The sequence below is a fragment of the Lepidochelys olivacea genome, assembly GCF_965140295.1.
Source record: "Lepidochelys olivacea isolate rLepOli2 genome assembly, chromosome: 3".
NCBI classification, from domain to species: Eukaryota; Metazoa; Chordata; order Testudines; family Cheloniidae; genus Lepidochelys; species Lepidochelys olivacea.
Window position 1 is genome coordinate 13,853,112 of NC_140413.1, and position 72,089 is coordinate 13,925,200.

Genomic DNA, 72,089 nt, shown 5'->3' on the forward strand with positions numbered 1-72,089 from the left:
TTATCACAGAATGTTCAAGTGTTAGGTTTTTTCATATTGTGTTGGTAAATCATCCATAAACATTCCACAGATTTTTTTTTCAGAATCCAGATACCTTTTTGCAGCACTCCTTCATAGGCAGTCATTTCCCATTTTCTATTTGTGCAATTGATTATTCCTTCCTAAGTCCAGCACTTTGCATTCATCCTCATTGAATTTTATCCTTTATATTTCAGACCATTTCTCCAGTTTATGCAGATCATTTTGTATTCTAATCCTGTCCTCCAAAGCACTTGGAACCCCTCCCAGCTTGGTATCGTCCACAAACTTTGTAAGTTTGTGCCATTATCCAAATCATTTATGAAGATATTGAATAGAACCAAACCCAGGACAGATCCCTGTGGGACCCCAGGTGATATGCACTTCCCGCTTGATTGTGAACCACTGATAACTACTTTGAGTACGTTTTTCCAACCAATTGTGCACCCTCCTTATAATAGGTTTGTCTAGGCTGAGTTTCTCAATTTTATTTATGAGTAGGCCATGTGAGACAGTATCAAAAGCCTTACTAAAGTCGAGATAGATCAAATCTACAGCTACTCCCTTATGCAGAAGGCTTGTTACCCTGTCAAAGAAGGATATTAAGTTGGTTTGACATGATTTGTTCTTGACAAATCCATGTTGACTGTTACTTATTTTCTTCTAGGTGCTTAAAAATTGATTGATTATTTGCTCCATTATTTTTTGGGGGTATTGAAGTTAAACTGAGTGGTCTAAAATTTCCTGGGTTGTCATTGTTCCCCTTTTTATAGATAGGTACTATATTTGCCCTTTTACAGGCCTCGGGGATCTCTCCTATCCTCTACAGTTTCTCAAAGATAATTGTTAATGGCTCAGAGATCTCTTCAGCTACTTCCTTAAGTATACTAGGACATATTTCATGAGGCTGTCCCAACTTGAAGATATCTAAGTTATCCAAGTAATTCTTAACTTATTCTTTTCCTATTTTAGCAACAGATCCTCCCCATTTGCACTAATGTTCACAATGTTAATGGTCCAATACATTCTCCCTGTCCTAATACCTAGGCACCTCAAACATCCTTAATGACCCTTCGAAGTTCATCTGTTTGCCACCCAATAATTGATTATGAACAGCCAAGACAATTCCTCAAATGATATTACACACTCCCTGCATAGACAATATGTTATTCTCTCTATATACATATTTCATACCCCTATACATATGCACATGGGCATGTATATAGCTGAGGTTTATGATTTCTGTAAGACTTGCCTTAGAACTAGACAATCTTCTTACAGGCTGTATAAATGCTCCTACGTAATCCATAGCTGCAATGTTTTTATTAAAGAGGCTGGGGGGAGAACCACGGGGAATCTCTCCTCTCTAACTTTGTTGACTTAAATGCAACAAAAGCAGTGTGAGAGGAGAATTGGACCCAGAGTTGGTCGTGTTTATCTTTTTGATCTCTGCATCCAAACCAGGCAGGAGGGTTTAATTTCATGCTTGCTAAAAATCTGCTTGGATTTGATGAAATTGAAAATCTGCCAGAATTTGGCTTTTAGTCAATCATAATAAAACTCTATGAAATGGGAGATTGTAGCTTCACCACCCTTTGGAGATCAGCCTGAGACTGATGGCAAACATAATCATGGTGGGCTCATTTGTGACACTGCCATACCTGGCCATACAGGGGCAGACCACTGCTGCACTATCCTATACAGCAATATAGATCTTGCCTGCATTGGGAGCCTGGGAACAGGGGGAACAATAGGCCCCGTGTTGCTGTTCCTCCCCCTGCCCTCATAAACCAGTGAGGGAGGAGAGGCTGGGATGAATGACAGGAAGTAGGTGGAGCCATGTTTCCATCTCCCATGCCTCAGCCAGCACAGAGGTGTGAGTATAGAGATGGAGTACACTGACTGCATCTGACGATGGGCCAACAAAGCATACTCCCCATTTTGTGCCACGCTGGTGTTCAGGAGGAATTGGGACTGTGAGGAATGCAAAGTTGTATACAGGCAATATGCTGCGCCTGAAGTATTCCCAGCAGAATGCATGCCTTGTCCACCCTTCCTACAGAACTGTGCTCCACATTTGAAGCTAAGTGATACCAGTGCTCATGTTTGTGAAGATAACCTTGGAAATGGCAACTGAAATGATGCAGTGACATCTTCCAAAGTCTTCAGATACCCCAAAACAATTGCTCTGAGGTGGGTGAACTGCCCCATTTGCCCCAGTAGTGTGTACATTCTGAAACCGAAAGCTGACAATGTAAGTGTTAACTATTTCACTGCTGAGCATGAGTGGGATAGGGCAGCATTCTTATCAAATAGCACACTAGAGATGACAGAATAGGCAATGGAACATTTGTGCATTTCCCGGGTAGAGTAATTATTCGCAAATAAAGTGACTTACTACAGAACAGTGTTCACAGGGGGAGCTATTCCACAATAGCTACTCCAGTCAATTTCCCCTTGTAGACAAGCCCTAGGCTATGAAAAGAGTCAGTGGCATCAATACAGCTAAAACGCTAGTGAAGCCCCATCATCAGGTCCCAGCTCACTCCTCTAGACCACACTCCAACCTCCGGTTCATCCTGTATGAGTTCTGTTCCCCTATCTTTGCTTTGTTTGCACTTTGAGGGCTACTTAAGTGTCTACCCAGGCTCACACCCAAAACTCCTACCTTGAGACTTGGGAACCTCTAGTTTGCCTTAATGACTTGTTGTCACAGGGTAGCTGGCCTCATAACAGGGTTGAGAACTCAGTTTGGTGGAGAAATCATTGGGACCACATTGGGGCTCCTGTGGAAGCTGGGTCTGGAAGAAACAGGGTACTCCAGGGAAGCAGCCTGGGAGTCAAAGCCCTGTTTCAGAGTAGGGAAGACTGAAAGGTAGTCCTGAAAAGCCTGGGAATTGAGCCCAGAGGGTGGAATGAAGAAGAGCCAAGTGGGTACCACTCCCGTATTTTAACCACAAGATCATCCTTCCTCTTTATTTATATATAACTGGAGGGAACGATCTTTGCTGGTGAGAAGGGGTCTGGGTGACCTAATGGTCTCATCCACCTCTAATTTCCGATTGAATATATTGTACTTACCAAAAAAATACAACAGTAACTTCATAATAGGACCACAATTGCTACCTCAACCCAAAATGCATTAATTTTAAAACATGGTGACATCCTGTGGTGATATAAACATTTGATTCAGTGGGGGAGGGGAACTTCAAACAGGCATTGTTAGCAATAAGGAAATATACCTGCATAAAGTAGAGAAATCTGATACTACAGTAGGGGCAGCCCAGATAGATACCTACATTGAGTGGGATATTTTTTCCTGATGCAGAATCATACTAAAAGTAAATCTGATCTGGTAAATCTTTGCATATCAGACCTTGGCTAGAATTAGCACACCCAGAACTCTGGCTTAACATTTGAGTGACATTTCCTTTATTTAAAATGTGGGAGCACCCTCTGGTGGCTAATTTTCATCCGTAAATCTATTTGTGATTTCAAAGTCTCTGGACTTTGAAATCACAAATAGAGTCATACATATGCTGGAGTGGCTCCTCACCCAACTCCCATATTGCATATAAACAGACAACATATTTTGGGGGAAGTTAGTAGTTAAGCATATTGGTGTCGGAGGAGATGGGAAGAGCGTGGGGGCCCTGGGCTCAGGGTGGGGTGGAGAGGAGTCACATGGAGGGCCACGTGAGGAGGTCACATGCCCCTCCCCTTGTGTCCCTCCCATGTGTGTAGTACCAACAAGAAATGATTTCTACTTGCACCACTGACTATAACATAGATTTGTAAAAGAGATTCAAGTCGGAAGTTTTTCAGGCTGCTCTAATTTGTATTTGAGCAGTACTAGATGTTCCACTCAGGAATCCAGGTCCAGTGTTATATAAATACAATAAAAAATCCCTACCCCAAAAAGCTTACAAAAATCAAGCTCCTTGACCTTGCAACTTCCTCTGTGCTGGTGGATCCCCTTGTATTTCAAGGCGATTCCACAGAGTTGCAGGGGACTGTTCATGCACGAGCACGTGTAGGATGAAGGCCTCAGTTATAAGTTAGAATCATAGGACAGAAAGGGACCTTCAGAGGTTATCTAGTCCAGTCCCCTGCACTCATGATACTACTAAGTATTATCTAGACCATTCCTGACAGTGTTTGTCTAGCCTGCTCTTATGTGACTAGGCAAACAGATTGGGGAGAGGAGGGGGTGAGGTTCCAGTTAAATGGGGAGGTTTAGCATTGCAGACAGTAATCCCACATCTGCTGAGATGAGAGGCTGTCTGAACCACTGCAGAAAACTTTGGTTTGGGGGAAGGTCTGAAAATAAAATTTGCAGCTTGCTTCCTGTTATAATCGTAACTGTGGAAGGCTCAGCATAGCCCTCCGTTATTACAAAGGCCCCTACGGGTGAACTCTTGGCTGCACTGACGTCAAAGAGAATAATGAATTCACAATCATTATATTCAGACTTGATTCCCCTCCCCAAACATAGACGGAAGGATTTAATGGGGGTTTTAAAGAAGAAACCAGAACGATTTGAACAATGGAGTGTGTGACTAGTCCACTGTTCAAAACTTAAGCTTCAGAAGAGATTTCTAAATAGCTCTTTTTGTTTAGCAGAATGACTAATAATAAATGACTAGGTAACATGTAGGAAAATATTTATGAAAGATCCTAGCTCTTAGTTCTTCCTCTTTCCAGCCAGACTCCTGATTTGGCAAAACAGTCTTAAGTGAGCATATTATTGGAGGTTGGGCGAAAGGTCTTTGAAGAGACAGGGTGTAGCTTCCCAAGTTTCACCCTTCATTTAAGTTAGCTGTAAGAAACAGTTAAGTTGCTTTAGGAAACAATAGCAGACTTCACCCCAAGGACAGGAACTTATCACTGCCAAAAATAAAGGTACAGGTGCAGCCCATTCAGGAATCTGAACTATGTGGGTGAGAGAATGGCATGTGCAAGAGAGAAACAGCACAAGAAAAAGACTGAAGGAAGCAGCACACATGCCCTGAACAAGCTCTAAGCATACAGTCCTGGAGAGCACACTTTTGGGCAGGGTACTGGTTGCAATTAGGGTTGCCAACCCTCCAGGATTGTCCTGGCTTCTCCAGGAATTAAAGATTAATCTTTAATTAAAGACTGTCATGTGATGAAACCTCCAGAAATACATCTAACCAAAATTGGCAACCATTGGTGCTACACAAATAAGAATTTTAGTATTTTTAATATAATATTTTGATCTTTAGACTCAATTGAGTTGTGCTAATTTGCAATATGTTAAGTTAAATGACCGTGGTCAGAAGCAATGTCTTTGGCGGAGTCTGTGCGGTAGAGCTGGAACCGTGCTCTGAGTCCAGCAAGGTATGGCAAGCACTGAAGGCTAATGGTCTGATTTTCCCTCTGACATGGAGCGATGCCTGAATCTCACCAGTGCAAGTGGGTGAACTATCAGGTCTTGTATCCACCCCCTACTTTCTCCATGATATGACTGAGAAGAAATAGTGACAGGACTCATCAATTACAGGAACACTAGGTAGAATAACTCAAAAACAGAGGACAGAAACCAAGACGACTCCCAGAAGCCTAGTCTATACACAAAATTATGCCACTTTATCTATACTAGTGTAGTTAAAACAGAACAGCCCCCTAGTATGGAAGCAATTATATTGGTTTCGTAGTGGTATAGCTACTTCCATAGAGAAGGGGAATAAGCTCTACTGGTATAAAGCACCTTTTGTACGAATGCAACAGCATCCACAATAGGGCTTGCACAGGTAGAAAAAAATATCAGAGCCCTGACCAAAATAGCTCAACCAATATAAAACTGTGGGCAAACAAAGCTAGCAGCTCCTCTGAAAATCCCCACAAAGTGGCCAAGTCTCATGATTTTGTTATGAGTCTCATGATAATTATTGTTTTTCTTAAAGCCCCAGCTCCTGGAGTTGAGTGGATGTGTGATGATTCCAGCCCTCATTCTTAAAGAAAAAAGGAAGTTTCTAGCCCTTGGGGCTGTGGAGACAGCTTCAAAATGTGACCCCAATTCACCCTAAAGGCTTGGAAAGCAGAAGACAAATAAAAAGAACCTCAAATCTATTATTTTTATATAATCTCGTGATTTTAAAGCCAATCTCCTGGTTTTTGGTGAGCCTGACTCATGATTTTTGAACATTTGGGGTTGACATACTGCAGACCTAAACTTATTGATACAAAGGTAGTTTGACCAGCTCTCCCTGCTACCATAGCCATCCCATCCCTGAGAGCACAGCTCTCAGCCAGCAGAGGGCAGCTTGTCCAGCACAGTAGTGGATAACTAGAGCCCCATGTTTTTTGTAAATGTGAAACAACACGAAATAAAACGAAGACGAACATACAAAAGCGACATAAAATGAAAAACTGCCCCACAGCGGCAGCTTCCATGGCTCCTGTCCCACAGGACTGAGCCCAGCTTCACATTCCTGGCGTTGTGACCAGGCACACAGGATTACAGCGCTCCTCAGGTCTGGCCCAGCTGCCCCAGTCAGGAGGGGAGTGGGACAGCCAGGCCTAATCTGAGTGAGTGATGTTGTGACTTGGCGTATGGGGTCGCTATGCCGTTCACTCAGATACAGACCGGCTGCCCCTCCATCGTCATGACGATGGGGTGGCCAGGTGAAACGGGAGTAGCACTGCAATTCTATGCAACAGATTGCAATGTCCTGAGCAGGGAGTCAGGCCCAGGATGGACTGGCAGTGCACCCCCCCCAGCAACACTCCCTTCGGGGGCAGGACCCAACTCCCCACCTCAGGGGAGGATAAAACAAACTAGCTCCAAATTCCCAAGAAACAGAAAGTAAAAAGAATTTCACAGGGCTCTATTTATAACAGTGTGCTGCTACCACAGAATATACAATGTTTATGCAGTAGAGGGCAGCATGGCATGACAATTAGTTACCATTGCAGCATCGGCCTGTAAGAATACTCTGTTCCTATAACTGTATTCCTAGTGGGAATAGTCAATAACATTTTTGTTGACTTCTGAACATTACAAATGCTAATAGCTAGACCTAGCTTATTGTCTGCACCGATAATCTCTTGCACCTGCACACACACACACCCACACCCACACACAAAACTCAAAGGAAATTGTGCACATGTATCTGTACATACAAATCTGTTAGATCTCTCTCTAAATAGTTTGCCGTTTGCCTCTAATTCTTATGCTCTTGTTCTCATGGTCACACTGAACCAACAAATTCAGATGTCAGAGAGGGGCCTATGAAAATGTTGTGGCATAGAATCATAGAATCATAGAATATCAGGGTTGGAAGGGACCCCAGAAGGTCATCTAGTCCAACCCCCTGCTCGAAGCAGGACCAATTCCCAGTTAAATCATCCCAGCCAGGGCTTTGTCAAGCCTGACCTTAAAAACCTCTAAGGAAGGAGATTCTACCACCACCTCCCTAGGTAACGCATTCCAGTGTTTCACCACCCTCATAGTGAAAAAGTTTTTCCTAATATCCAATCTAAACCTCCCCCACTGCAACTTGAGACCATTACTCCTCGTTCTGTCATCTGCTACCATTGAGAACAGTCTAGAGCCATCCTCTTTGGAACCCCCTTTCAGGTAGTTGAAAGCAGCTATCAAATCCCCCCTCATTCTTCTCTTCTGCAGACTAAACAATCCCAGCTCCCTCAGCCTCTCCTCATAAGTCATGTGTTCTAGACCCCTAATCATTTTTGTTGCCCTTCGCTGGACTCTCTCCAATTTATCCACATCCTTCTTGTAGTGTGGGGCCCAAAACTGGACACAGTACTCCAGATGAGGCCTCACCAATGTCGAATAGAGGGGAACGATCACGTCCCTCGATCTGCTCGCTATGCCCCTACTTATACATCCCAAAATGCCATTGGCCTTCTTGGCAACAAGGGCACACTGCTGACTCATATCCAGCTTCTCGTCCACTGTCACCCCTAGGTCCTTTTCCGCAGAACTGCTGCCTAGCCATTCGGCCCCTAGTCTGTAGCGGTGCATTGGATTCTTCTGTCCTAAGTGCAGGACCCTGCACTTATCCTTATTGAACCTCATCGGATTTCTTTTGGCCCAATCCTCCAATTTGTCTAGGTCCTTCTGTATCCTATCCCTCCCCTCCAGCGTATCTACCACTCCTCCCAATTCACTATTTATGGGAAATTTACACGCAAATATAGGCAAGTGTTTCAAAGTACATAGAATAAAAGGGCTGATGTGCCACGTAGAAGGTCAAATTCATAAGAGTTAATGGTTTAAGTGTAGCCCCTCCTTTCTGGTGTGTCTCATGCCTGTCAGTGAAGGTTTGTGTTACCACGAGAGAATGCTCATTGTGAATGGAGAGACCTTTGCTCTCACAGCCTGTTGTTGTTCCCCTTTCCTCTGGGCTAAGCAAGAGAGGATGCAAACGACGCAACGCAGCAGAACAGAATTTAGGAGAAGAGTGAACAGAGACAGATCTCTTCAGCTCCCCACTTCATCCTGCTGGGTCTCCAGGAAAGGGCTATGCAGAGATCAAACACAACCTGCCCGCTGTGCTCTAAACTGCTTTATGACTGTTCCAGTCCACAGAGACTCCCACTGACTGCCGTAGGGGCTTGGGATCAAGCCTTAAGCTTATTTACGGTGAGCATCACAAGAAATCATTTTCTGATACAATGCATAATTAACCCGTGGAACTCATTGCCACTAGATATAACTGAAGCAAAGCATTTACTACAATTCAGAAAAAGGGATCAGACAATATAGGGATAATGAGAGCATCCACTGTTACAATACATGGGATTAAATGAAAATTAAAGCGGATGTTTCAGGGTAAAAACCAGCCACTAACTGATGAGAGTTAACCTTCTCAGAGGGAAAGTTTCATACTAAATCAGAACTGTCCACAAAGGGGTTCCCTGTACCTTCCTTTGAAGCAGCAGGTACTGATCACTGTCAGAAACAGGGCACTGGGCTAAAAGGACCACTGGGCTGGGCTATGTTTGGCCTGTTTGCTTGGGTCACTCTCACAACAGCAGGGGCGGGGAGGGGGGATTTTGGAGGAGGACTTAGGGGCATGTGTATTACCTGAAACTAGTGCTATCTTTTCCTTTTTACAGACTATACTTCACATTGAGGGTGCCCCTTTAAGGTAAATATATGTAACATTCAGTTGATCAAACTACTAATCAGCTGACAGGAACCTAATGTTTTCCACTGAAATATGGCAATTGTTCTTTCAGCTCATAAAAAAAACCCTCGCCTTTGTAATAAGGCTATTTAAATACATATGGCTTCTTTAAAAGTCCTTGTGTAAACAGTGTCATTTTGCAAATACTATCTGAGATGGTAGGTGTGTCACTAACTTGGCACTCAGTTGATACAAATTGTTTAAAACCCACAAGTCCTGATAAGAAAATTCTTTTTAACTCTCTTCTGTCTTAGTCCCTTGTGCTTGCACTGTAAACTCTGCTCCATGCCCATTCTGTATTGGCATGGGAGTTCCCATTCAATGAAATGGCAGATAACGTCTTGTTTGTCCATTGGAGCTAAAGATGTCATTGTTCCATATGCGCCTGTGCCCTGACTACCCCACTATGTATGTCTGAGGTCCAAATTTCAACAGCACGGACGTTTCATCAGCAGAACAATGAAGAACACTGGAGTGAGCCAATGAAGGAGGTAAGACCAGGCCAAAACCTGGCTATCTTCTGAGTGTGCTTCAGCATCCGCCCACTCACTGAAGCCTTCCAAGCCAACTCTTCAGCTGATTTAAGGCAGCATGGCTCCTTTGAAGTCAGTAATGCTATGCCAGCTTACTCCAGATAAAGATCTGGCAATCCATCTCGAAGTAAAAAGGAAGCTTGTGGGTTGGGTGGGCCTTCTGGTCAGCACGGTAAAATGTAATGTTTTCAATTAAAAGTTTTCAGCTAGCTCTACCTGCAGGCATAGACAGACCAATGTGCATAAATGGTAGAAAGACAGGAAATGATACAGCATGTGAATCATACACACAAATAAATTATGAACAATTAAACTCTGCAATGTTCTATCTGACAGCTGGAATTGGGCATATTTAAGAGCAGATTTTTCCAAAGAATTATAAAATAATTACACATTCTTTACTACTGCCACTGGCTTCTGTAAATGTTAGTACACTGATATTCACACCGGATAGTTCAGTTCCACAGAATCTCCAGCTTAATTTTATAACACACAGGTGGATTCTAACTTGTGTGTTCATTGTAAACTGAAGGTAATATTGATGCAAATACTATTCTTGCCTAATGTATAACAGTACCCTGTATGTTGCAACCAAAAATGCATCACTCATTATTTCTGACCTTTGTTTTCATGTTAATGTTCATACCACTAAAGATCCTCCCCTGAAGATATATCATGAGCTTGGCCATGCTGCCCAATATCCTTCTTCCAAGCATTCAGAGTTGTACTAGAGGAAAACTGGCCCATTAATTGTAGCAAAGATCTCATTGATCCCCACCAGAGACGATTGAGACTGAACTTCTCCCAACAAGTCTCTAACAAGAAAAACATAAAAGCTAAAACTGAACAACAAGTAAGGAAAAGATCTTGTAAAAGTAATAATTTAAGAGCAGGTTAACGGATACATACAAAATTTGAACATATGCAACTTAGGGCATACTAATAACACATTTTTTAAAATTATGTACTAATTGGGCTATGCCAAAGATTGGAAATAAGTAAAAGCAGTATCAATTTTCAAAGAAAGAAAGAAGAGTGATCTTGGTAATTAACCCATACTTTTCATAGCATTTAAGGCCAGAAGGGATTATTAAATCATCTAGTCTGATCTCCTGAGTAACACAAGCCAGTTTCCCCTATATTAGGCCCAATGACTCTAGTTAGAGCAAAGTTCAGTCTTCAGGAGACAAAGGGTATGTCTACACTGCAACAAGAGGGTGTGACTGTAGCTCGTGTAGACATATTGGAGGTAGCTTTAATCTAGCTAGCTCAGAGATCAGAGTAGCAAAGCCACAAGCAGTTTGGTCTTCAGTGGGGGTTCAACAAGCCCGCCCAGAATGCAGAGCTAGCCTATGCTGAAGCACGTGATGCTGCAGCTTCAGTGCTTCAGTACCTGAGCTAATTAGAGCTAGGTTGGGTACATAGCCGCTAAAGCTAGGTTGGGTACGTAGCCGCTACCACACCCTGTAATTGCAGTATAGGCACGCCCTAAATTCTTGTGTGCCACAGGAGAAACCAAGGCACCACCAATACCCAATGCCCCTGCAAGAATGGGAACAAGGTTGGGTGCAGGGCAGGATCTGGGCTGGAGCCGTGGAGAAGTAAAGCTTGGAGAGATGAGCACAGGGAGACAGTGTCCATGGCTGTGGATGTTAGGCTTGTTAGGGCATCAGAAGTACTGAGCAGGCACAGCTGAGGGCCTCACACCTGACGGATATGCCCAGATGATCCCATAAGGTGATCCACGGCCCATGCTGCAGAAGAATCAACCATTTATTCCTAATGGAGTAACAAAACAAATATTAAAAGAGAAATAACAGTGAACACAGATAATGGAATCCCGAGCTGGAAACAGTACAGAAGAAGAAATCTCGCCAACCTTGATTGTTTAAACTTTTTCTCGGGGCAAAACTTTTTCTGCCTCATCTTCCATTACGCAGTGTTGCTGTAGCCTGGTTGGTCCCAGGATATTAGACAGAAAAGGTGGGTGAGGTAATGTCTTTTGTTGGACAAACTTCTGTTGGTGACAGAGACAAGCTTTCCAGCTGAAGAAGAGCTCTAAGTAAGCTCAAAAGCTTCTCTCTGTCACCAACAGCTGTTTGTCCAACAAAAGATATTACTTCACCTGCCTTGTCTCTCATCTTCCATGCACAGTTGTATACTCACTAGGGTCACAACTGAGCATTCCTTACTCTTGCTGGCGAGAATGCACACAATTAATCCTACTGAAGACAATGGAAGTTACTTGTGTGAGTAAATACAAGCTAGTCAGAGTTAAGCCTTGAAATGCAGTGTTAGAACGTTAATTGCATTCAGCCCCAGAGGGAAAAAAGAGGCTGCACCCGAGGGCTTCTGTAGATGCAGCTTCTGAAATCTCTGGTAATCTTGAAATTCTCCAACTCGGTGAGAGTTTCTTCCCCAGGATTTTAAATCAGTTTATGAAATGATTATCAGCTCAGCAAGCATGATGACTAAGAATCATGACACTTTTATTGCATGCTAACAAGACATATTTTAAATGTTCTCCAGCAACGCAGCAAGATAATTACAAAGCCTGAGCTTAATAAAAATGCCCTCAAGGTGTGTGCATGTGTATATACTTTAAATGGAAATGGTTTATCAACAAATGCTAGACTTCAGTGCTTTCAATCCAAACATTTCAGTATTGTACAACAGCACAAGAAGCTGGAAATGTAATTGTCTAGCAATTGGTTTGTTTCTAGTATCCAAGAAGAAATAAAGGCACAGGATAACCAAATAGAATAGTATAATTAAATTAGACGTTTAGAATTCTGTTTTCACTGTTTAAAGGTGCTATTTGTAATGTAATTAAGGAAACTGTTTTTTAAAGGTTATACTAGCTGGTATAAATTGACATAGGCCCATTGATTTCAAGGAATTTACAAAAGGTGAGGTTCTGGCTCATGCATGTTTAACCTGACAGTGTCAATTAATGTGAATATTAAGTTTATAAACCTTTCATATCTTCTCAAAGATAAATACAAATGTTGCCACTTACATCAGTTCCTCTCCTAAATCTAAATGAATAGAGGCTCTGAAAGCTACTCATAAGGAAACCTAATAAAAAAAGAAGGGTAGGAAAAACAATACTGAAAAAGAAGAAATTCCAAGTGTGTTTATTAAACATGAGTGGAGGACAATCTGCTTGTTCTTGTTTCCAGACAGAATTTAAAAAATAATACTAAAGATACAGCTATTAAACAGTCTCTTTACAAGAGACAATTCAGACTCTGCTAAGTCTTAAATGAAAATTAAGGGTCAATCTTGACATGAAGGGCTCGATCCTGGAAGGTGCTGAACACTAGCCTTGAATCAGCAAAACATATAGGCATGTGCTTAACTTTAAGCACAGAAATAAACCCTTTGAATTCAATGAGCAACTGGTTAAGGGCTTTGCTGGATTGGGATCCAGCTGCTCATCACTTTACAGGATGGAGAGTTTAGCCACTGCTCTGAGTAGGCCCCATTAACCCAGGGCACTGGGGGAGAGGAGGACTCTGGGCTAGTGCAGAGGGGAAACATACTGCTGCCTCATTCCTGTCCCCTTTGAGGTCCTGCATATCCCCAGGGACCCATTAGAGAAGCAGTCCCTGCACGTCATTGTAGGAACTATCAAAGGCTGCACAAAGCAGGCAAGATACCTTGCACACCTGCACAGCGGGTGATCAGTCTGGCCCTAAGCAAGCAAGACAAAATCAATATTCCTCTTTTCAGGTTCTCTGGAATCACTGAAGCCTCAGGAGTCATAGTCAGGAGTAAGGTGCCTCCCGGGAAACACTGATCTGTAAGATATGTTGTCAGTCAAACTAAATAATCCTGTCCTGTTTGCATGCAAATGCTCCAAATCTATACACACTCCTTCCTCCTTGTGGTATGACTGCATTTCTTTGGACACACAAGTGTTCACTGGAGTGAGGTATCTCCTCTTATGGTAATTTGCTGACCAGACACAAGATTCTACTACCTCCCATACAATGAGGGTCATAGAAGGGATCTGCTACCTCAGACCTGCTAGAGCACATTGCTATTCCCAGAAGACTGTGGCGGGCGACAGACACTCCGCTGCCAAAATGCCACCGCCAACAAGCAGCAGCGGCAATAAGCGTCGCCGCCGAAATGCCGCCAAGAAACGGCAACACTTCTCGGCAGCATATTGGCGGCGGGGTGTCCTGCGGGCGCACAAAAATGCCCCGCGCATTGGGGACCCCTGTGCTAGAGATATCTAAAATTATGAATGGTGTAGAAAGGGTGAATAAGGAAGAGTTATTTATTCCGTCACATAACACAGGAACTAGGGGTCAACCAAAGAAATGAATAGGTAGCGAGTTTAAAACAAACAAAAGGAAGTATTTCTTCACACAACACACAGTCAACCTGTGGAACTCATTGCCGGGGATGTTGTGAAGGCCAAAAGTATAATTGGGTTAAAAAATAATTAGATAAATTCATGGAGGATAGGTCCATCAATGGGTATTAGCCAAGACGGTCAGGTATGCAACCTCATGCTCTGGGTGTCTCTAAACCTCCAACCACCAGAAGCTGGGACTGGATGACTAGAGACGGATCACTCAAAATTGCTCTGTTCTGTTCATTCCTCTGAAACTTCTGGCACTGGCCACTGTCAGAGACAGGATCCTGGGCTAGATGGACCATTGGTCTGACCCAATGTAGCTCTTCTTATGGATCCCTCATGATCTCAATTCAGTTCAATGTTGAGTCTCAGCTGGCTTGCTTCTCAAGGTCCTAGTCTTACTTATACTTTGGGAAACACACTTGATGCACAGTCTGGGCTGGATAAGGCAGACACTGAAGCTGTCTGTCCTCAGCTTTAACCTGCAGCAACAAGCACAGAAAGACCCCAGTCCACTGCAGCAGGGCATAGACGGGGGTAGCAAACATGGATAGCCACCCTCGCTCTCTGGCTTTTATGAGCCAGTGGATCCCTGCAGTTCATGGACCAACCACATATGGACCTGCCCCACCCACCATGCCCACTCCCCTCTCTTTGCTGCCGAGATGTGGGACGCTGTGGAGCAGGGGTTCTCAACTCTGAGGCCCCTTCCCCAACCCCCCATAAAAATGCTACAGCCCACACATACCACAACAACTGGTTTTCAGTCGATTAAAAGCCAGGGCCACCGTTAGGGGGTAGCAAGCAAAGCCATTGCCCAGGGCCTCATGCGATAAGGGGCCCAGCAAAGCTAAATTGCTTGGGCTTCAGCCCAGGGAGGAGCGGCTCGGGCTGCAGCTTCAACCCCGAGCAGCAGGGCTTGGCATTCGGCTTTCTGCCCTGGGCCCCAGTGAGTCTAATGCTGGTGCTGTTCTCTGGTTTATTTTGGTGGACCCCCTGAAACCTGCTCACAGACCCCAGGGGCTCCAGACCCCTGGTTGGGAACTGCTCCTGCAGAGTTCACTTCCTTTTTGCACAGGTAGCTCCATGCAAGAGCTACAGTGTGTCACAGCAGCCCTGCTGGTTTTCAGGCCTCTGCAGCTGCAGTGGGAGGCAGAATTTCCCCCGGATACTCGTGGTAGGGCACGGTGAGCCCAAATCCGCTGACCACACACACATGTGCTAAAGAGACAAAGGGATTCTAACAAATTTACTACAGGAGTGAAGGCAGTAAAAGATTCTGGGCCTAACTCTCTTCTTACTACACATTGCAGCTCCACTGATTTTATTGGAGTTACTTCTGCTGTACAGCTGTGTCAGAGGAGAATCCTGCTCTCTGTTTTATCTATGCCACTAGGAGCGAGTTGGTATCAAGCTGCCTCCTCAAAACATGATGATGATTGGGCAAGAACTGAACAATATCAGAACATTTTCTGCCTCCCACAGCATCAGCACAGTTATTGTCCTGAGCATATCCTCCTCCTCCTCCTCCTCCAGGTACAGCCAGTTTTTCTCCTCTTGTGCAACTACTGTTAGAAAACCTACGTTGCTTAGACAGTGTAAAAAGTATCCCACCCAGAGAGAATGCTTGGTCAGGTTTAATAATTTAAATCCACGGGTTTTTCTAAGAGTGTTTCGATTTTTTAAAAAATCATATTTCTAGGTAATAATTAGCACTACAAAAGTAATCAGCTGTTGAGAGTAGGCCACTTCCACCTTAATTGAATTGGCCTCGTTAGCACTGACTCCCCACTTGGTAAGGCAACTCCTATCTTTTCATGTGCTGTAATATATATACTGCTTACTGTATTTTTTACTCTATGCATCTGATGAAGTGGGTTTTAGCCCACGAAAGCTTATGCCCAAATACATTTATTAGCCTCTAAGGTGCCACAGGGACTCCTCATTGTTTTTGCTAGGTAACAATGGATCCTTTGTTTACAGGCTGTATCTGTGTTTTCATTAGAACAGCTCTCTCCCTCTGTCTTCCTCTGCCCACTCAGTTTCTTTCTTTAATTTATTATTTGTATTAATATTCCATCAGGTCCTCTGTTGCATGAGGCACTGGACAAACAATAGAAAGACAGGCCTTGTTCTAAGTCTGTTTAAACCAAGACACATGCAATGGTAGGTGTCCGGTGGCACCTTAAAGACTAACAGATTTATTTGAGCATAAGCTTTCATGGGTAAAAACCCCACATGCATGCATGCATCTGAAGAAGTGGGTTTTTTACCCATGAAAGCTTATGCTCAAATAAATCTGTTAGTCTTTAAGGTGCCACCAGACTCCTTGTTGTTTTTGTGGATACAGACTAACACAGCTACCCCCTGATACTTTTACCATGCAACGGTAGATGTAACAAAAGAGACTTAGCAAAAGAAGATGGGCAATAGAAACTGCAATAGGAGAAGACATTAACTTAGCCCAACAATGTCCAGAGCTAGAATCATATAAGATATCAATAGGTAATAATATTGTCAGAGCTCATTGCCTCTCATCACTTGCCCTGTTTCCATGGTTGTTTTTCTCTGCCCCTCTCCTCTGGAGAATATGGACTCAATAATATTAGAATTGATATTTGCAAGATGAGACAGAATCAGGTCTCCTAGTCCTATCCCAGCCCATGTTTCTGATGGGCAGAGGTAAGAATCCAAGTATTTATATTTGCAGACAAGTGTCTCTCCCTGGGCAAACATTTATGACTTAATTTCAAGAATTGTTTGTGTGTGTTCCTGCTACTGCCTAGGTCAAACAGATTCTCACTAGAGATGGACTCGATGGATGCAGAGCAGCAAGGCCAGGCAGGGAGGGATAGGGAAGAAGATGAGGTCATGGCCAGAAGCAAGTTGAATGTCCTGTACAATCCCAACAATTGCCATCATCCTCCTTAGAGCTGCAAGAGGCAAGCCCTTCCCAAGCTCCCCCTGGAGCACACGTGCACACACTCATTCACTGCTACGGTGTATGAGAATAATGTTTGGTTAGAACTGTAGCAGAAGGATGACTATAGGTAGAGCTGGCTGGAAAAGGAATTTTCTATCCTGCAAAATATTTTGAGGTTTCATTTTTTCCACCATCCTTAATTGGGAAAAAAGTCAACATTTTAAAATTGTTTTTAAGTTGAATCCCCCCCCACACACACACAATATTATTGTTTGGGTCAATCTTTTCAATTTTGATCTTTTTTATACAAAATAAAGTAGTTGCAAAATGAAAAAATCAAAACTTTCCATTCTGAAAGTGTCAGATTGAGCTGCTGTGACATTCTCGAAATGTTTTACCAATCTTTTTTGGAAAAGAAGTTTTGGATAAATTGGTATTACCTCACGAAAAATTTTGGTTTAGGCAAAATGGCATTTTCCAATGGAAAACTGCTTTCAATTAAAAGTTTTTGATTTGCTCTAACTGTAAGTATAGACATACCAACGTGCATAAACGACAGAAAGACAGGAAATGACACAGCATGTGAATCATACACACAAACAAATTATGAACCATTAAACTCCACAATGCACTTTTCTAAAAGGGGAGAAATCATCTAACCAGACTGAGACAGTGGCTAGCAAATTAACATGCAAGCCACTGCTGACAACTCAGCCATCGGCATTACAAATTCCAAGTGAGATGAGCCCCGTGAGCACTGCCAAACTTAATTGTTCAAAATCACGAGTCAGAGCTCCCCAAAATCAAGTGACTTGAAAAATATATAAATATATGAGCAGATTGTCTGGTTATTTGCCTTCTAGTTTTCAATCCTTTAAAGTTCTTGTTTCTATGCTTTTTCTCTGCAGTCATGAGGGCTAGAAACTTCCTTTTTCCTCCTTTTTTTTTTTTAAATGAAAACTGAAATTCTCATAAGCATGAGTCCAGGAGCTGGGGCTTTAATAAAAAGGTCAGATATCACTAGATTGCCACCAGTGAGCTTGAACAGGGGGAAGAGTATATGGAAAGCATTTTGTAAACCTAGAGTGAGAAATGAATGAGGAGCAGAACATGAAAAGTTAATTGTGGGAAATCTATGGATGCTTAAAAGTGTTTAGAGGGGGAAAGGGTGTTTTTGTTGAAATGGTCACAAACAGCATAGTGCTGTGTAAATATCTTTCTCTTTTCTGATTCATTTTCCAAAGACTGGATTAGACAAAGCTTTCTGAAACTTGTAATTATTCTGGAAAGGAAATAGGAGATTTCCAGTTGGCTGCAATCTGGCAATTTACATGAGATATTGGACCAGTGTGGGTATGTACAACTGCACTTGAGGCAGTCAGAGTAAGAGGAAAGCATATTTTTCAATGGCTAAGTAAACAGGGAAGTTGTTGAAGTCCTGCTGTTGCCCAATTATAAAGGGAAGAAAGAAGGAGATTTCTGAAAAAACAACATGTGCAATAAAGAGCTATTAAGAAGAAACTAATCAGTGATCATTGAGACACTGATCTAATAGAGACCCTGTTGAAGAGACTTAAGATGTGGAGAGGAAAACAAAATCAGAGGTAAAGGAAAATTTATTTTCAAGGAAAAAATGATTGTAAGGAAACAGAGTAAAGGCATGACTATTCATCTAGAACCAGACATGTAGGAAGACACAGGGCTACCTTAAGACCCTACTCACACACTTCTAAGGAAGCCCTTAGACCCTGAGTAAGGAAAACATTTAGGCATATATGTTAGCCCATCTCTATTCACAGGAAGCCAGGTAAGCACATGCTTAGCTTTAAGCTTTTGCTTCAGTTTCACCAAAATGTGTGTCTCAAGCACATACTGAAGTGCTTCTTTCCCGGGGCACTCTACTCACCGCTGGGATACCTCCTCCTGGCCACTCGGCATTAGCTCCTTCAGGTGTTGCACCCTCATCTCACAGGCTTTTCACCCATCTCTGCAACTCCAAGTCTTTGCAACTTGGCCCTCCGGCCAGATCATTACACATGCTGCCCCCTTCTGGGGTGTCAAGATCTTTCAGGGCAAACGGTTCCAGGCACTCCATTTTCCATTGCCTGGGCTTACCCCTTCCCCAATACCTTGTAATAGAACCAGGGCCTTCCCTCTGCTTGGGGGTCTAGCTCAGGGACCCTCTAATCAGTAGCCAAGGTCCAGGCCTTGCTGCTTTTCCCCTGAGCCTTTCCTACATCTCTGGCTCTCCCCCGTCTCTGGAGCCCAGGCTCTAGGACCCTCCCACTCACAGGGTCCTAGAGCCTGAGCTCCAGCCCAAGGCCAGACATCTATATAGCAGTGAAACAGCCCCACAGCCTGAGCCCCAGGAGTCCAAGTCAGCTGGCACAGGCCAGCCATAGGTGTCTAGTTGCTGTATAGACATCAGGGCGGGCCTTACCATGAGGAGAACTGAGGCGGCCACCTCAGGTGTCAGACTGTGCGGGGGCGCCACTAGGACCCAGAGTGTAGAAAATTGTGTCTGCTGCTGGTGCATCTGTATTCTCTCTGCTCTCAATGCACAGAGATGGTGGAGTGCTGTGCTGGAGGAAGGAGGGCACAAGAGACCTAACAGGCAGGCAGGAGAAAAGGTGAGAGGGAACAACCGAAAGCAGCAGGAGCTGCAGAGAGAGAGAGAGGAGGAGAAGCCTCTTATGTACCTCTCTAGCACCCCCAGGAGCCTGGACTGGTTGACACCAGCTTCTCAGGGACCTCCTTGTTTCCTGCTGCTTCCCTGAACCCTCTTGAGGAGAACAGGCAGTCAACTGAAGTAGTAGGAGCCAGTTAGGCCCTTAAGACGCCGATGTCTTCCCTCACTTAGGCCCTGCTACCAGCCTGCTTATTTGTCCCCTTCAACTGAGTGTTGAGAGCCACTCTAGCTGGCACAGAACAGCAGTCATGAGTGAAAGAAGAGGCAGCATTCAGAAAAAGAGAGAAAGCAAAGGAAGTTTTTCTATCTAAGCAGGAAGGAGCTCTCCTGAGATACAGACACAAATGTTCACGGTGAGCCTTCCGGCCCCAGTGAGGATGTGAGTGGCGAGGAGATGCCTGATCTTCCAGTTAGTCAGAGTGCAGGTGACCTGGCAGCTACTGCAGCATCCGTATCTCCATCTCAAATGGATGTAACCATGCACATTCCTGAAGAAAAGTGTAGTTCAGAGAAGAGTGTGGTGGGGCGCAAGAAACAGGTGCTGCTGAGTTTAGTTCCTTAAGTCTAGATGATCCAGGACTGTGGACCCACTTGAGCAGTAGCCTGAGGGACTTCCTTGTACTGCATGGGCCACAACAAGTGAAAAACTTCATGTTCCCCAAAGACAATGAAAATAGAAGTTTCCATCCAACACATTACTGGGGTGAAATCCCCAATGGTGACAAAGTGGAGAGGCCAGGGCTTATGTACTCAAAAACCCAGAATGCTGCATACTGTTTTTGTTGCAAACTCTTCCAGTCCAATGTTCCAGCCACATTGGGTTCTACAGGAACAAAGGACTGGAAAAATCTGGCTAGAAATCTGGCATGCCATGAGAAAGCAGCAAATCACCAGAGAGCTTTCCATAGGTGGAAAGAGCTTGAGAGGAGACTAAGGTTAAAGGCCACCATAGATGATCAGCATCAAGAGAAGATTGCATCAGAGTCTCTTTACTGGCAAAATGTGCTGAAAAGGCTCATTGCATTTGTGAGAATGCTTGCTATGCACAACCTAGCACTGTGTGGCACTTCAGACAGCTGTATGTGCCAAACAATGGAAACTTCCTTAAAATTGTGGAGCTGATGGCTGAGTTTGATGTTGTACTCCAGGAGCATATAAAAAAATAGTCACCACCCAAGAAATGTACACACACCACTACCTTGGAAAAACAATTCAAAATAAGATCATACAGTTACTGGCAACAAAAGTCAAACAGAAGATTGTGGCAGATCTGAAGTCAGCAAGATATTCCTCTGTTATTCTGGACTGCACACCTGACATCAGCCATATGGAACAAATGACTTTAATGGTGCGTTTTGTAACAACAACAGAACCTAGTGAAAATGTCCCTGCAATGCTGACTGTCAGAGAGCATTTTCTAGAATGTATTGACATTGATGATACTACAGGAGCGGATATGACAAATGTGCTTCTTAAAAAGCTGGAAGATATGGGAATTGCGAAGCAACATCTGAGAACATCTTCTCTGACACTGAAACCACTGAGTGCCACATGATGGGAAAGTCAAGTGGAAGCGATAAAGCCTATCAGACACCAAATTGGGAAGACAGATGATGCCATAGTTGCCATTATGGAGGATAATGCTATGACAGGAACCGTTCGTGGGAGAACAGTGGCAGAGGGAAATGGAATCACCAGAAACATACATAACTTCAAATTTCTGTGTGGCTTAGTGTTGTGGCATGACATACTGTTTGAAATAAATGTTGTAAGCAAGAGACTCCAAGGTGTTGACCTTGATATATCTGGAGCAATGGAATAACTGGACAAAGCAAAGTCATACCTACAGTCTTACCGGTCAGATGAGGGATTTCAAAATGTTCTGAAGAGTGCACAGAAGTTGGCAGAGGAACTTCACACTGAAGCTATTTTTCCATCCATTCAAGAATACAAGAGTCACCGAAGGAGACGACATTTTGATTACGAGGCACGGGATAATCCCATAAGAAACCCCAAACAACAATTCAAAGTTGAATTATTTAACCAGGTGCTAGATTGTGCAATACAGTCAGTTGAAGAATGTTTCATGAAGCTCATGGAACACAGCAGTATGTTTGGGATGTTGTATGATATTCCAAAACTCCTCACTATACCTGAAGGAGACCTACACCAGCTATGCAGGGCACTAGAGACAGTGTTAACACATGATGACATGCGTGATATTTGATATGAGTGATTTAGGTGATGAACTGAAAGCCCTTTCAAGATACATTTCAGCAGGATCAACTCCAAAGGCTGTTCTGGAATATATGTGCACAAATAAGATGACCACCCTCTTTCCAAATGCTTTTGTTGCTCTGCGCATGCTTCTAACACTTCCTGTAACAGTTGCCAGTGGAGAATGCAGCTTCTCCAAGCTGAAGTTAATAAAAACACATCTACGCTCCACAATGACACAGGAGAGGCTGGTCGGCCTTGCAACCATCTCAATAGAGCATGAGCTGGCCCAGACTGTGGACCTTCAGAAGGAAGCAGTTCAAATCTTTCTAGCCAAGAAAGCACGGAAAGCACCGCTTTGATTATTCAAATGGATAAAAATGCCAGTGTTTACTATGCAGACAAGAAAAGTTACATTTGCTGTTCAGGCGTTTGAAACTTGAGTGTTACTTAAAATTTTTGAACAAGGCATTTTAAGTTGTTAGGTTTCAGAGTAGCAGCCTTGTTAGTCTGTATTCGCAAAAAGAAAAGGAGTACTTGTGGCACCTTAGAGACTAACAAATTTATTTGAGCATAAACTTTCGTGAGCTACAGCTCACTTCATCCGCTCAAATAAATTTGTTAGTCTCTAAGGTGCCACAAGAACTCCTTTTCTTTTTAAGTTGTTAGTTCTCCTTTATTGAGGTAGGTAGCAGAGCAGTATCATGAGAGGAGTAGAACAGGAAGAAGGCAGAATTGAGAACTTTCAAAGTTTTGGCCCAAGCGAGAGGGCATGGGGGTGTCATTTGAGCTCCCTGCCGCAGGTGTCAAAATGTTGTGGGCCGGCCCTGGTAGACATACCCTATGAGAACCTTTCCCAGACCTGAGGTAGACCTCTGTGTACTCTAAAGCTTGTCTCTCTCTCACCCACAGAAGTTGGTCCAATAAAAATATATTACCTCACCTGCCTTGTGTCTCTAATATCCTGGGACCAATAGCTACTACAACACTGCATACAACACTGAATAACACAGGTCCAAGAACTTCACCCAGTGACTCCTGAACTGAGCTCTGTCACTTGTGATTAAAACACTAGAGCATAACTTTTAGAAAGGAGTTCCAAATTTAACATCTCCAAGTGATGAAGAATCTACCACATCCCTTGATAAACTATTCCAGTGACTGATTACCCTCACTTCAAAACGTTTGCATTATTTTCAGTTTGAATGTTAGTAGCTTCAGTTTCCAACAACTGGATCTTGTTATGCCTTTGTCTATTACACTAAAGATCACTTCTCCACATATTGTACTCAAAGACTGATCAAGTAACTTCTACAAGTTAAGATATTGAATCCCTTCAGTCTTTCTCACTGTACAGGTTTTCCAGACCTCAAAGCACAGCTTTGTCTTTTCTGGGAATCCTTTCCCATTTTTCTAGATCCTTCTAAAGTGTAGACACCAAGAATGGGACACAGTATTTCAGTATTGGTCTTTCTGATGCCATATACTGAGCCAATACCATTATCCCACCCCCACTCAATATTTCCTTGCTTATTCAACCAAAGATCACATTAGCTCTTTGAGCCACAGCCTCACACTGGGAGCTCATGAACATTTAGTTATCTACAATGACTTCTAAGTCCTTTTCAGAGTCACTGCCTTTCCAGATACAATCCCCCATTCTGTAAGTACATTATTTTTTTCCTATAAAATAAATAAAAACTTTGCATTAGGTTGCAACAAAATGCATGTTTTTTCGCAGTGCCCATTTTCCCAAACTGCTCTGTGTCAGTGGTCTGCCATCATCAATATTCACCACTCCTCTGATCTATATCATCTGCAGATTTATCAGCCATTATTTTATATTTTCTTAAAAATCATTGATAAAAATATTGACTAGATTTGAGCTGAGAAACAATCCCTGTGGAATCCCACTAGAAATACCACCTCTTCTTGAGGATCCCTATTAACAATTGTGTTTTGAAATTCATCAGTAAACCAGTTCTCAGTCCATTGTTATTTAAGCCAGATGAGAAACTGGTTCTGGGATCTTTGTGTGAGCAGTGGGACATAAAAAGCATGTTTCCAGGAGATTTATCCATGATTGTGTAGCAAAGTTCCCACAGAAGATAATGGACCAAGCCAGTATCAGGCTGTCAGACCAGAATGAAGTGACCTTAGGCAATAATTAAAGAAATCAATAATGTCATCTTGACCCTGGAACATTTCATACTTCTCCTTTGCATTCATTCAGCTTCTATTTTGAGCGGGTTTCCTCCCACAAGGAGAGATAGAGTCTCTCAAAGTATGCAATTATTAGGGAGGAAAAAATCCTAATAAATCACTCAAAGAAAACTTTTTAAAAAAACACACAAATACTAAACTTTACTTGGTAGAACGAAAATAAGTCTAGCACTGACCCAGTTTGCTTAACTCAGCTGGAGGCCCTCACAGTTCGTTGGTTGTCTTCTTCTTCAGCAGTCACCTCTTCACAGAAGACAACATGCTAAATTTCTTGAACAAAGATTTAGGAAATCATTATAAATACCTAAACTGCTTAGCTTTATTGTAATGGCAAATCCATTACTGGAAAAAAAAATGTCCTTAGGCTTCCCTTCCTCACCCCACTAGAATGGTTATTGGTACTACCTAGGGTCTGGAACAAAGGAGAAAGTCTTCATAGTATTAATCCTTTTCAAATAGCCCTACACATGCTGGCATAATCTGGGTCATGTTCTTTAGCTGGCCTAAAGGGCAGCCCAATATATCAAAGAAATACCTTCCCAGAAATCATTGGTCCAGTGACATCTGGTATGTTAGTCTTTCTCTATATTACGGGCTAGATTGTGCCCTCAGAGATGCATATGGGACATGCTGCACCTGGAATCTCTGAGAGGAAGTCTGTCTGACTCAGCCAGATTTCCTATTGGTAGGGCAGTTAACCGACCCCCTGGAATGGTTGAGAAAGATTGGTTAACTAAATTATATCCCACTGTGTGTAGTATAACCTGTTACCTCATCTAGATTTCTTGCAGTTCTTTGGGTCTGTGTTCTTTTGTTAAAATACAGACTGGAGAATTATGAATGTATAAATCTTAATTAGCCAAAATAGCTTTGAAAGCAAATGAGAAATTACGGGAAAAAAATTAAGCTGGTTAGATGATAGTGTTCACAATGTCCAAATTGAATTCAACACAGGATGTTACAATTTTCAAGAGACAAGAAATCAGTTCAATTAATTGTAGGTTTCATTACAGTCTTTTCCCAAAGGCCAACTTTTATCTTACCCTAGCCTAGGCAGATGATTTCAGCATCAACACAGAAGTATTGATCCTAAACATAGATACTTGTTTACTTCCAATCAAGCTTATCTGCCAATGGAGTGATGTCACTGCCCATGTCACTTCAACCAGAACAGTTCCAAAGTAGGATTTAGATATTTGGGACAAGTTCCTTAATTATCAATCTATTTCACCAGTGCTATAAACTCTTATGCCACTCTAAGCAAAGGTTCAAATAGTGGTAAAATCTGTAGCTTACTAGTCAATTCAAAACTTCTTCCTCTTTTTGTCTAAGAAGCTGTCAATTCTCTTGACCACACAATCTGTGATTTTTAAATTTTTTTAAACTGAATTATTAGAAAACTCAGGATTTCTCACAGCTAACTTGTGCTGTAGTGTAGCACAGGGTCCTATTACAAACAATATTAGGCTTGGTTAGTGCAAGGAGTTTCTCCAGCCTTAATGTTCTCAATTCTTATTGATTTAGCATAACTTCTAGACAACTGAGACTAAACTTATTGGTGAAATACAAGTACATATGGTGCATTATAGTTATTCAGAGGCTTTTAACTCACGTAAGTACTTTCTGAGAAGCATTTAACTTAACATAACCAAGTTGACACATGAGTAAACAATACAAGTCCTTTTGCTACTTATAAACTGGAGCTGGCAGGAAGATTGGTTCTCCAGTTCAGTTGCAAAACTGTAATTACTAGTTTCTCGAGATAGATAAAGAATTAATTCAGGTGATTAGCTCAAGGTATTATGATAGCTGAATTCCTCCTCTCTTTCAATGTTTTGCAGCAGTCTCCCAACACAGGACTTTAAAAGACAGAATTAACTGAGTGCTTGTCAGTGACAAGACCTTAGTTGTTTCCAAGGAGGAGGTGAGCTCACTCATCCACACGTTTCAGCTTCAACAAGCAATATGCAGAACACAGGACATTTTAGACATTTTCTACAGGGCTGCATTGCCTCGTTCTTTTCCTTGGCAAAGCTGATGTCTGCCTATTGGAAAGTGACCAGTGCTTCTGGTAAAAATGTGAAATGTCCAACCAGAATGCAAGTTGTGTCCCTTCTCATGACTCAGTGAAAAAACAGAGTGTCTCGTTATGGCTTCTTGCAACTTTGTTTGGAAGATTCCCATATCTTTGTGCAAACTTTTTGTGCCATGCCAATTTTTATAAGACACGTTGGGCCATATGTTGAACTTCTTTTGCCTTAGCCCTCATTAGTAACCTACTTCCACAAATTACTTTGTGTGGGCTGCTATGTGGTGTGTTCCCTTGGACAACCTTGCACAATTCCATGTTCTTTCCATCAGCAATGTAAGCTTTCTGTAGGAACATCAATTTTGAAGTTAGAGGTTTTTTGTAAAGTGTCTTCACCCTCCTGGATGGTTCTGTCTTTGTTTAGTAATTTATCATGCAGCACTATCATGTCATTTGAATTATTCACTTGGTCAGTCTCCAATAACATAACAATTAATAAAAAGAAATGGAGTACTTGTGGCACCTTAGAGACTAACCAATTTATTTGAGCATAAGCTTTCGTGAGCTACAGCTCACTTCATCGGATGCATTCAGTGGAAAATACAGTGAGGAGATTTATATACACACATAACATGAAAAAATGGGTGTTTATCATGCACACTGTAAGGAGAGTGATCACTTAAGATGAGCTAGTACCAGCAGGAGCGTGGGGGGGGGGAGAAAACCCTTTGTAGTGATAATCAAGCTGGGCCATTTCCAGCAGTTAACAAGAACGTCTGAGGAACAATGGCAGGGGGGTGGAATAAACAAGGGGAAATTGTTTTACTTTGTGTAATAACTCAACCACTCCCAGTCTCTATTCAAGCCTAGGTTAATTGTATCCAGTTTGCAAATTAATTCCAATTCAGCAGTCTCTCATTGGAGTCTGTTTCTGAAGGCTTTTTGTTGAAGAATAGCCACTTTTAGGTCAGAAATTGAGTGACCAGAGAGATTGAAGTGTTCTCCGACTGGTTTATGAATGTTATAATTCTTGATGTCTGATTTGTGTCCATTTATTCTTTTACGTAGAGACTGTCCAGTTTGGCCAAGGTACATGGCAGAGAGGCATTGCTGGCATATGATGGCATATATCACATTGGTAGATGTTCAGGTGAACGAGCCTCTGATAGTGTGGCTGATGTAATTAGGTCCTATGATGGTGTCCCCTGAATAGATATGTGGACACAGCTGGCAACGGGCTTTGTTGAAAGGATAGGTTCCTGGGTTAGTGGTTCTGTTGTGTGGTATGTGGTTGCTGGTGAGTATTTGCTTCAGGTTGGGGGGCTGTCTGTAGGCAAGGATTGGCCTGTCTCCCAAGATTTGTGAGAGCGATGGGTTGTCCTTCAGGATAGGTTGTAGATCCTTGATGATGCGTTGGAGAGGTTTTAGTTGGGGGCTGAAGGTGATGGCTAGTGGCGTTCTGTTATTTTCTTTGTTGGGCCTGTCCTATAGTAGGTGACTTCTGGGTACTCTTCTGGCTCTGTCAATCTGTTTCTTCACTTCAGCAGGTGGATATTGTAGTTGTAAGAACACTTCATAGAGATCTTGTAGGCGTTTGTCTCTGTCTGAGGGGTTGGAGCAAATGCGGTTGTATCATAGAGCTTGGCTGTAGACAGTGGATCGTGTGGTGTGGTCTGGGTGCTAATAAGCGATGGTCACATAAACACCACTCTATACCGGAAACCTACTGACCGCTATTCCTACCTACATGCCTCCAGCTTTCACCCAGACCACACCACACGAAAGCTTATGCTCAAATAAATTGGATAGTCTCTAAGGTGCCACAAGGCCTCCTTTTCTTTTTGCGAATACAGACTAACACGGCTGCTACTCTGAAACATAACAATTAATGAAATCATACAAAAAGAGCAATGCAAACTTCTGCACCAGTATTTGATTATTCCCTATACTTCAGTGATAGTCTGTAGGATTGCTGCATATATGGAACTTTCTCTCTGTGCAACTGCCAATCATGCAGTCAATCAGGTCTTACAATCATTTAGGCCTTAAAACATTTTGACTCACCTTAAAGATTTAACTTCACATTGGTTTCTCAACATACCATTTAAATTTATCAGCTTCTTTGATACAAAATAAACACCTTGCTAGATATACTTATGTTAAAGATTAGTTATATATCTTACTAATCAATTTCTATTTTAAAATAGACAACACGGTCTGAACTATTTGCAATACATTGTAATCAAGTTGCCTAGGCGATGAAGCTTCTTCAAACTGAAGGGGTCTGCTAGAGAATGCCTTTAAAAATAAAATAAAATACCTAGCTCTTATATATCACTTTAGATAGCTTTAATTTTATGATATTGTAATTAACACATTTTAAATGTATCTATCTATATTATGCCTTATGAAACTGCATCAACTAGCATAGCTTGAGATCTTATATCTCTATTACAAAGTTTAAAGCATATAAAATAGAAGAAAAAGATAAAAGAGGAAGTTACTTCACAATTTAGCAAGAGATTGTGGTTACCTAGGCAGTTAGCTGTTGTGATTACTCAAGCTGAGTTAAACACAGAAAGAGCATCTCCTGTTTTTTTAACGGTTTAGGGTTAAATTATGCCAAGATATTAATCTGGGTGGGTGGGTGTCTCTAGCATTACTACTGTTAATAAGTTCTATATTTCCTGCATAGTCACTATACAAGAGTGCAGCTTGCTTCTCCTCTGTGCCTTATAAGCTAGTTTGGAATGGCCTTATACCCACCCTGTCCCCTTTCTGGCAACTAGCATCTTCTGAGGCACCAGAAGGGAGCAGGGTCTATGCTCCCTAGCAAGATCTGAGTGCTTGTATGTCCCCTATTGCCAGAGCATCTGAGCAGCTCACAAGGGTCAATGTATTAATCCTCACAACATCATTATTTCCCTTCAACCGACGGGGATCTAATCCAATGTCCACTGAAGTTAGAACTCTTCCATTGACTTCAATGGGAGGTGGACCAGGCAGGCTCTGGGTATGTCTACACTGCAATTAAACACTCACAGGATGTTTAATTGCAGTGTAGATGTTCAGGCTCACAGACCCCCAGGAGGAAGGGTGCCAGACGCCATGCGCTACTCCAAGCCTGAATTGTCTACACTGCAATGAAACAGCCCTATGAGCCCAAGTCAGCTGACATAGGCCAGCCATGGGTGTTTAACTGCATGGTAGACGTACCCTAAGAGAAAATGTAGCAAAACTCCCATTAACTTTAATGGCACGAAGATGACACCCCTAGTACTTCGATTCTAATCAGATTCTGGTGATTATGATTTATGGGTAGGATGGGGAAGGAAGCACTTCATTATAGACCCAGTCCAAAATACATAAAGCTCAATTTACAACCCACATTTAGCAATGATCAGTAGGAATTGATGACAGTGTTTGGTATCCAATGCCTCGCCCCTTTACTTATCCCTATTCAAGATAAGCTAATTACCGTGCCAAATTGTTTTCTGTACCTCAGTCCCAGACATCATGTGTATTGGTCTTTGGGTTCTTCCTCCTTCTTTCATCCCCGGGTAATGAATTATAAAGTGCTGTGGGGAAAAAATGTTCTGTACACCAAAGGGATGTGCCTGTATATACAAGTACGGATTTTGTAAAGGAATGTTTGTGAGCATATTGTTCTTTATACAGGCCCTTGCTTTCTGGCTTATGGAAATATAGTTTTACATAAATGCACTGCTGTTGGCATTGCAGATTATCTGAATGTCGGGTTCACATCTATCATACTGTGGCTTGTGTATTTTCATATTCAATAGGGGCCTCGTTAGACGTGTGAAAGTGTTCCTCCCCACACAGAAAGGATTGTGTGCTACCTGGGTGTAGGTCTGAGCTAATATTAGATCATTCCTGCTCCCCACCTGGTATCCTGGGAGAATGTGCTGTGCCTGAAGGAAAATTGCCGGTCTCTTCAGAGAGCTAGTGCAGCTCAAGTGACTCAGAAATCAGGAGCCTCTGTGCTCCTACTTCAGAGCATGAAAGGAAATGTGAGGCCTCTTAGATGAACGAACTTCAAAAGGTTCAGATAAGCATCCAAAAATAAATATGCACATTGCTCATGCAAAGCTCATCTGAACTATTCAGAACTCTTAGAGAGGGTTTGAGTGGCAGAATTTTTGACATAACCCCATAGATCGAGGTCTTCTCACAAAGCATCCTCACCTACAGAGTACAGGCTCACTTCTTGCCTGGCATTGTCCTCTGATGCAGTGGTTCCCTAACTTTAACAACCTGTGAACTCCTTTCAATAAAATGTCAAGTCTCGTGAACCCCCTCCTAAAAATGAATATTTCCGGGGATTTTCTCCTTTACCTGCGTATAAATTATAAAAGCAGTGATCTTGGAAACATAACATTTGTTTGTACGGCATGCTTATTACACATTATTTATTATTATTATTTATGATTACAGTATTTTTATTACATTATGAAAACGGCAACACTCTTCCAAGATTTCACTTTCGTAGCTTGTATCACTTTGAATAAGCTGTTATAAGACAAGGCTCCTATGTTTTATCAAGGAGTATCAGATGTGAAACAGCATGAAGATATTTAGAATCATAGAATCATAGAATATCAGGGTTGAAAGGGACCCCAGAAGGTCATCTAGTCCAACCCCCTGCTCGAAGCAGGACCAATTCCCAGTTAAATCATCCCAGCCAGCGCTTTGTCAAGCCTGACCTTAAAAACCTCTAAGGAAGGAGATTCTACCACCTCCCTAGGTAATGCATTCCAGTGTTTCACCACCCTCTTAGTGAAAAAGTTTTTCCTAATATCCAATCTAAACCTCCCCCACTGCAACTTGAGACCATTACTCCTCGTTCTGTCATCTGCTACCATTGAGAACAGTCTAGAGCCATCCTCTTTGGAACCCCCTTTCAGGTAGTTGAAAGCAGCTATCAAATCCCCCTCATTCTTCTCTTCTGCAGGCTAAACAATCCCAGCTCCCTCAGCCTCTCCTCATAAGTCATGTGTTCCAGACCCCTAATCATTTTTGTTGCCCTTAAGAAGCCAACTGCTACACAAGCTTTCAGGTCTTGAGCAGTCCAGGCAAACAACGCACATGACAACAAAGCTTAAACCTGTTCTTCATAATAATTTTAAAAACAATACTAGCTGCCTATTTAATTTTAAAAACGGCAAAAAATATCCACCTCCCTTTCCATTTCTTATAAGGAGTCTTGAAGTTTAAATCTCCTCAGTGTGATAGATACGCTTGCTTTGATCTGCTTAGCTCTTGGAAGTCCAGGGGCTCCGGGCTGCTGGCCCTGTGCTGCCCGGGGTCCCTAGGGACAGCTCTGTCCGTCATTAGGGATTTTTTTCCCGAGAACCCCCTGTAACATTTCGCAAACCCCTAGGGGTTCACGAACCCCAGTTTGGGAACCACTGCTCTGATGGGAAGAAGGAGGAAAGGCCCAATGACCTATTCCTCATAATACTCTAGGATTTATCTGACCCATGTCCTGTCCTAACCCTGTAGAAGATACTTAGACCCCTTCCATTTACTTCTTCCATTTGCTTGTAGGGAGGAGGGCTGGCAGCCTGGGCACTTTCTGGGGAGAGTGTGACTGGCTCAGCCCCTTGCTCCATTCATCAGAATTCTAAATGCTACTCCAGGTCTTGTTGCTGTTTCTTATGGACCCTTAATGCCTCAGAGGTGTGAGATGCCCTAAGGTGTTCTGCAATAATCAGTGATAAAGTAGAAAAGTTTTTCATGCTGTGGAAGGGAATTTAGAGTCCTGCTCCATGGGGAAAGGTGCAAACCAAACACACTTGCACCTATGTACTGGACATTTTCCAAACACAATCCGTGTTTCTCTTACTCTCTGTTTATACAGCATCTAGCACAATGGGGCCCCAGTCTCACCTCTGGAAGCTAGCATAATAAAGATATTTTAACATAGGAAACAGTTCCAGGAAAACGCTAAGTGGGCTTAGCACAGAGTTTTCCTTAGCAAGGAGGCTATTGTGTTAGAGAGGGGTGAGCTGGCCCAGTAATTTCCCCCCCTTAATATTTATTCCATTATTTTACTAGGGCTGGAAATGAGACTTACAAAGCAGTCATTGCCACTATAACCCTTCTTTCTTTTTTGTGAGGATCAATGCTACATCACCTCCCCCTTTAGCAGAAGTGTCTACAGGTCAGCTTTGTGGAACATTGGCAAAGAATTTTCACCTGCTCTGTGAAAGGACTGACCTTCCCAGGCCTGGCATGTGTTAGGAGAGCCAATTTCTGTTTTTGTTTTGTTTTGTTCTGTTGTTGTTGTTTGTTTTTTAAAGGCAAGAACACCACAGGTGGACTAGCTGAATTTCAGTCAGCTGTTCCCTGATTAAAGTTAGTTCTTTTTAAAGAATGCTGCACTGTGCTGATATTGTAATTTTTTTTTAAACCACGTGTTTATAAAACAGGAAGTAGGTGTGCTATATATACACACACCTCTAGAGTGGAGATAACTTCAAACACTTACAGCCCTTCCAAAGGTAGACAGACTCAGACTGGAGAAAGGTAACTAATTTTTTTTAACAGAAATTATATTGGAGAAAACACTTATTCAGCACTGTCTCACAATGGTATTTTATTGAGAATGTAAATAGTACCAAAATGTCTTTACTTTTAATTTTACACTTTTAATGCACTAATCCCACAGGGAAACTACACTAATAAATAATATTTTCTGTTTACCAGGCTACGTTCTGATCTAAATTGTGCTGGTGTAAATGAAAAATGACTCTCCTAAAAATCAGTGGAGTTAATCTGATTCCCACCATTGTAATCCAGATCCAAATCTGGCCCATCATCTCAAGGCATTTTCCATGCAAGGATCTTAAATCACTTTGCACAGTGGGTATCTATTATCCTGCTTTGCAGGTGGTTAAGCTCAGTCACTGAAAGACTGATTCTTCTCTCTCTTACATTGATTTTATGCTGATGTAATTTCAGTGGAATTACCCCTGATGTAAACCAGGGTATCTGAGCACAGGTTTTTCTCCTCTAGAGAGACTAAACAACTTGCTCCTGTGTACAGTATATTAGACTGTATATTAAATATTGCAGTGAAAAACAGGTTAATTGTATATTCTTAGTGAATGGGAAAAAAACTAAAAGACATAAATGTAAAACACATAAAAGATAGAAAATAATTTATTACAATGTAAACTGAATAAACAAACCCTACCAATGACTGGTAGTCACAAAATTATCAGAAAATTCCCAGCATTAAAAACAGGTCAGAAAAATTTCTCAGCTAGGAAAAAAATTGTGTTGGGTTGTAAAAAGGCAAATGTATGAATTTGTTTCTAACTTTGTAGTTTAATAGATTTTTTACCATTAGGAATTTTTAATGTATGATTACAATTTGCATAAAATGGCTACAATTTTCAAACCTGGGTGCCTGATGTTAGACTTCTAGCACTGGAATTTTCAAGAGCACTTAAGGCTCAGATCCCTCAAGGTGTTTAGGCACCTAACTCCATTGAAATCAATCCCATTTACTTGGTATAAAATTGTATTTGGGAGCACAAATATCTATTTAAGAATCTACCTTCAGTGCCCAGGTTTCAAAACCTTGGATAATATAGTCTGATACGGACCAATTTATTAATATGGGTGGGCTTGATTGTCAGATCTTATTGAGTGCAAATGTGTATTAATATTTTAAGTTTGTGAAACAAACATTTAATTTATTACTAAGGCTAGAAATGTTTTGTAGCCCTTAACATACATTTATCTGGGGAATTTCAAGCACTATACATTAATATCTTAGAATTAACTTTGTATCAAGCCTTGAATCATCATAAAAATTCAGCCTCCCTTGGGGGGAGGGATAGCTCAGTGGTTTGAGCATTAGCCTGCTAAACCTAGGGTTGTGAGTTCAATCCTTGAGGGGGCCATTTAGAGATCTGGGGCAAAAATTGGGGATTAGTCCTGCATTGAGCAGGGGGTTAGACTAGATGACCTCCTGAGGTCCCTTCCAACCATGATATTCTGTGATTGTCTTCTTTTTAAAAGTGAAGATAATGTATGTTCTCAGAGGGAAATCCAGACAATACCTCTGCACCCAAAGATTTCCCTCCCTCTGCAGAACTCAGACTCAGCCTGCATTATATGACAGCTTTGCCACTAGCTTTATTGGGCACCGTCTCAAACCCCTGCTGTGGTTTTCTTATGTAACAATGGGGAAGAGGCTGTCTGAGCTGGTGTGGGGGGCACATGAGCTATGCCCTGTTTGGTGCTGTGTGGGCCCTATGTAGCAAGATACATGGAGTTTGGAAGGATAGAGCATGCCCAGGCAGAGGTTCTGACAGTGTGGATCCTCTGGTCTCCCCTCAGCACAGCCAAGCTAAACTAGAGGTGCTTGAGCCTGCATGAGTGGCTCCATAAATATACCATTGGCTGGTAGGGGAGGGGACAATGTTTCCCCAGTGCCTAGACCCTGGCTACTCCGTGATGATGGAACATCTTCTCATTGCTACAACACATGGCCATATCCTGCTTGCCTCACTCATACAAACTGAAATTTTGACTTCAGTGTAGCTACTTCTGCAAATGCAGCAAGCAGAGCTTGTCCTATGAGCTGACTTTAATATTAGAAATGCACTTTAAATGAAAATAATTTAAAACCTTTGCCTCCCACTTGGTCTGGCATTTCCCATGCTACAGTCAATGGTATCACTCATGTCTGCAGTGCAGGGAACTGTAACCATCATACTGATTTTACTGTTAGTCACATCATGAAACTATGGTGTCCTATGATGGTATCCTTGCAACGGGCTTTGTTGCAAGGATAGGTTCCTGGGTTAGTGGTTCTGTTGTGTGGCGTGTGGTTGCTGGTGAGTATTTGCTTCAGGTTGGGGGGCTGTCTGTAAGCAAGGATTGGCCCGTCTCCCAAGATCTGTGAGAGTGATGGGTCGTCCTTCAAGATAGGTTGTAGATCCTTGATGATGCGTTCATCTGTTAGTCTGTATTCATCAAGGATCTACAATCTATCCTGAAGGACGACCCATCGCTCTCACAGATCTTGGGAGACAGGCCACTCCTTGCTTACAGACAATCCCCCAACCTGAAGCAAATACTCACCAGCAACCACACGCCACACAACAAAAACACTAACCCAGGAACCTATCCTTGCAACAAAGCCCGTTGCCAACTGTGTCCACATATCTATTCAGGGGACACCATCATAGGGCCTAATCACATCAGCCACACTATCAGAGGCTTGTTCACCTGCACATCTACCAATGTGATATATGCCATCATGTGCCAGCAATGCCCCTCTGCCAATGTACATTGGCCAAACTGGACAGTCTCTACATAAAAGAATAAATGGACACAAATCAGACATCAAGAATTATAACATTCAAAATCCAGTTGGAGAACACGTCAATCTCTTTGGTCACTCGATTACAGACCTAAAAGCGGCAATTCTTCAACAAAAAAACTTCAAAAACAGACTCCAACAAGAGACTGCTGAATTGGAATTAATTTGCAAACTGTATACAATTAACTTAGGCTTGAATAAAGACTGAGAGTGGATGTGTCATTTCACAAAGTAAAACTATTTCCCCATGTTTATTCCCCCACCCCCTCACTGTTCCTCACCATTCTTATCAACTGCTGGAAATGGCCCACCTTGATTATCACTACAAAAGGTCGTCCCCATCCCCGCCTGTCCCTCGCCCCCCCCCCCCCGGCTCTCCTGCTGGTAATAGCTCACCTTACCTGATCACTCTTGTTACAGTGTGTACGGTAACACCCATTGTTTCATGTTCTCTGTGTATATAAACTCTCCCCACTGTATTTTCCACTACATGAATCTGATGAAGTGAGCTGTAGCTCATGAAAGCTTTTGCTCAAATAAATTTGTTAGTCTCTAAGGTGCCACAAGTACTCCTTTTCTTTTTACCTAGTTTCTGTGTTTATACAACAGGCTGAAGCTAATATTTATTGTTATATATAATATTGCTCTATGAGCTGAAATTTTCTCTCAATTGGCTATTGTCCTATGGAAGTCACTTTATCAGCCCAAGGAACAATAGTCTGTTTTCATAATCTGGGCACTGTGAGGGCAAGCGGCATCTGCTATTTAACTCTCAACATCTGGAGCAATTTTACCCCATGAATATGTTCTGGTATCACAGTGACCTTGTACTGTGTTATCTGTTTGAAGTAACCTGGCCTTATGACCCAGTTTCAATCAAGAGTTCCAACAAATACATTGACCAACTAAAAAAGCAATAGTGCAAAAATAATCTCACCTTATGTATGGATGGATGTATTATACAAATGCACAGAGGGAATAATCCATCCATATGAAGGTGAATAGAGCTTTGTTAAATCCTGCAAAAACCACTTCTGTGAATATTCACTCCAATTCTGGTCACAACAGAAAACAAAAAACTAACAAGCACACAGACACATACACCCTTGCTTTCAGCACCATAATGCAGAAGTTATCAACCCCAAACCCAACTTCCCGGAAAAGTCTGAACGGCTGCTCTGCAGGCCTGCCATGGCAGGAACCATGGAGAAACCTGGCATAGCCAAGGAGTCAGCTGGTGTGAAAAATGAGGCTATGTTTCCTAACTTGGTAACCTGTGCTACTCATGGCACCTGTATTCAGGGTATCCCTACTCAGTACTAGAAATATATATTTTAATGTGTGAATGTAGCAGGGCTGATCAAATCCAGGAGATGGTGGGATATTAAGAGCTTGGTTTTCCTCACACAAGTTTTACCCTTGTATAATTTCACTGACTTCAGTCGCATTAGAGTGAGAGCAGAATCAGGCCCATAGAATCTAAACATGGAAAAGATTCAGCAGGCGTCATCTCGCCAGTCTCCCTACCAGTGCAAGCTAATTAAGCAATCAGGGAAAATATCTAGTAATGGGGAGACAAGGAGGGTAGAGACCTGATCTTCTTGCCTGCTTTCTGATATGACACCCTCCTCCCCTTCCCCCCCAACACATAACTAGAGCTGTGTGAGAATTTTTTGTGAAAAAAACATTGACAGAAAATGCAGTTTCCACAAAATCAACATTTTCTGCAGGAAAATATCAATTGTGCCTTAATTTTTTTTTCAGTCAGGAAAATCAAAGAAGCATTTTGTTTTTGAGTCAAGTTGACCCCAATCAAAATATTTTGCTTTGTCAAATCGAATCAAATAGTTTCATTTCAGGTCAATGCAACATTCCTCTATGTCCACTTAAGATGCTGCACTGCCTCAAGGGAGTTGTAGTTTGGGTGCTGCACACACCCATTCTCTTCTGTTGGTTGGGCTCCCTGGCTGGACTACATCTCTCATCATGTATCCCAGTCTCCCCTCTGAACTGCCATGGTGCATCATAGGAGGTGTAGTCCAGCCAGGAAGCCCAGTCCAGAGAGGAGAATCTGGATGAGACACCCTGGAACTAAAACTTCCACGAGGCACTGCAAAAGCTCAGGTGGACTCAGTTCAGTGTTGAAATAAACTAAAATGAAATGTTTCAACATTTATGAATTTTTTGTAGCTTTCTGTTCAATAAGAAATGTTGATATTCTAACTTTTCTACCCAATTTGGGGGGGCGGAATTCAAAATATCAGAACTTCCCATAGGGCAGAAATTCTGATTTATTTTTGACCAGCTCTACACCTCACCCCCCTCCCTGCTTCTTATCTCTGACTTGAGAGTTAGGGGAGGCAAGTCAAACATAATGGTTTAGGGCCAAGCTGGGAAACAGTGGGGAGTTTGAGCAATCAGCAGTGAGGAAGCAATACAGAAAAAAGGCAACTAGCAGGGCAGGAGAAGGGAGTGGAAAAACATTAACAAGGAATGGAGTCTATGTGTAAATTGGTAGAGGACTGGGTCACCTGTGGGAGGAATGAGTGTGGGGTTGATATGGGCGAGGAAGGGCAAGGAACTGAGGACTAGCATATCCATCTCAGTGCAGCATCTGTTAAAACAGCCCCTCTCTCCTGCACACAGTTGTTCAATGCTATGTTCTTTGAGAAGGGCAGTGGTGAGATCCTGATCTACTGCATCAATGAACAAAGCAGGCTCCTTTAATAAAGTGGGGAGAAGACAGGCAGAAAACTGCTGCATGTTCAAGTTATTTCAAATAAGAGAAATGGAGACAAAAGATTTTTTCCCATTAAAATGTTAGAACCCAAGTTGCCTTCATCCCAAATCACCCCATCTTGCTCCAGAAATATATTCCACAAACAAAAATGCTGCTTCTGCAAGTGCACCAAAAGCTTTGACAGAAAAGAGACTAAATGACACGGTGTTTATTTTTTCACAGAGATGGGTTTGCTAACTGTGATCGTGTGCCTTGCTGCACTGCACCAAGCTGTTGGACAGGTATGTACCTTTATTTCTATGCAGAGGAATAGGAATGGACTGAGTTTTGTACTAAGCCACCTCCAAAATAGTTAGTTGCCTGGAGTTCCATAAGTACAGATGGTATTTGACCACCAGTACCCATTACCTCAGCATGTGTTCTAAGCATTTCCACATTTTCCCCTTCAAAGAATCCACCCTTGTTTATGTAAATATTCACCACTAGTAAGGTCTGCTTCTCCTCTCACACTAGTCTTATACTGGTGTAATTCCACTGAGTTCAATGGAATTATATCTAATTTAAACTGGTGCAAGCAAGAGGAGAATCAAACTTTGTTGGTATGGAAATGCTGGTGCTGTGGTGATTCCATTATTTTCTGGAACTCCTTCCTGGCACTTTGCCATCCTAATGGAAACAAGTGGAAAAGCAGGTGGTTTAGTGCTGGCTGTTTCTAAAGGCACTGCTTGTTCACAGAGGACAGACACTTCATAGCTATTCACATACAGAGCACCTTCATTTATCTGAATCTCCGCTATCCAAAACTCCCTGTTGTCCATGTCCCCTGACATGTCCTCTGACACCTATTAATTACATTGGAAATTCCCACAATGATCTGAAACATCATTTGCATGCATTCAGCATCCTCCTGATATTCAACTCCAATTCTATTTTGTTCAATAAAACTGTTTTCTAATCACAGATTAAACAAAAAAATGCAGGCCACAATGAGATCCATAGCAAACTGGGTTCATTCATTGCTCTTTTGTTACCTGCACTGTCCCTTCAGGAATAGAATACTTTTTTTCCCTTTAAAACGTTTTTCTTTCTTTGAAACTGATGTAGACAGATGCACACAGGATCTCCATTGACATCAGCAGCTACAGAACAAATCTCTGATTGCTCTGATCTCAGTGCTATATACTAAATACTGTACAGTAGAGATTATGAGAATTAAGGGTCCCATTTTGGGATATTTCAATTCAAAAACGTGTAAAGTTCCAGTTTTCCAACATCTTTTAAAATTAAATTTCTGATACTTCTCCCTATTAGTTGTGAGCCATACTCTTCTCTTCACTGATATACTGACAACAAACCTTTCCCTGGCATGTCATAAGTTGGTTTCACTCTAAAGCCATTTAACTTAAATGCCAGGAATCCACTGAGTGCTGATCCAGACATGAGCTTTTCCAAAGTAGGGAAGTGTTTGGGCCCCAGCAGCTTGTTCAGCCCATTCTAGAGACAGAGGCTAGTTGCAAAGTTTAATATTGGATCGACATCCGTGCTTTCCAAACATTCAGGGATGTTTGGATCTGGGGATGTTGTTCAGGCCCATCTCTGCATTCCCAAAGCCAGCTCTCAGATTGAGAGGGTCAATTGAACAGGAACGGGAGAGGGGCAGGGCTTCAGTGGCTGAAGGAATAAGAGGGAATTCACCAGCAGATAAAAACAAAATGGGTCACCACTGACTGGTGAAGTAGAAGGGGAGGGATCAGCAAGATGGGGACCACTGAAAATAGCATGCTAAGGGAATGGGAGGGATGACGCTAACCAGTGGGAGTGGCAGACAGAGGTGACTAGATGGATGGTATAGAAGTATCAGTGGAAAGGAGCAGTGTAAAGCAGCCAGGGAAATTGCAATGAGCAAAGAGGAGCAGGGAGTTGATGAACTGGTTGAATGGAAGGGAAAGCCAGAAAAGCCAGGAAAGCGGGAGGTAGAAGAAGCCAAATATATGCATATTAGGATGGACAGTGGGAGGGGGCAGAGTCAGAAGAGATTGACTGGGGTACCAAGAGACAGCTAGGGAGTTTGGGTACCTACTGACTGGGGAAGCAGAAGGGAAGGCACTAAATGGAGGAGTGGGGGGCTGAATGCTGCGAGATGGGTTTTCTGCTACTCACTAAAAAGGAGAGCCATTTACTGACAGTGCTCCATAACCCAAGGGTATGCTTCCAACACCAGTGAGAGCCAGTTAAACAAATCCTAAGAACATGATGAGTACAGTATAATCATGGCTGCATATACCATAGTAAGCCACAGGAACTTTCTCACTTGGGTGTGAATTTATTAGTGTGAGGATTAAGGTGACTAAACTATAAATGTTTGGCTCTGTTATGGGGTTTTTACTTCATAGGTCACAAAGCACCTTGTAAAGGGAGGAATTTCAGGAAAGTTTCATTATCCCCATTTTATAGATGGGGGTTGGGACTGGCACTTTAACAAAGGAGCTGGCTCTTGCAACTCTTTCCCCTTTGGGAGGAGCCCAACCAGTAGGAAGAGAAGTAGGGTATATACCAGGAGAGCAATCCTTTTGCCTGCTGTTCAAACAGCTGTGGTGAGAGAGGAGGCGGAGACACAGATTGGGTTCCTTCCACTCTAAGTCTATTCCCTGGAGATGGCTCCAGTGGCTCAGCTTCCCATACCTTCTTTGGGAAGCCACATTAGATAGGCACCCCCAGCACCCGCTCGGGTGGTTGGAGAAGCCAGAGGGCATGTCTACACTACAAACTTAAGTCTACTTCAGTTAAGTTGACATCCAGCTGCCACAGTAATTAAGTCGGTAGTGCATGTCCACACCACATGGCTTATGTCAGTGGAGCATGTCCTCACTAGCAGTGCTGGCATCGATGCAGAGAGCAGTGCACTGGGGGTAGCTATCCCACAGTGCAACACACCACAGGGGTTTTTGGGAAGGGCCTGCAATGCCTCCATGGCACCAAAACATTCTCTCTCTCCGGGGGGACTGGGAACATGGCTTCAACACTTTCTCCCTCCTTTCCCTGATTTCAGCTGGAACCCATAATATTTCATGCCTTTTTTCCAAAAGACTGGCATAGCCATGCATAGGCCATATCCCAAGAAGCATGGACCCCACTCAGTTGTGCACCGTTGTTGCAAGCATTACAAACACCACGCTCCTTATCCTGCAATATTTCCAAAGCCGCGGGGCGGAACATTGCAGTGTCTTTCAAGCAGCCCTGCAGGAAGTTGTAGAACAAAACAATTCCCGGGTGCTGCTGGTAGCTGTGCGGCAGCTGAACACAGGTGAGCGCCGTTTCTGGTCCCGAGAAACACCCACTGATTGGTGGGATTATGCAGTTATGGGATGAGCAGCAATGGCGGCAGAAGTTCCATATGCACAAGGCTACTTTCCAGGAACTGTGTGCAGAGCTCTCCTCAGCCCTGTAGTGCAGTGACACTGAAGTTAAATCTGCTCTGACAGTGGAGAAGCGAGTGATGATCACTGTGTGGAAAGTTGCAATGCCAGACTGCTACCGGTCAGTGGGGAATCAATTTGGAGTTGGTAAATCCACTGTGAGGCTGTTGTCATCCAAGTATGCAGGGCCACTAATTGCCTTTTGCTCAGAAGGGTTGTGACTGTTCTCAGTGGTAGTAGATGACAGAACGAGGAGTAATGGTCTCAAGTTGCAGTGGGGGAGGTTTAGGTTGGATATTAGGAAAAACTTTTTCACTAGGAGGGCGGTGAAGCACTGGAATGCATTACCTAGGGAGGAATCTCCTTCCTTAGAAGTTTTTAAGGTCAGGCTTGACAAAGCCCTGGCTGGGATGATTTAGTTGGGGATTGGTCCTGCTTTGAGCAAGGGGTTGGACTAGATGACCTCCTGAGGTCCCTTCCAACCCTGATATTCTATGAATCATCAAACAGTGGTTGTTAAAATAGTCAACTGGGATCATAGGTTAATGCATTGAGTGTGGTGGGATTTGGCAAACAAAAATGAGACGAAACTTTCCCTGTGATTTTCATTTTAGAATCCAGGTCTGGGTTTTTCTGAGTTGTCCAATTTAAATGAGAATAACCAAAAGATGATCGTTGACAAGCACAATGACCTTCGGCGAGGGGTGAATCCCACTGCCAGAAACATGCTGAAGATGGTAAGCTACGTGGTATTGCTGTTCCTATAGATCTGAAATGTTTCCCATCGTCACAGAGTGGCAGACTTGGCCGTCAGAATCCTTTCCATGATAAGGTGCAACTTTCCTGCTAAGCTGTGGGAATGTAAGTAGAGTGGGAGAGAAGCATGTCCTTGTGGTTGGCCATTGGCCTAGGCACTGGTAGGCCAGGATCTGCTCCTGCTCTGCTGCAAGTCAATTACAGAGGAATTTTTTCAAAACTACTGAAGTGACTTAGAAGCCCAAATGCTATTGAAAATCCTACCCTTAACCTCTGTGCCTCAGTTTTCCCATCTACTGAACTGAATTAATAATATTCACCTACCTCCAAGGATCACCGGGAATCTTACATCAATAGCATTTCTAAATTGCTTTGAGATCTTTGAATGGAAGGAGCTCTAGGAGAGAAATTCCCATTCTTGTGCAGGAGTCTAGTACATGGGCTCTGCACCATTTATGTCCCATTTAAGCCCTCAAAATAAGGCCTGAGTGGTGCCTAGGCCTGGAATAGCAGATGCTGTCCCTCCAGGCCCCTTTGCAGGGATTTCCAGCTCCTGGATCTTTGTGTGCTGGAACTGTGCAAAAAAGGTTTGCCTCAACATATTTCTAATGTACAATACAGGTTTCCTGTCCTTTATGACTGCCAAACCATTATTAAAGCAGATTGGAAACTGGTTTACTGACCTTTCCATTGGTCCAAACATTGCTACCATCACAAACCATGGCACTTTTCAGGGCTAGGCTCTAAACTATAGAGATTTTGGTTTATTCATTCATGGTGACAAGAGGGTCACCTCTTAGGCTCTGGGGCTGAGGATTTTTCATTTAAGGGAACAATCCACTTCAAATAGGCAGAAGAAATCTTCAGGACATTATAACATTCAGGATCCCCAGCTAGTATAAACCAGCCTAGCTACAGTGACTTCCATGGGCCTATTCTGACTGACACCCCTTGAATAGCCAGGCCATAATCTCCAGATCTGTATTTAGTTCTACATTCACTATTGCGGGTTGGTTTTACCAAAAGGTAAATATGATGTCTCTCCTTGTTTTCTTGAGTTTTGGAGTCCCGAAGCTGCGGACAATGCTCAGAGATGGGCAGATCAGTGTAAAATGTCCATCAGTCCTAGAAGTGAGAGAGTTGTCAATGGTAAGTGAAGAGTAACTATAAATTATGAATGATTGAAATAACCATCTGGAGACTTACAGGTACAACCATATTACTGCAAAAGTGTTATTTTAGCAGAGCAGGAGCACTGATATGGGACAGGTTGAGATTTCACTTCCAAATCCATATAGTTAGGGGCCAACAATGCAATAAAGGAAAAAATCCACCTGAGTTGAAACTTGACACACACAATCTCCTCCAGAGAGTGAATGTTTTCTTCACCATGGAAAAAATTGGTTCAAACTTTTTTTTCCTTCCCATTTGCCCCCACCAAAATCCATGGGGGAAAAAACCCAGACATCTTCTATGGACCAGGGGGAGGAATCCATTAATTCTGTGTGCCATGTCTTGACTGTTGAGACATGAACCCTAATCTCTTTGGGAAAGTGACTGTCTCTTACTATGTCATTAGAGTGCCTAGCACAACTAAACCCTAATCTCTGTTAGGGCCTTTAAATGCTATTGTAATACAAATAATTAGTAAAGTGGGTCTTAGAGTGAGGCACAAGCTTTGAGTGAGTCTCCTGCACAGGAATGAATTTTACAAAGAAATTTGCACAGGTGGTATGTACACCATAATCAGCTATTGGGGGGGGGAGACTATTTTCATCTAATATTTAATGGTAGCCTGTTAATCCAAGAACAGATGGTATCTTTTAACTAGAAATCAGTGTTATTATTTTTAATCTGCCCTTTTCATCTAGTATTTTAATGAGATGCTTCTAGTTTAAAAAGTCTGCAAATGAACATCTCTGGGCATACAGTGTCTGCCCCAAAGCCTATGGAAGTTAATGGGACACTTTCTATTGTCTTCACTGGGGTTGGATCAGGTCAATAATTCCCTTCTTAGAGGTACAGGCTTATAGGTACTGCTTTGTTCAGACTGGAAATAAGGTGTAAATTTTCAAGTGAGGTTAATTAACCATTGGTACAATGTACCAAAAATTGTGGTGGATTTCCCATTTCTGGACATTTTTAATCAAGATGAAATGTTTTTTTCTAAATGATCTGTTCTAATTCAAACAGGAATTACTGTGGGGAAGTTCTTTGGCCTGTGCTATACAGGAGGTCAGACTGGCTGATCACAATGGTCCCTTCTGGCCTTGGAATTGATGACTCTCTGAATAGAGACAATGCACAGGGTGGAAATCTGGTGGTTAACTTAACTGTAGGGTGTAACTCACATCTCCTCCACTATTCCTACAGTCTCTCTAGTTGTCCTCATGCTGTCTTGAAACTGCCTCATTTCTATTTTCAGATGTCCTCTGTGGTGAAAATATATTACAGGCAACTTATCCGCTCCCTTGGTCTGATGCAATCCAATCCTGGTATAAGCAAGTGGCTAATTTCAAATATGGTACTGGAGCAATCAATAACAATGCCCCTATTGGTGGCTACACTCAGGTATGGGGATTAATGACAAATTTCCAACAAATGAAATATTGTTTTAGGAAGAAAAGTGATACCAGTCTGGAAATAAAATATATTTATCTGAACACCCATGTGTCTCCATCAAAGTCAATGGAAAAGTGTCTGTGTAATTAAGGAAAGTTAGGAGACTACACCTCTAGAAACTTATCATTACTGTTATCTGTCATTCACTGCCTGATCCAAAGTCCACTGAACTAATTCAGAGTCTTTCCATTTACTTCAAAGGGCACTGGATCAGATATTTAATAAGATATATTCCAGCGGAAAATTATGATATTTTTCTTCTTCCCAAAATGGGACCAAATGTCAACGTATCTTAAATTACTAATAATATACTAAATTGTGGAATGACCATTTCTGAAAAATGTTGATTTGGAAATGTCAAAGCAACATATTTCAAAGCATTGATTAGAAACAAAACATTTCTTTTCTTGTCTGAAAAATCATACAGGTGCTCTACAAAAGGTGGTTGGTCACATGGTTCAGGCTCTTCCTTCTCCCAGCTGCTAAATTGCATTTTTTTAAAAGCTAAATATACAGAAATATTTCCTTGATATTACTTTTCCATGTAAGCAGTTGCTACAGTTCCCAGAGGGATGTTATGGTTTTATGAACTGAAGGGCTGCTGCTCTGTGAGACCATGAAGGGGATCTCAGACAATCCATGAATGAAATGAAACCTTGCTGATTGAGTGTACTTATTTTCATGCCTGCAGGTGGTTTGGTATCGTTCTTACCAGATTGGATGTGGAGTTGCCTACTGTCCTCAGAATAGGTTCCAGTTCTTTTATGTTTGCCAGTACTGTCCCGCGTACGTACCAATATATATTTCCTTTAAGTTGAAACACTCTGTAAGATGTTTTGAAACCTTCCAGGTAGGGCTGTCAATTACCTGCCGTTAACGCATGCGATTAACGCACCGCACAATTAACGCACGGATTTTTTTAAACGCGCATTAATGGCAAACCCTCATGAGCTGCTCCGAAGAACCTGTCTGGTCAGGCGCAGTAATGCAAGCCGCTACCAGAGGGTGGGAAGAGAAGAGGCTACAGAAAATAATGTAGGTCTCATCCCCGCATTTTTTAAGTAGAAGCAGGACGGCCAGGCGCTCGCCAGACTCATAGGGTGACCAGACAGTAAATGTGAAAAATCAAGACGGGGGTGGGGCGGGAGGGGGTAATAGGAGCCTATATAAGAAAAAAGACCCAAATATCGGGACTGTCCCTATAAAATCGGGACATCTGGTCACCCTATGCCAGGGCCACCCCCCACCCCTTGCAGGGTTCACCCGAGCCACCCTCCCCATGCCTATCTCCTCCCCACCCTGTGCTGCCAACATCTGGGGCTGCCCCCACTCCCCCAGAACTCCACACTGCCCATGGTGGGGTCTCCCCCTCCCAGCCCTGTGCCGCCTGCAGCTGGGGCTGACCCCTCCCCCACGTGCCACCCAGGGCTGGGACTGACCTCCATCCCGAGCTCAGGGGTTGACCCCCACCCCAGAGCCCTGTGTCGCCCATAGCTTAGGCTGAACCCTCCCCACAGCTTCTCACTGCCCATGGCTGGGGCTCAATCGCCCCATAGTGCTGCGCTGCCCCGGCTGAGCCTGATCCCCACCCCCAAGCGTCGCACCTCCCCCGACTGAGGCTTATTTCCCCCCTGCCCCATCTCTGTGCCACCCAGGGGTCAGTTCTGAAGCCAGCACTGCTCTCCAGCAGCAAATGTCTCTGCTTTCCTGTGGGCGGGCAGGGCTGCCTTCAGCTGACCTGCAGGCAGCATCCGCCTCTCTCCACTCTGCCTTGCCTCCGGGACAAATGACCCGTTTTGGCGAAGAAGTAGGGACAGCCGGGACAGAGCTGAAAAAGGGACGTATCGTCACCCTAGCCAGCCCAGGCCCTATTGTTCCCGGCTGGCCCCTCACTCCCGGGACCAACCCCCCTGCATCGTGCCCCATTGCCCCTAGCCAGTCGCTCGCTCTGGGGGTACCCCATAGAGAACGTGGGCCTGGCGAGCTCAGCCTCCTTGCACCAGCCTCTCCTCTCCTGAGTATGGTGAGCCCCTGAGGTAAAAGCCACCCTCCCTTGCAAGCAAGGGCCCACTCAGCTGAAGGGAGCTCAGCTAGCTCAGTAAAAGGAGGAGAGCCCAGTACCAGAAACCACTCTTCCAGAAGTAGCAGCAAGACACCTCCCTCCCTCTCCTCCTGCCCAAGTGATTGCTTGCTCCTCCCCGTTGTCAGCCCCTGTCCTACCAGACCCTCCTCCTGCACAAGTCGTTGCTTCCTTCCCCCCTCTGCTGTCCTCCCCCAACACTGAATGCTTGTTTGTCTGAGCGACTGGCTGAACTAGAAGTAGGACTGAGCGGACTTGTAGGCACCAAAGTTTTATATTGTTTTATGGTTACGTGCAGTTGTTCTTTTTTACATAATTCTACATTTGTGAGTTCAACATTCATGATAAAGAGATTGCACTACAGTACTTCAATGAGGTGAACTGAAGTTTCTTTTTTACAGTGCAAATGTTTGCAATCAAAAATAAATATAAAGTGAGCACTGTATTCTGTGCTGTAATTGAAATCAAAATATTTGAAAATGTAGAAAACATCCAAAAATATTTAAATAAATGGTATTCTATTATTGTTTAACAGCACGATTAATCATGATTAATTTTTTTAACTGCTTGACAGCCCTACTTCTAAGGTATCTACATGACTAAAAACTGGGAAACAAGGAAGCAGGTGCATGCTCAGATAGTGGCTCCTAGAATTGAAATATCCTAGAAATATCCTATTTCAATTGGGTAAAAATTTGCAAGCATCGATGTTCTCAACACTTTTCGATACAAAGGGAGTGAAACTAAAACAGTCCTGCACTGATGTTGGGTCACATTGTTAATATTTATTTTATCGAATGTTGAAATGAAAGCCTACGTTTAAGTGCCTTGCAGAACAGGTTTGGGCAGTTGAATCGGAGCTCAAGCGCTCAGACATTCATGCAAAGCAAACAGGAGAGGGCCACAAACATCCTCAAAAGCAAGTTTTGATTTAGTTGTAAATGAATATTCAGAGGGAGAGAGGGTATTTTAATATTTGTATACCTCTAATACTGACCTACCTCAAAGGGGTGCTATAAGGGTTATTTCATTACTGCCCAAAACATATCTGGAACTCTTTGGATGGAAGATGCAGAGGATTAATTGTGTTACTGTATATTCTATACAAGGGCCGAATTATTATATTGAATTTAAAAAAATTATAATCACGGAAATGTATGTCTTTCTTTCCTTTCAAATAGAACATCCTCTATCCAAAGCATAATTTGAACTAAAACAGGATTGTTTAGAAGGAGGTTTCCCATACAATCTATGGAATGAGTTCTACGTTATACAGTATGTTAACTTTATTTTAAAGGGATATATTATGTTTGGGTTGCTTTTTAATTTCAGAGGAAACAATGTAGCAGACTTATCTAAACCATACAAACAGGGACCAACGTGTGGCGATTGCCCTGATGCCTGTGACCGAGGACTCTGCAGTAAGTTAATGGTCTTTTGTTCTTTCCAAATCTTTCCTGAAGAAATAAATAATGCTAGATTACCTTGGATAGTAACTAAGGTTAAGATTTTCTCACAGTTATTTTTAATAAACGTCACAGGCAGGTGACAGGCAACAAACAAAAATCACAGGAGCCCCTGACCTCTTTGTGACTTTACTAAAAATAACCAGGGGGCAGAGCTAGGTGGGGTGGAGGAATGACAGCTGGAGTCCCATGGAGAAGACTGACAGGCTGAGCCCCCCAGCCACTGGGGCGGGCACAGCCCCAGCTCCAGCGGCCACAGCCATGGGGGGGGTCGCACAGCCCCCAGCTCCTGAGCTGGCGGCAGCTGTGGGGCAGGGGCACATAATCCCAGGTTCAACCCCAGCCATAGCCACTCAGGCTCACAGCCCCAGCTGCAGCCATGGGGGGGATGGGGAGAGTCACACGGCCCTGGGAAGCCACGAGGGGGGGAGGGGGGGCTGACCCTGGCTGCAGCCCCCACTGCAAGCTGCAGGGTCCTGGTTCCGGCCCCAGTTGCAGGGCAGGGGTGCACAGTCCTTCCTCCAGGCCCAGCTTCAGCCGCTGACAGCTGAAGCCGAAGAAGACAGGGAGGTCCGGTAAAGTCACGGAATCCGTGACTGATGTGACCTTCCTGACTGAATCATAGCCTTAAGAATAACATTGTGATGAGAGTTCTGTCAAGAGAGTCCTCATCCCTTTGAAATCTGTTGTTTACTCAACTCTTTCACAATAATCCCTTAGAAACTTAAAACAGACACTTATACAACTTTCCCCTGCTTTTCCTCAAACTGTACGATAAAATCCTCTGGTATCTCTCAACGATATAAGTGCTATTTTGGGCAATATTTAATAAATCAGAGTCACATTAAAACAGTCAGGGGTAAAGTAAATCCCATCAGCGCTGTCATAGCGTTAGACATGCATCAGTGATCTGTGTAATCTAGGTAGTGCTAGAAGTGCCCTCTGTTGGAGACCTCCGTACTAAGTATTCAATCTAAAGTTTTTCAGCCCCATACACTTGGGGACACAGACACCCAATACACACACAAGCTGGTGGGTTACACATATGCACAGAGCTCTGCATATGCATTGGAGCTTTGCAGGCCTCAGTTAAGTGTGAGCAAAAGTGTGTATATGGTTAAGTGTGCAAATAGTTTCACCTTCCGGTTTGCATTCACCCCCCTCCCACCCTAGTCTCTGAAACTGAGAGAAAGAATAATTCTCTACTTCACTGTACTTTGTTGTGGGTCTTAATTTATTAAAGCTTAAAGAACACTTTGAGATCTTCAGAGGAAAGGTGCTTATTATTATACCAACAATGATTTGTGTTCAGAACAATAAATTCCTAACAAAAATGAAAATAAACTGTCCTATTCTTGGTACAACCTTACAGTTCAGTCCTTTTGTATCTCTACTAACTTCAGTTGATTTGTACAATGGTTGATTTTGGCTTGTTACACTGTATGATATGGCTGATCTTCTGTTTCAAAGTGATATTCAGTGAATGCCAGTGACTAAATTCTACCGTGGCCTGAGCACAACTTTGATTCTACTTTCACTTACATCAGTGTAAATCCATTGAAGGTAGTTTAACTGAGCTCAGAATGCGGCCCAGCAGGTTAAAAACAGAGAGGCAAACAAGACTACATAGGTTTATGAAGACAATGGATTGAAAAATACATTTTGAAAGGAAAACAATTAACTGATTTAGGACTGACTTATCCTTTTATCATCTAACTCTGTTTACCATTTGGTTTATTTCAGCCAACCCTTGCAAGTATATGGATAAATACACAAACTGTGCCACCTTAAAAGACCTCTTTGGCTGTAATCATTCTGTGGTGAAGGAAAGTTGTCATGCTTCCTGCAAATGCACCACTGAAATAAAATAATATCCTGCTATCCATCACTTTCTCTTCCTTGAGATTGTTTTATTTGAAAGAGAAAAGAACCAAGGATAAAACAAAACAAAACAATTCTCAATGTTTTCATAACCGCTTGAATTCTGGGTAAAACGATGAAGTTCCGCTCTGCATTATGTGTTATATGTCCTGAATATTGTTCAGTAATTGAAACTATTTCCATAATTACTTTAGATTATTCAAAAATCTTATTTTAGCTATTAATGGGCATAGGTCTATTGCAGGAACGGGTGGGTGAGGTTCTGTGGCCTGCAATGTGCATGATGATCATGATGGGTCCCTTCTGGTCTGAAAGTCTAAATGAGTCTACTTCAGAGCATGGAACTCCTGCTGAATTTTATTCTTAAACAGGAAATAGAGTCATAATCTACTTGACTATTTTTTTGTATTGCACATTAAATTTCACTTGATTTGCCACTGACCTTTGATTATAAAATGAATGTAATCCTGCTAAATAAAAGCATTGTTTAACTCCATCATTGCAAAGTAATTCTTGCCTGTAATTCTTTGCCACAATGAAGGTAATATTTCACAAAGAATTTAAGCCAAAGAATGCTTTCAGTTAAACTTTACTTATGCAAATTACCTCTCCTTCATAAGAGCAACTGATTCACCGAAAAGATTATGTGAAGCCATTGAAAAAATAGCAAACAGGACAAATACATATATTACTCACATACATTTAATTATAATAATAATAATAATCAGACATCCACGTTTCATGTTCTTCCTGCACCTCCTAACTATATTGTAGTTGATCATTAGATGGCGCTAGTGTTACACCTGAGCAATGGTTACAGACCTACATATGGGTATTAAACACGTTGTATTAAAGTATGAAAGGTTTCAGAGTAACAGCCATGTTAGTCTGTATTCGCAAAAAGAAAAGGAGTACTTGTGGCACCTTAGAGACTAACCAATTAGCTGTAGCTCACGAAAGCTTATGCTCAAATAAATTGGTTAGTCTCTAAGGTGCCACAAGTACTCCTTTTCTTTTTAAAGTATGAAGTATTCCAAAATTCTAATATCCATTACTACTGAGGGTCTGATGCCTGATACGCAGGGTGTGTTGCAGTGCAGTGATTTGTATTTTGATGAGAGAGCAGTGTATAGTAAGATGAGGGGCGGTTATTTAGATTCTGCTGTGATTAGCTCCTTCCAATTGGAAATTTCCGCCATATCTCACATTCTTCGAGTGCTATGGGAGCTGCATGAGTTCTGAAAAGGGGGCACAGAGGAGATAAAATTAAGTTATTCCACCCTCCTTTTCCAGAGTACATCTGTACAGCCAAGATCAGGGATGTGCATTGACTTTGCCCATTGTTAGATCAAGTTTAAGCTCAGGCCCTGGGCCGCTGATGTGCCTTATAAGCTGTCCAAGCTGGTATGGAGAGGGCCTTGGCCCCATATCCACCTTACCCTCATCTAGGAAACTAGCACTTGCAAGCTCCCTAGAATGGGACAATGTTTGTGCTCCTCTACAAAATCTAGCTGAGATCTTAGTCCCCATCACCATAATACCCAAGAACCTCACATTCCCTTGAGGTCAAGAAATATCACTGTCCCCTTTTTAACAATGGGGAACTGAAGGCTAGACAAACTTGTAGCCCAATTCTATGGCCATTGAATTCAATGAGACCCCTTCTATTGGCTTCAGTGGGAGAGGCTCAAGTTTAAGACACTAAACCAAGGCCACAAAGTAAGGCTGAGATGAGGTTGGGAATTGAACAGTGGTCTCCCAAGCCACAGATCAATGCCTTAATCTCAAGACCATTTTTCCATACAATGGCTGAGCCACATACAGACAAACAAGAAGTAAGCCCTTCTTGTAAAATGTTGCTCTGACAATAAAATGGATGCCAGAGAAATATAATCCCCATGCTAAGTAACATTTTCTACTACAGAAAGGAGATAAGCACCACATTGAAACCCAAGACAAAAATCAAACCAATAGATGGTGAAAGGATTTTTGTCTGTTTGAAGGAACTCGACCCTTAGGTTTGACTTACATCACTGTGGGTCAGGAGCAACTCCACTGACCTCAACTGAATTAAAACCAATGTAAGTGAGAGCCACCTTCTCTGATAAGAGGCCAAGACTTTCAAAAGCAAATAGTGATTTGGAGTGCCTCAGTGTTTGGCACCCCCCTTCTGTTCCCTCAACAGGTTTTAATTATCAGAAAAACTGAACACCTATCCTCTAAAAAATCAGACCCCTTCAACGTGACTCAAATTGGACACCCAACGACTGATACACCCAAAATTGCTAGTCACTTTTGAAAATGCTGGCCAGAATCTAAGACTAATAGCTTAAATCTGATAGCAGATTTTTCCATCCTGCTCGTTTTAAGGGATAAGGGGAACATCGGGTCCAGTCATATGAAAAATCTCATCCCAACGTGATCAGAAATCATCCCCAAGGGGTGAGGAGTAAGACACGACACTTAACACCATCCACTTTTTATGTCAAAGACAGAAGAAGAGACTTGATCATTAAAACAAAAGCACACATGGAAATGTACTGAGACTTAATTACAGACTTGCAGAAAGCTGGATAGTGGGAACAAGAAAGGGATATTCACCCCACATAGTCTGTTCAACCCAAAACAGAGAGAAATTACATTGGTCCCAATCTAATCATCTTTACTCAGTTACTCCCCTGCTCAGCTTACCACATGCTACTGAGTAGAGCTTTTGGTAGGGTACAATACCGAAGATATTCATCGATTTTAAGGCCAGAAAGGACCATTATTAGTTCATCAAGCCTGACCTCCTGTACCACACTCTGACAAACCCTGAAACAGGCAGGAAAGGCTTAAACACCAGACATAGACTCGATTAGCTCTGCTCTGCTCCACCTGTGCTGGGCATAAGGCCTGGGAGATGGACTTAAAAGGAGGGAAGGCCACTAGTTGGGGCCTGATGGGGAAGGAGAGCAGACAGGCTGCTCCTGTGTGGGCCAAGAAACATGGCTGGGTCTAGGAGCTCTCTGAAGATTGCAGCCTGCCAGAGCTCCTGTGTAGAAGGGTGGGCCTGACCTAGATTCATTGGCCTGTTAAGATCCAGGAGCCTATTAAGTGTTAGGACAGGCTGTTGCAGCTGGGGGCCTGCCTGCCAGGAAGGGGATTAAGAGCTGAGCTGGGCTGGGGTCAAGATTATGTTTGTCTGGTGTCTCGGTTGGTTTTTGACTGAGGGACTCAGTTAATCTGGAAGGGGTTGAATTCTCTGCAGCAACTTGGCTGGAGGGCTAAGCCACATCTCCAGTGCAAGTGGGCTGAAGACTATGTAGGGAAACTGAGGCAGATCTTCTGTATCAGCACTCCAGGAAGGGGCACATTAGGATGGCATCTCTGCTACACACTCACCACAGAATTTTGTTATTCCTGTACGGAACTCAATAACCTGTGACTGACTAAAGCATGTCACCCAGAAAGGCACCTTGTCTTGATTTGAAATAGGGTGGAATACAAAATATGGCTGGTAAGTAGGAAGCGTTCTCTCTTTCCCCACCTCTGTTCATATGTACTACCTCTGAGACTGTACATTTACCAGTAGGATCCCTGGTAGGGAGCTGGGTAGGATAACGGTTATGTGTAGGATGTACCACATGCTTCCCAGCTCATAGATCCATAGATACTAAGGTCAGAAGGAACCATTATGATCATCTAGTCTGACCTCCTGCACAACGCAGGCCACAGAATTTCACCCATCCACTCCTGCGAAAAACCTTACCTATGTCTGAGCTATTGAAGTCCTCAAATCGTGGTTTAAAGACTTCAAGGAGCAGAGAATCCTCCAGCAAGTGACCCGTGCCCCATGCTACAGAGGAAGGCGAAAAACCTCCAGGGCCTCTTCCAATCTGCCCTGGAGGAAAATTCCTTCCCAACCCCAAATATGACGATCAGCTAAACCCTGAGCATATGGGCATGATTCACCATTACAGACAATTCTTGCCTGGGTAACTCAGACCCCACCCCAGCTAACATCCCATCACAGGCCATTAGGCCTATTTACCATGAATATTTAATTACCAAAATCATGTTATCCCATCATACCATCTCCTCCATAAACTTATCGAGTTTAATCTTAAAGCCAAATAGATCTTTTGCCCCCACTGCTTCCCTTGGAAAGCTATTCCAAAACTTCACTCCACTGATGGTTAGAAACCTTCATCTAATTTCAAGTCTAAACTTCCTAGTGACCAGTTTATATCCATTTGTTCTTGTGTCCACATTGGTACTGAGCTTAAATAATTCCTCTCCCTCTACGGTATTTATCCCTCTGATATATTTAAAGAGAGCAATCATATCTCCCCCTCAACCTTCTTTTAGTTAGGCTAAACAAGCCAAGCTCCTTGAGTTTCCTTTCATAAGACAAGTTTTCCATTCCTCGGATCATCCTAGTAGCCCTTCTCTGTACCTGTTCCAGTTTGAATTCATCCTTCTTAAACATGGGAGACCAGAACTGCACACAGTATTCCAGGTGAGGTCTCACCAGTGCCTTGTATAACAGTACTAAAACCTCCTTATCCCTACTGGAAATACCTTGCCTGATGCATCCCAAGACCGCATTAGCTTTTTTCATGGCCATATCACATTGGCGGCTCATAGTCATCCTATGATCAACCAATACTCCAAGGTCCTTCTCCTCCTCTGTTACTACTCATCGATGTGTCCCCAGCTTATAACTAAAATTCTTGTTATTAATCCCTAAATGCATAACCTTACACTTCTCACTATTAAATTTCATCCTATTACTATTACTCCAGTTTACAAGGTCATCCAGATCCTCCTGCATGATATCCCGGTCCTTCTTTAAATTGGCAATACCTCCCAGCTTTGTATCATCCGCAAACTTTATTAGCACACTCCCACTTCTTGTGCCGAGGTCAGTAATAAAAAGATTAAATAAGATTGGTCCCAAAACTGATCCTTGAGGAACTCCACTGGCAACCTCCCTCCAGCCTGACAGTTCACCTTTCAGTAGGACCCATTGTAGTCTCCCCTTTAACCAATTCCTTATCCACCTTTCAATTTTCATATTGATCCCCATCTTTTCCAATTTAACTAATAATTCCCCATGTGGCACGGTATCCAACGCCTTACTGAAATCTAGGTAAATTAGATCCACTGCATTTCCTTTGTCTAAAAAAATCTGTTACTTTCTCAAAGAAGGAGATCAGGTTGGTTTGGCACGATCTACCTTTTGTAAAACCATGTTGTATTTTACCCCATTTACTATTGACTTCAATGTCCTTAACTACTTTCTCCTTCAAAATTTTTTCCAAGACCTTGCATACTACAGATGCCTATAGTTACCTGGATCACGTTTTTTCCCTTTCTTAAAAATAGGAACTATGTTAGCAATTCTCCAATCATACGGTACAACCCCTGAGTTTACAGATTCATTAAAAATTCTTGCTAATGGGTTTGCAATTTCGGGTGCCAATTCCTTTAATATTCTTGGATGAAGATTATCTGGGCCCCCCGATTTAGTCCCATTAAGCTGTTCGAGTTTCGTTTCTACCTCAGATATGGTAATATCTACCTCCATATCTTCATTCCCATTGTCATGCTACCATTATCCCTAAGATCCTCTTTAGCCTTATTAAAGACTGAGGCAAAGTATTTGTTTAGATATTGGGCCATGCCTAGATTATCCTTGACCTCCACTCCATCCTCAGTGTTTAGCAGTCCCACTTCTTCTTTCTTTGTTTTCTTCTTATTTATATGGCTAGAACCTTTTACTATTGGTTTTAATTCCCTTTGCAAGGTCCAACTCTACTTGACTTTTAGCCTGTCTCACTTTATCCCTACATGTTCTGACCTCAATAAGATAGCTTTCCTTGCTGATCCCTCCCATCTTCCACTCCCTGTATGCTTTCTGCTTTTTCTTAATCACCTCTCTGAGATGCTTGTTAATCCAGCTTGGTCTACAACTCCTGCCTATGAATTTTTTCCCCTTTCTTGGGATGCAGGCTTCCGATAGCTTCTGCAGCTTTGATTTAAAGTAATCCCAGGCCTCCTCTACCTTTAGATCCATAAGTTCTTCAGTCCAATCCACTTCCCTAACTAATTTCCTTAATTTTTGAAAGTCAGCCCTTTTGAAATCAAAAACCCTAGTTGCAGATTTTTTTTTTTTTTTAAAAAAAGGAGTCCTTGTGGCACCTTAGAGACTAACCAATTTATTTGAGCATGAGCTTTCGTGAGCTACAGCATCCGATGCATCCGATGAAGTGAGCTGTAGCTCACGAAAGCTCATGCTCAAATAAATTGGTTAGTCTCTAAGGTGCCACAAGTACTCCTTTTCTTTTTGCGAATACAGACTAACGCGGCTGTTACTCTGAAACCAGATTTATTTTTGTTAATCCTTCCGTTCAGTTTGAACTGAATTAGCTCATGATCACTTGAACCAAGATTGTCCCCTATAACCATTTCTTCTATGAGGTCCTCACTACTCACCAAAACCAAATCTAAAATGGCATCCCCTCTAGTCGGTTCAGCAACTACTTGCTGAAGGAATCCATCAGCTATCGCATCTAGGAAAATCTGAGCCCTATTATTATTACTAGCACTCGTCCTCCAGTCTATATCTGGGAAGTTAAAGTCTCCCATGATCACACAGTTTCCATTAGCATTTACTTCATTAAAAACATTAAAAAGGGCTCTATCCATATGCAAATTAGATCCCGGCGATCTATAGAACACCCCAAGCACTATCCCAGGGGAGGCTCTAATAGTTTTCTTCCCCAATGTAATTTTTGCCCAGACGGACTCTGTCTTATCCATTCCATCACTTCTTATTTCTTTACATTCTACCTCATCATTGAGATACAATGCTACTCCACCACCTTTACCTTTATTTCGGTCTTTCCTAAACAGCACATACCCCTCAATACCTGTAGTCCAGTCATGACTACTATTCCACCATGTTTCTCTTACCCCTATAATATCTGCACCAGTAGCTCTAGTTCCTCCATTTTGTTACCTAGGCTTCTCACATCTTAATTTTTGCGGTTTGGCCTCACTCACATTCTGTACCCTATTAGGCACGGTCATTCTACAGCCAGTATAACCTATTAGACTGCTATCCACACTGCCCTTCCTCCTTATATACATTCTTCTACCCACGGCTGTATCCTTTCTTACTTCGTTTTCTTCCCTCTCCATGCTAAAATCCAGCGTGGAGATTACCTGGACATCTCCCAACCATCTCCCCCAAATTCCTAGTTTAAATCTCTCTTAATCAGTTGTGCCAGCCTCCATCCTAGAAGTCTATTTCCTTCCCTACTCAGATGAAGTCCATCCCGAGAGAACTGTCCTCTGTCCATGAATGCCTCCCAGTGGCCATACGTCCCAAAGCCCTCCTTATAGCACCACTGCCTGAGCCATCTGTTGATAGTCATAATCTCGTCACACCTTTGTTGCCATTCTCTAGGAACAGGCAGAGTCCTACTAAAGACCACCTGAGCCTCGATTTCCGTAAGTGTCTTCCCCAGCCTAGCATAGTCTCCCTTAATACTTTCCAGCGAGAATCTAGCCGTATCATTTGTTCCCACATGAAGGATAATTAGGGGATTCTTTCCTGCTCCCTTTAGGATCCTTTTCAACCTCAGGTCTACATCCCGTATCTTAGCACCTGGAAGACAGCATACCATGTCAGACATGCTCCTGCTACATCCAATGCTTGGTAGTGTCACCCCAATGCAAAGTGTTTAAGATTCCAAAAGTGGAGGGGCTGCCTTTCCTGGCAAAATATAATAAAAATTCATTTCTGGAAAATTAGAATAATTACAAAGGAAACAAGACATCCCCAGCAAAAATTGGTTCAAATTTAAAAAGACAAATACACAGAAGAATATGAGAGTCCATTAGCAGACTTGTGAAAACGAGTAATTAGGAATGAGACTGAATATTTGCTCCTGGCTCTAGGTAAATCAAAACAAATGAAAAACGTAGAGCAGAATGTTGGGGCCTAGTCTTAGGCTGGTGGGAAAATGGGATAATTAGGAATGGAACAGAATAGTCCAACCACCAAACAAGTTAGGGCCCAACAAATTCTCATCCAGCAGAATGTGACCACCCAGTTCTAAAACATTAGTTCTCCATTTTATCCTACGTGTCATTGAGTAAATCCCCTGGTTGAGTGCAGCGCTGATGATAAATAGGTGATATGCAGGAAACACCACGTAAATCCCAACTCTCTAAATGTACTGCTGAGCATGACACCTCCATGCTAACTCAACTGCTCTGATCCTTAGCTGAGCTCCAGATTCCAAAACTCATAAAATAACACCTAAGCATGGGATAATTGGGCAGGAGATGGGATGTTCCCAACTCTGAGGCACCTGAAACTAAAACAATAGCTCACACCACAGAATCCTGAGATTGAAGCATAAACTTTTGAAACACTGGGGGTTTAGGAATGACAGATGATATTGAAACCATACAGTCAGCTCAACCCAGCATACACACAGCAAGTAAACTGCTTGGGCCTAATTAGAGAACTTGATTAGTCCTCTTTCCCAAAAAAAGAGTATTGCATAGATTTCTTGGTGGGGTGATGTGATTCTTCTTAGCATATGCACAACATGCCGTAGGTGGCACGTGACCAGGATTCATCACTGAATTTGGACCGCTGGTTGGATCATTAGCTTCCCCGATTTGGGCCAGGTACTGACAGGGAGTGAGATGTGAATGCTGATCCATGCCCCCCCAGTGACATGCTAGAAGTATAACAATGATGTGCAGCCAACACCACCTACTGTCCAGCCCCTCCCCTATGTCCAGCATAGGCTCTGACTCTGTGGGTGCTTCAGGGCTTGGGCAGAGCCTGGGGTCGAGCACCCCCTGGCACTTTGGAAAGTCGGCACCTGTGATGTCCAGTCCCTGAAGTCACCTTTTTTCAAAATCTACTGCTAGGATTCTTAGATGCTGATGTTAGGGTTTCAGATTGAAACAGAATACGCCAACCCCCAAAGAAGTTTGCCCCAAAACACTCACACACAGCAGAATGTGGAAAAATAGTTGTAAAGCAATCCTCTGCTCTCCCCAAAATACTGTTGTGCATATCACATTATAAAGTGCAGTAATAAAGGATATGGACGATGAGTAGGAAATACACATGCCTCCCAACTCTCTTCATATGTCCTATTGCTGAGAGGGCCACTTCTAAGGACTTAGCTGATCAAATCAGGAATTGGATTCTAAACTACAGCAACAGCCTTCCTCATAAAATAACTCCCTTAAACATGGCTACGTAGGCAGAAGATGGGTTAATCACAGCTACAAAGCACATCAGACTAAGACAACAGCTCACATGGTAGGAAACTGAGACCCTAGCGTAGACTTCTGAAGAACTGGAGAATTAGGAATGACAAAGGATATTCCAACTCATATTCCTGATATTCCATAGTCAGTTCAACCCAAAATATGTGCACGTACATGTAAGCAGAGTCAGGATGAGCTCCACCCTGACATCTGGTGGTGAGGTGTGGCAAGTTGTGGAAAAGAACTTCAGGGGCTGATCTCATTTGCATAGGCACACCCACCCCGCCTAGAATGAGGCTATAGCTGCCCAAATGGCTGCTGTGGGATCCCCAGTGCCTGTTATTGGGGCAGGAAGAATAAATTGTTATTACCCTGATTATGGGAATCAAGGACAGTGGAACTGTACTTGGCCTTTTGTTATGATGGAGGGACGCGCCATCAACTAAGTAGCACTCGCTAGGCAAGGGACATGGGTTCCAAAACTCTGTGAATTGAGAGAGGTTGGAGATAGGTATTAATACCTGGTGATGTGGGCCCCTTTGTGAGGGTCTGAAACATCAATTGCACCTCTGTCTCTCTCCACTGTAAACTATCAGAGCTAATTTTGGGTCTATTAAGAGTCTAGCTACAGGTGCTGAGATGAATTCACTTTGCCCTTATGGTGCACCAGCACTAAGGCACCCACTACTACAAGCTGAAATCACTGAGCACTGTGTTAAGTAGTGGGGAGCCTGAAGATCTAGAGCGGATTGGAGCAGTTCATGGGGCAGCGGGAGCTGCTTGTGGGACGCGGAGCGCCGCAGAGCTGTTCGTGGACCGGCTGGTGGGGTAGAGCGGAGCAGAGCGGCTTGTGGAGCAGATCGGAGTGAAGCCCTATGGAGCTGCGGGGCAGTTGGCTTCAGATCACGTAAGGTGCCCCTTACCTCTTTCCCCCCCCCCCCACGCATATTTTCACCCAGACTGGGGAGTAACACTCTGCAGATGAACTTTTGAACTCTGGGGCTGGACTTTTGGGTTGTTGGACTTTTTTTGGTCTTTGCGTGATTTTTGGATTGCTGGACTCAAGAGACGTTGGGGTTGTGGGACTCAAGAACCCGAGGGAAAGCACATGGCCCAATTTGCTGGGGTGGGTCTTTGTGCATGGTTTGGTTGATGAACCCTAGTTGTGGTGTTTTCCCAATTTAATGCTGATGTCATTTACCTCATGTTATTAAAGATTCTCTGCTACACTGAGACTCTGTGCTTGCGAGGGGGGAAGTATTGCCTCTTTGAAGCACCCAGGGGTGTGTGTAAGATTTTCCCAGGTCACTGGGTGGGGGCTCAAGCCAGTTTTGCATTTGCTTTGATGAGAGGGAACCCCTATGTACTGAACCCAGCCCGTGCTGCTATCAACTCGGCCTGGCCTTATTGGAATCCAGGAAGTGGGCGGGCGAAGCCCGCCCACTGCTAAAGGATTCCCCCCCCAGCCTAAGGGGGGGGTCCACAGGACCTGGAAAACCAAATAATTACGGGGGACAACTAATGAACAACAGGGACGGGAGTGCGGTCAAAGGGTCAAACGAAGGGAACCGGATGGGAACACCGAGCAGAGGACCCCGGACAGCGCCCACTGCTCCTCAAAGGCATCAAGAGAGTCAGTGGACGCCGCCCAGAGGAACTCTGCCCGGAAGCGTGAATGGACAGAGGATCGGAAATAGGCCCCACAGTCGCAGGAGACTCCATCGGCCAACCTCCTCACCCTGGTTTTATAGATGGCCACTTTAGCCAGGACCAGGAGGAGGTTGACCAGGAGGTCTCGCGACTTAGTGGGGCCATGGACAGGGAGTGCATAGATAAGGAGGTGAGGGGAAAAGTGCAATCAAAATCTTAACAAAATATTCGTGAGGAGCCGGAATAGGGACTGCAGCCTGGCGCACTCTAGGTAGACATGCTCTAGGGTTTCCCTCACGCCGCAAAAGGGGCAGGTGTCCGAGATTGGGGTGAACCGCACCAAGTACACGCCTGTGCTCACGGCCCCGTGAAGGAGCCGCCAACTGATATCCTTGGTGGGCCTTTGGACTAAGGTGGAATATAGGCTGGCCCACTGGGGCTCCTCACCCTCTCGAGGTGGCAGGAGGTCCCGCCACTTTGTGTCAGGTCGGGACGCGAGGGTGAGGATGTGAAGGGTGTGGAGCACGAGTGTGTAAAGATGTTTCTTTGGCGCGGTCTGGAACCGGACCGGCTGCAACTCGCGTAGTCGGCTCACGGTAAAGGGGCAGGGGGGTTAGTCGGGTCCACGGGGCAGGAGCCCGATGAAAAGGTCCGGAGGACCTGGGGTGGAGGGTGGGCAGGGAGTGCCCTCTCATAGGACCCGGTCGAGGTAAAACCGAGCAGCGGGCGGCAAAGCGGCCCTCACCTCCTGAAGTACACGCAGGGGAGTACGAGATCTGGAGAGCCCCCATGCGCTGAGTGAGCATCAGGGGATCCAGCCAGTCTCCCTGGTCGTAGTCCAGGAGGTCTCCAGCTCTGGTAACTTCTGCCAGGACCAACCTCTGGCACACTGAGGGGGACTCCACCACCTGCACACGGAGCTGGGGGTTGTGTAGCAGGGGCTCTGCGAGGAGTTCTTCCCCCACAGAGGCCACCACGGACCTGGTCGATGTGAACAGTTTCCAGGTCTGGAGGAGGTCCTGGTAGAAGACCGGCAGCCCGGAGAGGTCTCACAGAAGACCCCTCGGATGGAGGTAAAGGAGCTGCCGGTCATATTGGAGCCCTCGGAAGTGGCACAGGAAGGCATGTGCCAGTATGCTCCACGCTGGACTACCTGCACCATAAAGGAGCCTCTGCAGGGCCTGGAGGCGGAAGACATGGACCTGAGTGTGGAGACACTTCAGGCCCTGCCCTCCCTCCTCCAGGGGTAGATGGAGAACCCCTGCAAAGACCCAGTGCAGTCCTGACCAGAAGAACTCCAGAATCAACGTCCGGAGGTTGGCCAGGAAATCCGGGGCCGGGACCAGGGTGTTGAGCCGGTACCAGAGCATGGACAGGACTAGTTGATTAAGCATCAGTGCTCTCCCTCGAAGGGAGAGACACTGGAGTAGTCCTGTCCATCTCTGGAGCCGCTCTACCACCCTGCCCTCTAAACCGTGCCAGTTCTCTGGTGGAGACGGATGCGTGGCAGAAAGGTAAATGCCGAGATAGAGCAGCAGACCCGCACTCCACCGGATGGCCTGAAGCACGGGTGGGAGGGAGCTCGCCTGCCGCCAGTCCCCTACCACCAAGCCAGAGCTCTTGATCCAGTTGACCAGGGCAGAGGAGGCTGCCGAGTAGACGGCCTGGCAAGCCTCCACCCACGCCAAGTAGCCCGGGTCCTGGACCACAAGGAGCACATCATTGGTGTATGCCGACAGGACCAGCCGCAGCTCTGGCTCCCGTAGTGCCAACCCCGTCAACCTCCTACAGAGGAGACAGAGGAAGGGCTCAATCACCAGAGTGTACAGCTGGCCCGAGAGGGGGCACCCCTGCCGTACTCCTCGCCCGAAGCTGACTGGTTCAGTCAGGGTCCAGTTGAGCCTGACCAGACACTCTGCAGAGGCGTACAGTACTGGAGAAAACCCACAAACTGGGGTCCAAAGCCAAATGTTCGCAGAGTGCTCAGGAGATACCTGTGATCCACCATCAACTCGGCCTGGCAGAAGGGTTACATACACACAGAATGTTGGGGCCTGTCAGAGAACAGGATTAGTCCTTTTTCCCCCAAAGCAATAGTGTATAGATTTCTGACTGGTGTGATGGGCTGGAGTATATCAGTGACGTGAAGCCAACCCCCACCTCGTCTCCAGCTGCTCCCCATATGTCCAATCCCTGATAATGTCCCCTCCGTGCAAAATTCACTGATAGGATCCTTACTTAATGAAACCAGATTAGTAATTAATTATGCAAATTAGGGTATTGGATTGTATGCATAAAATCTCCAGATTTCTATATCTTCAGCCTTAAGAGATGTGTTCATCGGTCTCCTTCTCTACTCCACACTCCCTTTGCCACATCCTGCAACCCATCTTGTTTATCCCATCAGCTGCTTCTTTCCAGTCTCCTTCTGCTGCCCCCTCAGTGTCCTCCTCACACTCTCTTGTCCCCAGTTTCTTATAGCACCCCACATGTCCATCTCAACTCAGTATCTTCCTATGTCCCACCAAGTTCTCCCTCTTGCTCTCCACTCCTACCTCCTGCATCTTACACTCCACTGTCTCCTCACTCTTTACAGGTTCCTCACTTTAGAGCCCCCCCTCCCGGGCATTCTTGGCTTCAGTTTTAAGGAGAACAAGATAGGTGTAGGGAGGAAGAGGGAGACAGTGGCCATCTTTACTGGAGGCAGCCTCTCTGCCACCTGCAGTAAATGTGATAAAAGCATGAGAGTTGGCGCTCTCTATGCCCCTCCCAAGAGTTTGAAGGGAGAATTAATCTACATGGAACACCTTGTCTGCTCCTGGGCCCTGGCTGCAACATGATAGTACCACCCAAAGCCCCACTCTGCACAGTTCTAATCATGTGTCCCAGCGGTTGTACCCTGGCTCTCTAGTAGCCAAAGGCTGGTGAACCACACTCATTGCAAATCCTTTATTATCCCTGTGGTGTTTATCTTAAGCTAATGGTGCTATTCAAGGTGCTGGAAGGATATAGTTTAATGAGATGACGGAAAAATTCCTATAGCCTTTCTAGCCACTGTAAACTGCTCCCTTTTTGTGTGTGATCTGCAATGCTAGGAAATGTTAGTACCTCTGCCCATCCAACAGAAAATGGGAATAACTAGAGATGATTGGAAATGTATCATAAACAGAGGAGATCATTGTTTCATATGCTAATACAAAATCAATTTTTTGTTAGACAAGGAGATGGCATAAAATCAGTGCCTGGAGAAATTTAAAAAATAAAATCATACAAAGCAAACAAATGAGATGATAAACCACAGTATGATCATTCCTGTGCAGTGCTTGTCCCCATCAGCAAAAGTGAGAGAGCCCTGTAAAATCACATATCGTTAATTCTAGAAAACTTACTCTATAAAGACAGGTTTCAGAGTAACAGCCGTGTTAGTCTGTATTCGCAAAAAGAAAAGGAGGACTTGTGGCACCTTAGAGACTAACCAATTTATTTGAGCATGAGCTTTCGTGAGCTACAGCTCACTTCATCGGATGCATACTGTGGAAACTGCAGCAGACATTATATACACAGAGACCATGAAACAATACCTCCTCCCACCCCACTCTCCTGCTGGTAATAGCTTATCTAAAGTGATCACTCTCCTTACAATGTGTATGATAATCAAGTTGGGCCATTTCCAGCACAAATCCAGGTTTTCTCACCCTCCGCCCCTCCACACAGGAGAGTGAGTTTGGGGGGGGAGGGGCGCGGAGGGTGAGAAAACCTGGATTTGTGCTGGAAACTTGATTATCATACACATTGTAAGGAGAGTGATCACTTTAGATAAGCTATTACCAGCAGAAGAGTGGGGTGGGAGGAGGTATTGTTTCATGGTCTCTGTGTATATAATGTCTTCTGTAGTTTCCACAGTATGCATCCGATGAAGTGAGCTGTAGCTCACGAAAGCTTATGCTCAAATAAATTGGTTAGTCTCTAAGGTGCCACAAGTACTCCTTTTCTTTTTACTCTATAAAGTTATAGGCCCAAATTCTGCCTTCATTTATGCCACTGTAAATCCAGAATAGCACCACTGAAGTGGATTGAATTATTCTAGATTTACAGTGGTGATTTTATAGGGAGTCTAGGAAAGTTTGGTGTTTTCTTTGAAGTCCTAGCATCTGGAGCCATGTGATTAGGTGGGAATCTTAGCTTTCATTCACTCCATCCCCCGTCCCTCTGTCACTCACTCTCCCCACCCTCACTCACTCGCTCATCCTGGCTCAGGGACTTGGGGTGCGGGAGTGGGTGCAGGCTCCAGGCTGAGGCAGTGAGTTGGGATCCAAGAGGGGGTGAGGGCTCCAGCTGGGGGTGTGGGCTCTGGGGTGGGGTCAGGGATGAGAGGTTTGGGGTGTAGGAGGGGGGCTCTGGGCTCAGGGGTGGAGCTGAAGGGTTTGGAGTATGGGGGGGAGCTCCAGGCTGAGGCAGGAGTTGGGGTGTGGGAGGAGGTACAGGCAATGGGCTGGGAGTGTGGGTTCAGGGGTGGGGCCAGAAATGAGGCATTCAGTGTGCAGGAGGGGGCTCCAGGCTGGGGCAGGGTGTTGGGGACTGAGGAGTTCGGAGTGCAGGAGGGGGCTCTGGGCTGAGGCAGGTGGTTGGCATGCAGGAGGGGGTGAGGGCTCTGGGGGTGGGTGCAGACTCTGGGGTGGGGTTGGGGATGAGGGGTTTGGGGTGCAGGAGGGTGCTCCGGGCTGGGACTGAGGGGTTCGGAGGGCAGGAGGGGGATCAGGGCTGGGGCAGGAGGTTGGGGCACCAGGGGGCGAGTGAGGGCTCCAGCTGGGGGTGCAGAATCTGGGGTGGGGAACCTTTTTTCTGTCACGGGCCATTGACCCACAGAAAAAAATGTGAATTTGCAAAATACTTTGTCCCCAAAATTTGTTTGGGACTTAGTTGCCATTCACAAAATGAGGGGGAGGAGGATTCATCCTCAGAACTTTTGGCCATGGTTAGGGCACTCCCAGGGGATGTGGGGATTGTCAGAGTCTCCCCAACACAAAGGGATTTTAACTTGGGTCTCCCACACGATAGGTGAGCATCCTCGTCACTGAGTTATGGGATTTTCTGGGGAGATTCTCTTAATCTCGCCTGTTGGAGCAGTTGCACTCCATAACTCATTAGATAGTCGTTAGAGTAGGGACTTGACATGAGGTCTCCCACATTGCCAGAGAGTGCCACAACCACCAAGCTAAAGTAGTTCTCACTTGTGTGCTCTGGCCCAATGACTATTCATTGTCATTTTGAATGACTATGAATTGCTACTATGAATGACAATGAATAGGAACATAAGAGGCATGCTTTGCAAACCAGAAAGTGTGAAAAAATGCCGTAAAGTCTGTCCAACAAAAAACACATTTCCCCAACCCAGTCATGATGAAACAAATACAAAAACATCTAAGCATGTGGGATCCAGGTTTCATCTCCACAGCATCTCTCTATGCTGGTATGCTGCAGTTCCTACTACAAGCACCTGGGGGCAGGTTATGCACAGAGAGTGAACCTTGTTGGAATTCCCTGACTTTGGTATCTTAAAGAAGGCCCTTCCTATTATTTGGAATTGAAGTTCTGGGTTTATTGCTACCTGATTATAATATTTTGTTGCATTGAATTGCTTAATTAAAGCTACATAAGTACAGCATAATCCAATCAGTGGGGAATACTTTTTTTTCAGTTCATTATTTTCATTCCCTCTAGTTGATCAAATTCAGCTATTTTGAAGCTAATGTATCTTCTTGAAGGTCATTTACTCTATCCAGAAAAGACTCTATTCACTAGATAATGCTGCTTACACTTAGCAATGATTATCCTACCCATCTGAAACCCAGTTTGAACCTTGGGACTCCTGTGCAAGAATCTAGTTTCTATCTTTACTTGTATGTAGGAGGGCCTATTTGGGAGTGCCCGTGGCAGTGTGAAGATATTCACATTATAGTTCTGATTTTACTATGTGCAGCGGGCCAGCCTGGAGTAGGTAACCATGGTACTCTCACGTCCTAGGAGATTTTTGCCTCCTAACTGGGACTTCTGCACCTGGATCATGGTATTCTGTGTGGTAAGTTCTTCTATACTGTCTCATAGATATTTCTGCCTTGTGCTCATTTATAAAGGGAGGGGTACATTGGAGGCTAGTGTCCTCGACAAACTATGAAAAACTTCTGCCAAAAGAGAATCTTGCTTTCCTTTGCAAAGTCCCTTCAGAACTGACAGACTATATTCCAGTTGGTCTGATGCCCGATAACTTTTAATAGTACTAAATGCTACTATCTTCTCTGTTATAATGGCTCTGGACATTTTATGTCCTCCCCAGGAAAATGAATCCTTTAGCAACTGAGCCAGAAAACAATTCAGGCCAAACCCAACTCATCTATTATTTTAGCTGGCTCATATCACTTAACAGCTTCTAAAATGTCTGACTTTTTCCCTTCAAGCTCCTTGTTTTTTTGATATTTTCTCTGGACTCTGTTATCTACAAGCAAACAAAAAGCCTAACAAACAGAGACGCCAATGCCAAAATGTCCCATTTATTCATTTTTGGCATAAAATATTTAGCGTTTTCATTTGCAAGCCACTTTTTGTTTTGAATGTTTTAATTTTTTTTTTTTTTTATTATCTCATCTGTCACTTTAACAGGCTCATGTCCCTTAATGGCTTCTAAAATTTGTGACTTTTTCTCTCCAAGCTCCTTGGTTTTTTGATCTTTTGTCTGGACTCTATAATCTAGTATTTCATTTGTGTCTCCTCCATGACCCAATGACAAAAAGTGGTCCATGTGGAGCTCTGCTTTATTTACCTTTACTCTCATTTGGATTGTGACTTTGGTAGTATGGATGGGCTGAAGCTGTGAAAATCAGAAAATCCCCTGCATTCAGAGTTCTTCAGATTCAGGTTTATGTTTTGGTCTGTTATGGAGATAGGGGCACAACTGTGAAATTTGGATGTGAACATTCTGACAAACTGGGAAAGCATCTGTATTGTTTCTTTATTAATATTATGTATAACCCTGTTCAGTTTGGTATTATCTCTATGAATGCATAGTCAAATCAAAGAAAGCTGTAAAGGGTTAAGAAAGCCAGGAAGGGTAAATGATGACCCTGTTTCAAAGGAATTAAGATCACCATGGCTGGGCCATTGGGGAAGAATCTACCTGGCTCCATCCAAATTAGGATGTTTTTATCTTCCAAGACTGAGGCTGAGAGAAAAGACCATGAGTGGTGGAAAAGGTGCCCCTGGCAGGAAGGGATGGGGGAGATGGTCAGCTCAGCAGGAAACTGACAGAGAGACAGAGTCAGCATGCAGTGGGGATGATAGGTAGACTGGCTGGTTGAGAATCAGGTTTGGACGCAAGCTGTAACTTCAAGACTAAGTCATGTCTAAGTAGGGGCTGGAGAGGACTGACAAGCATCAGTTAGAAAATATGTCTATAGGTATGCTTGTTATTTTAAATCTGCTTTTCTGAGCTCTGTGTACCATTTGGGCAAAATAAATCATACTTTATTTTGGAGAAACTGCTTGTGTGTCACTGCTTGCTATTACTGACCACAGGGTTCAGGCCCAGTTGGACCTGCTAGGTAACACAGTTGTCAACCAGGTAGGTGTAACACAGAGACCCAGTTGGGGAGTGATTGGTTTGCACTCCAGGCTCCTCCCCACCCACACCAAAGAGAAATGGAGGCACAGGCCTGCCACTGGAAAGGGATGCACTTAGGTGCCTGGAAAAGGGTCTCAGAAGGGGAAGACTACCCAGGGACCATGACAAACATAGGTTTCATTTTAAAACATTCCTCCCACCATGACAATCTCAAGCACCCAAAGACATCCCAGGAAGCTACTTTAAAGTTGGGAGTTACATAGAGGTTCCTTCTACAAATGAGTCCATAGTATCTCCTAAACCAACAATCAGTCACATCTTTGTTTTGAATTTTTTTTAAACAAAATGGACTGTGGATGGGATTTTAAACACCTTTACACCGAATGGCCTTAATACATCTTTTAAAAACCAGTAGCTCTGTTAAAAAACTTACTATGAATCTGCTGCAAAGTTAAACATGCCCATTTAACAGGAGTCGTTTGTACACCAGAAAAGGCTTTAGATACTTTTGAATATGAGTTGCCCATAGGCAGGTAAGGTAAAAAAAAAAAAACATTCTTTGAAACACTAGATTTCAGGGATTTTTTTCCTCTGTTCATTGTTTACTACTATATTTTTATGTATTTGCTTTCTAAATAACTGCATGCATGTCATTTTTCATGTGGATCTGTGATGTATGTATTGGTAGATGTCAAAATTATAACTACATAATTCTGCTTCCTATGAGGCCCTGATTCAACAAAGAAATTAATAGCACCGAGACTTTCCTGTATAGTTCTGTTTTGGCTATAGATACATTTACACCAGGCACATGTGCTGAGAGATAAGAGCAAGTATGGGAGAAAACTAAGTCTTATCTGTGGAAGCTTATGGAAGAGCTCTTAAGTTTTGTGGGCTCTTAAACTAAATAAGTAACTCACTTAAATGATAAGAATTTTACATGTCAAGTTTTGAACATATGCCTTAAAGTAACCTACAAGTCTGATGGCTTATGTTCAATTAAGAGCATTTTGAATTTTTAAAATACACCTAGGACTGTACCATCTCCGCACCCAAAAATCAAACAAACAGAAAAACCAATGATCTGAGAAAGAAAACTGTTCGTTCCCCCTCCCCCGCATATTTTCCAGTACAAGTTCCTTGATCCCAGGCTTGGGATCATAAATATCCACTTTGGATACATTTGAGCATATCATGGTAGATAGCAGAGCTGAAGAAACATCAGTGATACCATATTCCATTGGAATATGCAGGTCTGTTGAAGTCAAAATGCTTTATAATATCAAGTCAATTTGCCAAAATTTTGTTTTAAAAAGAGGGAGTGAGGGGGCGGGACCTGCAGAGGGATGTCGACAATGTCAAAATGTCCCGGTTCATCTTTTTTGTAATGCCATCTTTTAAATGTTCATTTGGAAGCTACTTTTTGTTTTGAATTTTATTTTTTAATTACAATATAATAATAAATTAAAAAGTCAAAATCAAAACGAAACATTTTGATTTTTTGGTCAAAAAAACATGACTCAAGACAAATTGGCAGGAGGGGTGGAAGGATTTTCCTTCATGGAAAATTTTGACCTTTTCAGTTTTAGCTCTGCTTTTGAAGTAAGCCAGACTTTAAAATCTTGAAATCCTTTGCAAAACAGAACTCCCATCCTCTGGTACCTGTCTACTAGAGCTGTGCAATCAGGGAACAAACTCCAGTCAAGTAATAGCAGCAGAATATATCAGTAACACAAATGGCTGCATTTCAAGAGTGGGAGAGGTGTGTGTATATATATATATATACACACATATACACACACACACACATATATATATATACACACACACACACACACAGTAATTTATCCTCCAGGGTAAAGATTCCACATAAAGCATGCAATAAGGTTGAATGTACAAAACCTTAGAACAAAACCACCTTAGCTGAATATATTCTCCACTATTGTGCTAGTGGTCTTAAACAACTCCTGCATATTTTATAATATCTAACTTTAGTGGATCCTTTTATTTTATAGTGAACTTTAGCCTTGTATAACTCAGAGTACCATAAAAGTCTAGAATTGTTCCAATCCCTGCCACATGCAAACTATTTTTCTGGATATAATGAAGCTGCTCTGTAAAAAGAATTTTATAGGATGGGTTCACTACATCTTTTTTAAAAAATAATTATAGCATCTTTCATGTCTTTTATAAACATGAACTGATTATCCTCCACACACCCTTGAGCAGTAGTTATAATATCCCTATGAGTTTGTCAATGAGGCTTTCATCTGCTTAAGTACATTTAAAATCCAGGATGTGGTAAAATCAATCATTTATTGACAGGAAACTAACAAAAATATCAAAATAAACCAATAATAGTCCACAACTGAACTTCAAGAACCTCAGGAGTTTTATATGGTGTTCAGGAGAAAGGACTTCTGCGCCAAAGGCTGAATGTAGACTAAATGATGACATCTCCTACAACATTCCATCTATCTGTGGCCATGGTTACCCAGCATTCAAGAATGCTGTCCCTCTCAGATTTCCCCCAGATACAGCATTGACAAAATTAGTCCTCCCAAAATTCTTCACATGCTGTATCTAGCACTTCCCCCAGTTCAGTCTTTGTTCCTCAGATGTTTCCAGGAATCCTCTTGTGTGGGCAGTGAAGGACAACAGATGATTGCAGTCCCTGCCTTATATAGATTTAGCATATGCCAGGAACCCTTTGTTTCAAAACTTGGTTCCCAGACCGGTTTGTGGACAAATAGTGACATCCCAAAAAGGAGTCCAGAACCATGTGGCCTGGTCACATGTCCTTGTAGAGTCATAGCAGCCATTACTTTCAGGCTGTCTGGAGTGTTCTCAGGAAGGCTCACCAGGTGGGAGATAAGCCTCTAAGGCCTATTGTTTTCCCTAATGGCTTATTGCCCTGAATCTTGTCTAGTGGGTGTTACCCAGGTGGAACTACATTTGAAGTACAGATACATCGTCAGTATTTATAACCTCAGATACAAAAATGATACATGCATACAAATAGGATTATATT

At 43.3% G+C, this 72,089-nt stretch overlaps 1 protein-coding gene across 1 annotated transcript; it reads left to right on the forward strand.

Moving 5' to 3' along the window:
* Positions 1-32,648: 32,648 nt before the first annotated feature.
* Positions 32,649-51,001, forward strand: LOC311517685 (serotriflin-like). Its single transcript, XM_084622743.1, has 8 exons — positions 32,649-32,732; positions 38,507-38,565; positions 42,315-42,437; positions 43,515-43,605; positions 44,882-45,027; positions 45,770-45,864; positions 48,491-48,579; positions 50,368-51,001. Exons 2-8 carry the CDS (start codon positions 38,509-38,511, stop codon positions 50,493-50,495), a joined length of 729 nt encoding a protein of 242 aa, XP_084478869.1. The 5' UTR covers positions 32,649-32,732; positions 38,507-38,508; the 3' UTR covers positions 50,496-51,001.
* Positions 51,002-72,089: the final 21,088 nt, after the last annotated feature.

Excerpts from the sequence above, each read along its gene's own strand:
- LOC311517685 (XM_084622743.1), top strand. The coding sequence starts at position 38,509 with ATGGGTTTGCTAACTGTGATCGTGTGCCTTGCTGCACTGCACCAAGCT. Across the intron at positions 38,566-42,314 it reads TGCACCAAGCTGTTGGACAG|AATCCAGGTCTGGGTTTTTC; the intron begins GTATGTACCTTT and ends TTTTCATTTTAG. Across the intron at positions 43,606-44,881 it reads AAGTGAGAGAGTTGTCAATG|ATGTCCTCTGTGGTGAAAAT; the intron begins GTAAGTGAAGAG and ends TTCTATTTTCAG.